The 72,089-nt window shown below is 34.2% G+C and overlaps 6 protein-coding genes across 11 annotated transcripts; 4 read left to right on the top strand and 2 right to left on the bottom strand.

Moving 5' to 3' along the window:
* Positions 1-13,073: 13,073 nt before the first annotated feature.
* Positions 13,074-20,739, bottom strand: LOC115445049 (extensin). The gene is made up of 4 exons (XM_030171132.2): positions 19,867-20,739; positions 17,906-18,103; positions 17,164-17,361; positions 13,074-17,084 (listed from the first exon to the last, which is right to left on the bottom strand). Exons 1-4 carry the CDS (start codon positions 20,500-20,502, stop codon positions 16,584-16,586), a joined length of 1,533 nt encoding a protein of 510 aa, XP_030026992.1. The 5' UTR covers positions 20,503-20,739; the 3' UTR covers positions 13,074-16,583.
* A 648-nt stretch (positions 20,740-21,387) lies between these two features.
* LOC115445052 (probable 26S proteasome non-ATPase regulatory subunit 3) lies at positions 21,388-23,102 on the top strand. The gene has a single exon (XM_030171136.2). The coding sequence runs from the start codon at positions 21,509-21,511 to the stop codon at positions 22,991-22,993; it is 1,485 nt and encodes a 494-aa protein (XP_030026996.1). The 5' UTR covers positions 21,388-21,508; the 3' UTR covers positions 22,994-23,102.
* Positions 23,103-24,146: 1,044 nt separating this feature from the next.
* On the top strand, positions 24,147-27,013 carry LOC115445059 (dynein assembly factor 6, axonemal). Its single transcript, XM_030171143.2, has 3 exons — positions 24,147-24,848; positions 25,298-25,503; positions 26,324-27,013. The coding sequence occupies exons 1-3, from the start codon at positions 24,752-24,754 to the stop codon at positions 26,579-26,581; spliced, it is 561 nt and encodes a 186-aa protein (XP_030027003.1). The 5' UTR covers positions 24,147-24,751; the 3' UTR covers positions 26,582-27,013.
* Positions 27,014-27,608: 595 nt separating this feature from the next.
* On the top strand, positions 27,609-33,682 carry LOC115445060 (cysteine-rich venom protein TEL1). 3 transcript variants are annotated; one of them, XM_030171145.2, is made up of 6 exons: positions 27,609-27,827; positions 28,291-28,382; positions 28,454-28,587; positions 29,115-29,260; positions 31,576-31,770; positions 33,081-33,682. In XM_030171145.2, exons 2-6 carry the CDS (start codon positions 28,292-28,294, stop codon positions 33,313-33,315), a joined length of 801 nt encoding a protein of 266 aa, XP_030027005.1. In that variant the 5' UTR covers positions 27,609-27,827; position 28,291; the 3' UTR covers positions 33,316-33,682. The 3 variants fall into 3 exon arrangements, with proteins under 3 accessions (XP_030027005.1, XP_030027006.1, XP_037298003.1); XM_030171146.2 differs by lacking the exon at positions 27,609-27,827 and adding an exon at positions 27,947-28,044; XM_037442106.1 differs by lacking the exon at positions 27,609-27,827 and adding an exon at positions 27,952-28,048.
* A 469-nt stretch (positions 33,683-34,151) lies between these two features.
* LOC115445054 (protein phosphatase PHLPP-like protein) lies at positions 34,152-51,074 on the top strand. The gene is made up of 7 exons (XM_030171139.2): positions 34,152-36,366; positions 36,438-36,625; positions 38,948-39,186; positions 45,690-45,801; positions 46,234-46,356; positions 47,663-47,816; positions 48,673-51,074. Exons 1-7 carry the CDS (start codon positions 35,739-35,741, stop codon positions 51,021-51,023), a joined length of 3,795 nt encoding a protein of 1,264 aa, XP_030026999.2. The 5' UTR covers positions 34,152-35,738; the 3' UTR covers positions 51,024-51,074.
* Positions 51,075-51,760: 686 nt separating this feature from the next.
* LOC115445064 (LIM/homeobox protein Lhx3) lies at positions 51,761-62,723 on the bottom strand. Of its 4 annotated transcripts, none has more exons than XM_037442022.1 (7): positions 62,599-62,723; positions 59,682-59,856; positions 58,531-58,733; positions 58,143-58,344; positions 53,201-53,355; positions 52,271-52,453; positions 51,761-51,978 (listed from the first exon to the last, which is right to left on the bottom strand). In XM_037442022.1, the coding sequence occupies exons 1-7, from the start codon at positions 62,696-62,698 to the stop codon at positions 51,800-51,802; spliced, it is 1,197 nt and encodes a 398-aa protein (XP_037297919.1). In that variant the 5' UTR covers positions 62,699-62,723; the 3' UTR covers positions 51,761-51,799. The 4 variants fall into 4 exon arrangements, with proteins under 4 accessions (XP_037297919.1, XP_037297921.1, XP_037297920.1 ...); XM_037442024.1 differs by having other exon boundaries at positions 58,143-58,329; XM_037442023.1 differs by having other exon boundaries at positions 51,771-51,966.
* Positions 62,724-72,089: the final 9,366 nt, after the last annotated feature.

The following is a 72,089-nucleotide window of genomic DNA, read 5'->3' as shown; positions in this document are numbered from 1 at the left end:
TGGTTGTTTGGATTCTCTCGTACATGCTTTAATGGACCCACTCAGTCGATATTCACATAGATGCCTCCAAAAAGATTAGTTAATCTCTCAAGAGTTATCTTCCTAGGTTAACAAAATGCTTTGGTCTTTTACAGCTATGTACGTAAATCCTAGTCGCAGTAAAACGCTTGCTAAAAGGGAATTAAAATCAAACCTAATAATATACATTTAGTAAAAATAAAAAGTCACTAAACGCTTTATTTATAAACAGCCAAAAAACTCTTAGACGGCCTCTAAAGAAACCTATTATACGAATACCCAGGTGTCACAAAAACTGCGGGTCACAGTGACCGCGCCGGCAGCAAAGACACAACATGAATCACGTCACGTACTTGGCTATAGGAAAAACAATCTTATTGCACAGAAACGTACCTTTATAATATACAGCTCTCCGTATCGTTGGTTTTTCTATTCTGTATATAAAACTAGGTTCTGTTTTTACAGCTGTTATCAACCAACCACTCCTTCATTGAGCCAATTTTCTACTCTCCATTTAAATCGATACTATTATATAAAGCTGAACAGTTTGTTTGTTTGTTTGAACGCGCTAATCTTAGGAATAACTGGTTTTAATCGAAAAATTATTTTAGTGTTGGATAGCCCCTTTATCTAGGAAAGCTATAAGCTATATAACATCACGCTATGAGCAATAGGAGCCGAGGATCAATGAGAAATGTTGCAATAACCGAGAAAATTTATTCTTTTTGAGAGCTTCCGTGCTGTACGTAAACGGTTAAAGTTACACAACAAACACGTATGACGGAATCGTTCCTCTTAAAAAGTTTATCCAGGGAAAAAATATAGCGCCACTTTTATCCTGGAAAACTCTTTCACGTGGGCAAAGCCGCAAGGAAAACCTAGTAGGTATCTAATAATTTAGTTACTAATGTGTTACAATTTTCTATAATTATGAAGATTTCTTATTTCCAGGACATATAGGAATCATATTAATGACGTTCTTTTAATCTGTTTATTATTTAATAAACTAGTAGGATTTGCATCAATATCATTCTTTCGTATGCTATCTATTATTTCAAACTTAAATTTCGTAGCCCGCCTTTCGTAACCACAATAATCATATAATATGTAGCATTGTTTTTCTAACGCGATTTACCCTTAGACTGGATTCCTCAGAGGGGTTTACGTCAGCAAGGCAACAGATCGTAAAAATAAGCCAAATCCTTTCCACAACAACATTGAAAACTGTTGAGCTGACCCATATACCTAAAAGAAGGTGGAAGATGATTTATAAATAAATACTATACAGAGTGCTGACGACATAGCGACATTAAATGGAAACACGAACCCCACTATTTGATCAAAACACTTTAAAATTATCAAAAAAGTTATTACACAAAACTACAAAAATCTAATTTTTCAAACAAACTAAATGCGAAAATAATCTAAATTAAACACAACGGCCTTTATAATATTGTTTACTAACCTCATCTGACCTGTAGGCACTGCACGTAAGAGGCGTACGTACTACGTACGTACTTATTTGGCGGTCCCTTTTGGGCGTAAAGTTTCATTCATAAACGTAATCTACAAAATGGTGGTCATGGTCACTAGGCTCACACTTCATGTAATCGGAATCATATCATATCGGAATATGAACTATTTGTTTTGAAATGCTATTGACCTTTGACATACGTTGACCGCGGTGCAGAGGAAATAACTCAAAATTGCGTGATATTGACGAATTTCTAATGAAATCGCAAAAAAGCATATAAAAATCATATAAACATTCACAAAACACATAAAATATAGGTACCATTGAAAATTATCTTTACAAAAAAGGAATTGAATAAAACCAAACTAATAAGATTTTCCAAGAAAATTATGTTGAAGTACGCTTCCTTTGAATTTTGAAGACTAGTTTGCATTGAAAGTATATCATTTTAAGACCTTTGCTGCACCTATAGAGTATATCACTCGAGTCAAGAAAGCCTTAGTTTTCCCCTTTATAATCTATATATATATATATATAAATGTATCCCTATTTCCATTGGTCACACCATCACGCGTGAACGGCTGGGCCGAATTCACTATTTTTTTTTTGTGTTTGTTATTGTCAGAAGGTTCTTAAGAAAGCAAAAATTCAAAAAAATACGCGGAAAATTAGAAAATTTAAGAAAAGTTAATTTCAGCGATTGACAGAATGCGCGCTGCAAATTTATAGTTCAGACGGGATAACGTCTGTTCGGTCAACTAGTAAAATACATATAAATTAATATTGTAGGAAACAAAACTAGTATTTCTTATTAAATTATGTCAATTAAAAAAATATACGTGTGACAACCCTATTGGGACATAACAACTCTCCACTCCGAACGTGGTTGCTTTGAAATACTCAAACACTCGCCGCCCACATTTTTCCGAACGCCACACAAGTCCACATCGGAGTCATTGAAGCAGTACACTAAATTAAATGCACCAGTGAATAACATATTTACGTGGACTGTCTGCTAAAAACACCCAAGTAGACGTACTTGGGCAAAAAGGTGTTTTTTTTACAAAAGTCGTCTTCCAGAAACTGAAGTTCTAATGAACGCTAAAGTTGTATACACAGTCATTAGACATTGTAACATGATAAAAACTTTGTATTTGTTTCTGAACACTAAACTCAGACCCCTGTTGAGCAAGGACCTTCTTTACTACTGAGAGTATTATAGCCATTAGTCCACTACGCAGGCCTACGACGGTTTGAGAAACTTCACATAGATATTACCTTGTTTATAAAACATTGCTAGATATTGTGCAGGTTTCCTTATAATACACTGTGATAAGCTAGTATATCGTTTTAAATATTTTCACTGAATAATAGCAAGTATTTTATAGAGAAAATGTTTTTAATAAGCATAATACTGCTTGTTTTCATAAATCTTTTTCCCATATTATAGTGTGAAGCGCACGATTTAAAATATCCACTAGCAGCAGGATGCATGGATTTAAGAAAATACACTCGTTGTAGGAAATTTTATAGACGTTTAATGTTTTATGTGTTAAAATTTTCAAATACTTATGCGTTTAAAATCTCTCCGAAGAACTTTTATATATATGAATCTTAGACTAGTAGCGGGTTTCTTAAACTAAAATCATACGATACGAGGATATGTAAGTTTTTAAAGTAATAGTTTGATTGCTTAAGGTTTACTTTCGTGGATATATGCCAATGGTTTTCAAAGATTCATTTTGCTTCGGTACCTACTTGAGAATTGGTGCAATCATATTTACATAGAAGTATGTATGTAGGGTTCTTTTATCATTTTCATTCTTCTGTTCTGGTTAGAATTTTCGAGGTCAGTGCAGGGTTTCCACTTCCAAACCTCCCATACAGCCGTCATCTCATCATCCACTCCCTTTTCGCATGCATGTATCAAAACCAAGTGAAGCGAAGTGTATTTCCTTTCACATAATTCAAGCATTTCCTTTAGAGTGCGCACCAAAGTGCGCTTTTACATGGCCACCATCAACGTTCTTCCTTAGGTTTGTAATGTGCATTACATTCCTCCTTACATGCCCATAGCATATAATAACTACAACTCATATCCTCATCCCTTTTTTAAGGTTAGGTGCTGCTCATCTCTTCTATTAATTCTTTTCATACATTTTTATAACCCTTGTGTCTTTCGTTTACTTTTTAACAGACTTATCTATACTTATATTTTGAAAAGGAAAAGTTTGTAACTTTGTTTGTCTGTAGAGGTTAATTTCTGGAACTTCTGACTAGATTTAAAAAAATATTTCACTAATAGGAAGCTGCATTACTCTTGAGTGCTATAGGCTACTTTTTAACTCGAGAAAAAATGTATCCTGGTAAAACTTTATCACGCGGGCGGAGCCGCAGGAAAAAGCTAGTACGTTAATAAATAAGGTACCACAGACATGGCTAATTACGAACTTGTTCCCTATAATTTTATTTCGAAACTGAATACGCTATCACAATAGGTAATTTACGTTAAAGATTAAATATAATAAAAAACGAAACAATATACAAGAAAATTTAATTTAGTGTAGAATCGAACTTTGTAAAAAATTCAATTCTTTAACCTCTCTCTAAATTAACTCAATCGAATATAAAAAATACAAAATGAACTCTATATTTTAACATCGAATGAATATAATTGAAGTGTTTTTGCTAGAGTTTGCTGACCTATCGCATTAGCAATATAAATGCTTTTTTTTTCACAATTAAAATATACATCGTTAACAGTCCCCACGAATAATTAATAAGAACAAACTAAGTAACAAACGTTTATCAAGCAGTTCTGACCACCCTCTAGTTTAATTAAATTTTTAATTTATTGTGAAGTCGGTCGCGTGTGGCCGCACACTGTGCTGGCAATTTGCTTCTTATCTTTTCATCTAATGTTTACTTAATTGATACCAATTGATTGTTAATAAAAATCCATACATATCACGCCTTTATCTCCGAAGGGATAGTTAGAGATGCATCCACACACCCACATCCAATTTTCGCCATGTTTTTGTTCGATCTCATGATAATAAGAAGCAAGCCTGTCGGCTATTGATTACTTGCAAGTTTTCATATATTACCTAGGCCTACAAATATCCTCTTGGCCGGCGATGGAAACACGAAATAACCGCCTAATGTAATAAAAGGCTTCTCCCTAGTGAAACACAAAGTTATATCTCAGCTGCTAATATAATCTAAAATCCTATTAGGCATACACAAAATGTAATTTTATTAACGTCACAGCTCATAGAAAGTTACATAATTTATATTGCATATAAATTAAATTGTAACAGGCCGATATCTGTACATCACATATATGGAAAAATAACAAATATGGAGGACCTTTATTAGAGCAACAGAAGCGGAAACTACAGTTTTTAAGATTATTGTTTGTCTATCTGTATGTTTATATACCAAACACGCAAAAACTACTGCATGAAATTTAATACAGTTTTCACAAGTGTATTGCTAGAGGTCTAACTTAAAATATAGGCACCGTTTTATCACAAACATAAAGCGAAAATTTTATCTCAGAGAAACTACTTAACGCGGGCGGAGCCGCGAGCAAAAGCTAGTTAATAATAAAATCAATTCTAGATTAATAATTATTATGGTTCTATATGAATTTCATAAAAGTTTCACCAATATCACTCGAATAGATCGAAAATTATATGTATTTCAAATAAGTACTTATTATAATGGAATAATTTGGAATATTACGTGATATCAAACAATGTTTGATTTCCCGCAAATTTATATTTTCATTATCAAGCGATCGGAACCACGGATAAGAGGTAATAGTGATCTAATAAATCAAAGTAAATGCTGCCCACAAAGGCAATTTGTAGTACAAGATAAGTTATTAATTAATCTTGACGTGAGGGACCGTCTAATCACTATGCAGGTGACGTACTCGAGATTAAACATTAAACGCCATGTAAACAATAGTTAAACGGTGTTACGTCATGTTTTCAAAGTGCAATTTCTTTTATTAGAATACTAGTTGACCCGACAGACGTTGTCCCGTCTTAACTATGAATTTGCAGCGCGCATTCTGTCAATCGCTGACAGTTATTTCAAACAATTGACAGTTATATAAAATTTATATTTTCGTTAAGTTTTCTAATTTTCCACGAAATTTTTTGAATTTTTTCTTTCATAATAACCTTCTCCTGACAATAACAAACACAACAAAAAAAATGTGAAATCGGTCCAGCCGATTAATTTTTATATAATAAGTATATAGATTATCTAATTTACACAGTTCCATTATTGGTCTAAATAATGAATCAGTTAGAACACTATTGCTAGCATTATTCGTTTTTTGAATAACTGTCAAATGGCTTATCTTCGTTATTGCCGTCTCGCCATTGCACATGTTCTACAATAACTTCTTTAAGCAATCGTTTCGTACGATTATTGTTATAGAGATAATTGCTTCGTCTAAATGAACCTTTATTGTTATATTGTGTTAGTTATTTTATATTGCCTAGACTATATAAATATATCACGAAAAAACCATATTATCACGACTGTGACTACATTTCGTTAACATGGAATGTTACACGGAGTAGTATAACAACTGTAAATGAACGAATATTACCAGTAAACCTTTAGTGCTGATCCTATCGATAAAAAATAAATCCTTTCCGTAAAACAGGACGGGTTTACGATATATATTTTGGATTCCATAATAATATTTTATAATTGGAAAGAAATCGATCCAGAATAACAATTAATTCATCCAAAACTCTTATTTTTATGTATCTATAATTAATTTTTAAACTACAAATATTCTCTCAATCCTTAGATTCAATTTATTCGGTTTATTTTCTAATGCAAATATTTTGATCCACAATAAAATTGCGTTACTACGCGGACCACGGCTGAGGTAAAATAAAATATTAACCAATTTATATTATTAATTAACAATAAATTTATAAATGTCGGTATTGAGATATCTACATTTGTATCATAACTATAAAAATACTGTACCTACCTATGGCAACACTTAACTGTCAAATTACTCCGCCGAATTAAAAACTCGCACTGCACTTGTTTTAAGTACGTTATATTGCAGAATGTATGTCAAATATCGTCAGATGTCGACGTTTATCCGCATACCGGCATACAACTTGCCTCTATCTAAATTTTTCATCGTATTTTAGGTATTCAGCCGTACACAATAAATCTGACAACGTTCCGTCCGCTTAGGTATATATGTATAATATACTATACATTTTTTTTTGCGACTTATAACACACATAACAGTATGTTAATAGCAGTTCGCAAATATCAATGAATTCCGATCTCGTGGCATCCATAAAAGTATCGTACGTGCCATTTCTTGAATATTAAACGCAACATTATGCTACTTTGTTATGCTTTCAAAGAGAGCCATGCTGACATTTTCGACTTGCGTGTGAGGTAATACCGCTCAACCGAGGTGGTTCGTGGAACATTGTCTCCTGAAAACCGACGTGAAATAACACCTTTGTTCCGTTTCGAGTCGGAGAGATTGCCGGAAGCTGTAGTTCCTCTCCCCATCCCTCTAACCTACAACGGCCTTACTTTGGTTTCGACGATTCCCACAGCAATCATGGGCCACATCATAATTAGGATTTCGGTTAAAACTTTGACTTTATCATGTATCTATCTACTTATATGAGACAGATGAAAGGTAATAGAATAATGCGACATCAAAACCTTGATTTTCCTAGTATATTCTCGCCTATTGCGAGAAGATTTTATTTTGTAAATCAGGCTTAAGCCTAAGCATACTGCCAGGCAAGCCAGAGCAAATTTTATAACCAATGGTATCATATAGAGCCGTGAACCCTACGATTTAAGATAGGTTTTATTAAAAAATATATTGTAACCTTTATCTTCGTCTCAGCATTCGCAACAAATTACTTTATCATATTACCGCTAATTGCTATAGCCATGATCTGCATATTCTTAGAATCGTCATCTCTAGCATACGGATTAGTAATCTAACAATACGCTAAATCATTCAAACGTAGATTTAATATCTCAGAGCTCGTTATTCGATAGTTTGGTAATCCTCTAGAAAGTTTCCTCATAGCGAAGTATAATAGACACGTAACTTGAAGAATTCACATGTAATTTCAAGAAGTGTATCGCTTGAAAACGACACTGCAAATTACACTTTGATATGATTTCTCACTAATCTCTGCAGAATACATATTCAATACTGAGCTAAACTTGCGACCTTCCAGTTTTAACTCTGTCTGTGTTAATACTATGCTAAGAAATATGTTTTTTTAAAAACACTTTACACTTTATTGTAATCTGTGTTGACACAGTCTCATACAACTTTCTAGTACACATTACACAAAATACATATTTATACAACCCGTAGGTATCCTTAAAAAGCTTAGAGTAGTACCTAATAAAAAATATAAACTCAGTTTTAATACTAGAAGACCTCGTGAACCGTACACAAAATAATTCATCTTAATTCAATGCTAATTTGTTTATTACTGCAGTAAAGAAGCTAGAACACAATTAGTCAAGAAACTTAAACGAATCTGACGCTATTAAAGAGCGGAGAGTTTAAAAGATTTGTTCCCTTTTTAAATGGTTTGTAACAAATCTCTGCTATAGGCGGAAATCCATCCACAGTACTATTTACAAATGTGTCGCTTATAATTGAAAAATAAACCCAATATAAAAAAAAATGGAGCACATTCTGAATCCTGACAGAGTCCGTCACTTAACTAAATAAAATCACGTTATCATCTTAGTTTTAATTAATTAAGTATTACATACTTAAATTATATTTTTATAAGATTCTTCTGTAACCTTTATATCTTTGCTTCCTTCTTCGCTCTACATAAAGTATAAAAATTAATACAATCTGTTGGCCAATATGGCTGACAAAACTCAATTATTCGTAGGTACACGCCGTATCAGCGTGTAATGACTAGATATTGTGCTGATAAACTAACCATCAGCCGCCCCCTACTAAGATATTAGGTCGGCTCTACCTTGGTTATCCAGCTTAGCCCGAAGGCCTATCTAATATATCTACATCACAAAGGTATTAAACTTTGCCTCCCGTGTTTGTTTAATGGGAACACGAATATAATATAATAGGTACCTATCGTAAGGCTCCGAGTATAGTGTTTTGTTACTGTAAAATGTTTCAGTAAATATAAGTACTAAAATATCTAATAATAATTGCATGTTCAACATTAATTTCTGAAAGCCGGTGCCTCGCGCTAATATTTCAACCTAATATTTGGAGGAGTAGGTATTAAGTACTTATATACTTATATAAATATCACAGTGTAATAAAAGTTTGTTTATTGAGAAAAACATTCACGAATTTATTAAATATTAAAAGAGATTAACAGTGGTTTGCAGGCTTTAGTATCCTAATGGGTGAATTATTGACTGAGACTTAGTTAAGAATAAATCATAAGTTACTCAGTTTTAAGAAATATCAAAGGAGTAAATAACTCGGGTTATACTTAATATAAAATAGTTATTCAGAAGCGGTGTGATTCATTCTTGGATTTGCAAAAAATCTCTCAGTACTAGATCTATTCATTTTATAGAAGATATTTACATCTCATTTAAAATAGTTTTAGTACCCACGACGGGTCGAATGAGGACACTCTTGCATTAAAATGACTACTGACTTGAAATTTAACTTTTTGGATTGGATTTATTATGGAAAAGTAATGCTGGTCTCTAGAGTTTTCTATTAGTATTTTTCCTTATGACGCATTCGCATGAAAAGACAGCATTGTCTTACACATCTTTGTAGTAAATAGATACACATGTTAAACTCTTCTACCTATTAAGTAATAAATAAAGAATAAAGTGTGTAAACGATAATATTTGTTTTGAAGAAAATAAAAAATATTCTTTACTCTCTAAAGGAAAAATTACTACGAAAGCTATAACCTTACACAGATATTACCAGACATGTTTGAAAGTACCTCAAAGGATTTGTGGACTCTAGATACAAAATGCTAACTTTTATTGAGTCATAAATAAGTCGCACGTACCGTACTTATAACAAAAACACCCGCAATAAATCAGTACTGAATTCATATCTCCCTCTCTAGCTATTTGTAGTTTGTGGATACCTACATTAGGACACATCACATGATGTAACGTCTTTCCCTACTGCTTTATGAATAATATTTATGTGCTGTAGTGAGATTTTGAGAATTAAATATTACGTCTAAAAATGTAGTTCGCAATACATTACCGCATACTGCTACTATTTTTAGCTAAGTAATTCAAAGCTTAATGATAATGCCAGTGAAGAGGGACTGTCCTGCCTTCGCTTATTAAATAATGTTATCAAATAAAAAGCTAATTGAATAGTAACGTTTAAATAGATAATAAACTGAAGTTCACAATGACAATACTAATGTAGGTAGCTTTATTAGACAAACGTGGGCGAGCATTTAAAATTAGGTATAGCCATTTACAGGCTCAAAAGAAATAAGAAATAAAGGCGTGAGTTCCCTAATGTAAAACATTAACATCTACCTACAAATCTAGTAATAAAGATGTAAATTGTTTGCGATCTGTAAAAGCTAGCTGGGATAACTTTCAGTGCAACTAACCTAATTTATGCTTTTACGAATTTTAGCGATTTACTTTTAGTTTTAGTGTTGTAAATGAAGTGTTTGCTGGCGTAGCACTTTCAGTATATTAATTTTACATCTGCTAAAGATACAAGAAAATTACAGGAACACCAATCGTAGCCACGATAGAGTTAATGTTTATCTATATGTAGGTTACGACAAATGTACCTATGTGGGTCCAGAGTTGTATTCCATGCGCGATGCGACTACGACTGAGGTCTCAGATACGAATTCCGAATTTTGCTTCCAGCCCGGAGTCTGGAATTTGTGCCCAATATGGCAATAGGCTAATAGTTCGTATTTACTTACGTATTTTTTAAATTCTAATTGGTTCATTGTTTCGTGGCCAGCGCTCTTAATTTGACCTTGGTATCATTGCGTCTGCAATGTAAAAATATAATATTCTACGCTAGTAATCAATCCTATGACCTAGTAGAGCCAGTCCCGTATATTGTCTGTCGCTAGATAACACAAATAATTCAGCTTAAACAGAACGCATTCATCTCTAGTTAAATTATGCAAACGGATGTGTAAGCGTGCAATCTAACATTGCCGCTGACACCTACATTTACGTACATCTAATATCTGCTAGAATAATATTGATTAGTATTAATGCACTACATGCGTTCACACGTATCTCATAAATTAATTTAATATGATTAATGAGGAAGATATCAGCTGCAGGCCACCTCTTGTCGATTGTGTAATTGTGGCTGCATGATGATGTTGTAATCTCATAGTCAATATCGCTTAAGTATGTATGTTACCTATAATATCTACCACGTATGTACCGAAATCAGTGCCGAACGATTTGGGCGGTTTGGTTTGCGAGAACAGTGCGTTATGGGCGGCGTCCATGCTAAAATGTGATGAACATAGCTAATTTAATTTATGTCTTTTGCTGTGATGACTTCCGAACGAAGACTATCTAATTGCGCTGATGTACTAACTTGATCAGTTTAGAGTTTTTTCTTAGCAGTTTTCTTAAATCAAAAAAGCGGCGATAGCCTAGTTGGTTGTGAAACGGTCTGCCGAGACGAATGTCCGCAGGTTCAAATCCCAAGGGCACAAATCTCTGATTTTTCTAAAAAAATATGTGTGTATTCTTTGTAAATTATCGCTTGCTTTAACGGTGAAGGAAAACATCGTGAGGAAACCTGCATACCTGAGAAGTTCTCTATAGGAATTTCGAAGGTGTGTGAAGTCTACCAATCCGCACTAGACCAGCGTGGTGGACTAAGGCCTAATCCCTCTCAGTAGTAGAGGAGGCCCGTGCTTAGCAGTGGGCAAGTATATAATACAGAGCTGATATTATTATTATTTCTTAAATTATAGAAAAGAAATGTGGTGATAGGTTCGACTTCAGGGTGGGATCTAGAATCGATGCGCTTAGTTATTTAGTCTGGTTTAAACTATTCGTCATGAATTTATGATAGCTGTTTGTCGTTAAAAAAGATCTGAAAAAATGGTCACCGATTATTTCTCATTAAATGTCGGTTTGCTTGACAAGTTGTCCAACACCAAATAAAGTAGAGGCAGTATTCAGATAGAGTATTTTTAACACGTTGATTCAACGCGATACAGCCTGCCATGCGAGTCTGCATAGACCCTTAAATTAATTAAAATTGTTACCAATATTATAAATGCGAAGTTTCTGAAAATATCTGAATGTTTAAGTAAGAAATAAAATCAGAAACAACTGAATGGATTTAGATGAAATTTAGCATACGAATAGCCCATGGACTGGATTACCACATAGACTACTTTTATCCTGGTAATTTGGTCCCATGACAAATAATTACATTTTAATCTGATTTTTTAAATGGTGTGTTGCGGTTTTAGGATCATGCTTTAGGAGCCTACCCCGTTTAAAATACGCATCTTAAGCATAGGTATTACCTATGGCATTGCTAAAATCGGGCGCCTTTTGTTATGCTTCTCGATATAATGTAGTGATACTCTGCTTCCCGATGGGTCTCGCAACAGCACAGGCAAAGGGGCACAAAGACAAAAGCCTCGCCAAGACCTGCCACCCGGAACCTCTTTTATAATTATACTCACATTCACGCCAATTATACCCATAGGGGCAGGCAGAAGTGCAAGTAGTACACCCACCTGTGTAATTATTTGTAATTTTACTAGGTGGAATACATAAGGATGTCTGACGAGAAAAATAGATGAAACCAAATGAGCATACTAGGCTTCAACGCACTGACGTGCATAAATTCTCGCCTTCCAAAAAAATCCTTAAAAACAAAGGCGGCCATAGCCTAGTTGGTTGTGGAACGGACTGTTGAGACGAATGTCCGCAGATTCAAATTCCTAAGGCACACACCTCTGACTTTTCTAAAAAAACAGATGATGTGTGTGTATGTTTGTGAATTATCGCTTGCTTTAACGGTGACGGAAAACATCGTGAGGAAAACTGCATACCTGAGAAGTTCTCTATAGAAATTTCGAGGGTGTGTAAAGTCTACCAATTCGCACTAGGCCAGCGTGGTAGAATAAGACCTACTCCCTCTCAGTAGTAGAGCAGGCCCGTGCACAACAGTCAGACAGTATAAAATACAGGGCTGACATTATTATTATAAACAAATCCTAATCTTAATATTTGTGAATAATTCTGAGTCCGTTTTTGCAATTCATCTATAAAAGAGATTGAGATCGTTTATTGAAACCGATGGTAAATTATGACAAACGGATTGCAGGAAAATGTTTGTGTAATCATCCCTCTGCCCTTTATTTCATAGCGAGATTCAAATTCTCTATAAAAGGTGGAGCTACTTACTGTATGCATCCTTATTATTATCCGATTTCCTTTAGGAATATTTATAGTGAATTATATTAAAAAAATAACGAATTATACTAATATTAAGGAACATGAGGTACACAAATGTAAATTACAAAAAATAAAACATCACATATAGATTTTGTTTGTTTATTTTTCAGGAAGCAAATGATTCACAGCATTGGTGGGATACAGAGGGCTGACAATCTGGGCCGAATACTCATTTTCCTGTTTTTTTTTAATAATTTTTCACTAGCAGAGGTACAACAGCTTAGAATACATAAATACCCAAATATAAAAATGTGAGAAAACAATGTTACACATAGCGGTAGGATAGTAAACTTTATTTAGTAAAGCGAGTTTTCATTTCATATTTTATTATTATCTACACACCTTACTAAATCACAATTTCTAATTAAATATGTCAAAATTTATTTATCACATTTATAACATTCTGTACAAAGTAAAAAAATATTTTCATAGTCCACTAGTACAAAGTAAAGCTGCGAACATTGCAACAATATTTTTTTACAATTTATTGTTATTTTGTCTGCTGCGTGAGTACATACAAAAAACACTTAAAATATATTTTATTCCGTTCCACTGAAAATGTACTTCGTCTAATGCAGTTGAGCACACAAAAGATAATGAAGTAAACTTACTCCAGTATCACTGTTCCAACTATGATATGCAGTTATATGTATGACGCTATGTCCGTATTGCATTCGCTGTATCACGGTTTCACGTCGGGTCTAAACGTTCAATATGCATACTTATATAAATACAATTAAGTTACATTTTCTATGTTTAATCTATCATACGACAACGTGTTTCATATATCATAATAAAATTGTTATGAATATAAATAACACAATAGTTACGTTAATTGGACATACAACCTTCATAAGGAGTGGCATAATATGTATCATACTAACAACAGTCCCTTTATTTCTGTATTTATAACTGTTTATTATAAAGTATAAATAATCCACACTTTCTATTGCATTGGCTCTTTGGACCAGCGCCCTTCGAAATATTCAAAACACAAGCGCAGCACTCGTCCGAAAGCGACCATAACTGGGTAAACGAGTTTGTGTGGTAGGCAGGCACATAACATACACGAATGTCATCACAGCGCGGACTGACTGATAAAATTGTACAATAATATAAATTGGCAAGCTGCTAATATCAATCGGCCACGACCCAGCACCCACCCATGCGTGTGACGCATCTGATTCGTTAAAAAAACCTTTTTTTATATTATTTATGCAAAAACAATTATATTTTACAACCATACTAATTTGAACTTTTCTCCAAATATTGGGGAACTTTTAAAATGCAAAATTGTGATTTGTGACAATGATCTTACAGAAACAATTGAACAATCTATAGGGACAATCAAAATATTACAAATTAATTTACAAATATACTCAATCTCTAAATATTAACTAATTTTCATAAACTGAATTATTTACAAAATATGGACACATCGCGCTTGAAGTGTAACCTCTCTTAAATACTTGTAACTATTTACAAGGACTATCATATAACATTAATTACGAGCATTGCATTTTCGTGAGCTTGATCAAAATAATCCCTTGTTCTATACATATCATCTGTCGTAGGTACACAACTCTGTAGTCAATTATAAAAACAACTCTCAATAATTTCGCATCACTTTGCATCACATTACCATCATCTTATTACCCAATTGTGACGAACCGTCTCGAATGCTGATTGTAATGCTGCTTCGACTTATTTTATCAAAATTCCAAAATTTCAATTTGTGCAGCCAATTCAATAGTTAGTTCAATGAATCAGTCTTAGATCAAAGGAAACAAATTCAGTACGTTTTTGTTTTACGAAATTCGTCATGTAAAGTTTCAACCGCGTTGCAACTTCGGCATTGTACCGGAAACGAAATATAAATATGCAATGTGTAGGTAACTACAATACATAGTGAAGTAAAAAGAATTTCAGGGAATTCCAGAGTACTGCTATTGTTGAACAATCTAAAATTAGGACTTTAGATTCTAAAATATTAACAAAATAGTCATATCAAAATAACTATCCCTAATATATTTAAGAATTTCATTCCGAGGTTACTTAGTATTAGAAAAATTGTCATGATTTTTTTTCGATTTTGTTTTTATTTGTTTAAATTGACACTGTTTACAAAAAAATCTAAATTATGGTAGTTCACACAAGCGCACAATACTGATTATATATAAATTTCGAAATTTGTGCTTACAGTCAACAATTATTATTTAACACTAGGCAAATTTTAATATTAAATAGAGCATGTATTAGTTAACATTGTTGTACTATTTCGATTTACTAAAAATAGTGTACATGTATCAAATGATAGTCCATAACACTGGAGGAGTTACGATAGGCTTAACAACTGAGTTCAATATTGCTTAAACAATGTGCAACCATTGGAGCACTTTATAATTGAGACATTTATTTATGGAGAAGCAACAGACAACATTTTAAGTCAAATAATGGAGATCATAGCAACAGTCCCGATTCCGATTAAGTTCTAATAAAACTGTAATGTGAAACAGAAAATACCAAATCTATTGAACATGTGACATATTTCCCATGCTTATAATAAATGAAACATTGATATGCATTGTAAAATCAACAGCAAAATTACAGTAATTAATGAAAATATATAACAAATTCTCTAATAAACAGCTAACAAACTATCTACGTCATAACTTAGGCAATCAATTGTTCACTTAACAAATAAATAAGGATTATAGACTTACCACTGTATAATTTCACCACCTACCTAATCTTATCAAAATTTTCTTACATACCGCTCACGCTATAATCAACAAGCTAAACCAATTTATGGCACGTTCGGATTTATAAGACCATGCTTAGTTGTGTGCGAGTTAGCTGGTCCTAAAATGTTACATATCAATCCACATAGGTAGGGCCAACAGCATTCTGCTAAATTTCCCAACTGTATCTATTACTCTGTATTTGTGTTATTTTACACAATGGAATTCCCTCAAAATTCTACACAATAGATATATATAGCAGAATTCAATGATCATGAGTAATTGCACTTAAAGTCCATATCAAATATAGGTATCATTTTTCCACTATTCCAAGTCATTTAGAATTGTTGCCAATAAAATATGGTGAAAATTTATCTGCCGTTGTCATATGTGTCTTTCATTTATGTCTTTCATATATTCAGCTAGCAAGTTCTGTGAACATGTCAATATTACTAAAATTCCCATTCTTCTTCAAATCCATAGGAAGAAGACATCAATCTATTTCTAGACACAAAAGTCTAGAAATAGATTATATGCCGTCCAGAAAATGTGTTCCAACAATTGAAGTCTGGATGTGCAATTACTCTTTTGAATCATAACAAAAGAAAATTCGCCTCTCGGTTCAATAAGCGCACATTGGGTTAATGTTGTTGATCAATTGAATGTCTACTGCCACCAATAATTGCAAGGATCTCGATTTCAAGGACATAGCGGCGCCAAGAGGCGACGGCTTGCAGACGCGACATTCAAAGTCGGTATTTACAATATCGAGCGCCGCCGCCTCGGCGCCGTGAGCTGAGCTGAGCGGCGGCCGGGAGGCACTACAGCGAGCCAGACCTCGCGGCGTACGCGCCCTATTTGTCCGTTGACTCGGGCGGAGCGCCGCCGAAGTCCAGCTGGTAGCCACCGGCGCGAGTCATTTCTTCCATACTGGGCTCTTTACACTCATGGCCAGCATGCCCGGTGGCGCCACAATTCCAACACGATAACTTCGGCGGTGCATAGAGCACAGGTACGAATCCCGCATAAGGTGCCGGTGTCGGGTACGGGGGCGGCTCTCCGTTTGCGAACGGCGGTGGCGGCGGACGGTAAGCTGGTGGCGGCGTCGGGTAAGCGAACGGACGTGGATACTGGAGGAACGACACGGGCGGAGGCGCTGACGGCGTGGCGCGGCGCGGCGCCAGCGCCGGCGTGTCGGGCGGCGACGACGCTGCGCTCGACCCGCTGTCGGACGGAGACCGTGTGGGCGGACAATACACGCCAGCTCGTCTTCGAACTCCGTTTAATTTCTCTAATGATCTGTACTGATGAAGTCCAATATCGCGTAACCTCTCGTCACCAATAGCGTGCCGCATCTGCAAACCAGAACAATTCTAATTTTGCCTTCTGAGCTAGACGCCTAAACAGTGATAGAAATTGAACTTTCAAGTTTACCTCTGTAAGTGATAGATTATCGAAATTAGCAAGTTGTAATGGCAGTTGATCGGGCGGGCCAATAGAAACGGGCGGCAGCGGCGGTGAGCGGTCGCGCGACAGGCGGCGGCGCGCACGCGGCGAGGCGGCGCGACTGTCGCCCGGCGAAGATACCAGCGGCGACGTGGGCGCGCCCGCACTCGCCTGGTACGATATTACCTGGAACATTATGTAGTGTTTTCTTTATTTCTTTTACATCCCATAAATAAGTAAGTTAATAGGAGGCAGTAGGAAAACTATCGAATTCATGATAAAATATTTGTTGTGTCTTTGGTAAATTTTACTCACATATACTTATAATTTGTTATGCCAACTAGTCGCTAAATATTTTATGAGGTGGAAAATAAGTTGTTTCTAACAATTGTTACTGGGTGAGACTAAACTTTAATCAGGTGTTAATGGTAATAAAATATGTACATACTAATTTAAGTATGAAATGACATTCTTGTGAATTGGACGTATTTTATTAAATTGCATCAATTTAAAGAACCATTAAATCTTATGCAGCTCATGTAAAGACAGTGCTTTAAATTTTTTACCTTACATGCATTTTTATGTGTGTACTATGGCCAAAATCAATTTTACAAAAAAAAAATACAACTTGACTGTAATACAATATTTAATTTAATAATTTAATTTATTAAACAGATCAGCAACACAAACTTTTAGCCTAATTTATACTATTCAAGTATGTAATAATTACCTCTACCGGCTGATTAATAGCTGAGACAATAATGTTTGCCGGCCATGCATGTTGACCCATGTAATCTCCTATATTGTACTGTGGTATAGGCAGTCCAGGCGGAGGATGAGGCACCTCGCTTAAGATTGAAACTACACTCCCCGCTCCACTCAGAACTGGAGGTGAACTAAGTTCAGGCACTGTGTCTGTGTTTGGAGGCTGTAATCATTAATATATTCATAAATTGGATAATAAAAATAAAAATATTACAGAGACAAGCACTATTATTATTTAAAACTGGCTTTAAATATGCTAATTATATTTTGCTTGCACTACAATATTGTGTAACACTTGTGCACCATGAATAATTTTATACAATGTTCCAAACTTATATGAAGTATTTTAATATTATTAAGGTTTTATCATAAATAAACATAGGTTTCTATCTGTTCTGAAAATTTAAAAAAAGCTAAGAATTTTGAAAATAAATTATGTTACAGAATGATTGTTAAGATACCAAAATATGACTACTATCAAGACAGTGAAAATTGCGTTTATGAAGACAAAATTATATAATAGGAATATGATATAACAAAACACAAAAATAAAAGATAAGTATAATGGTACACAATAATGTGTGCTTAATTTTCATTGGGTGTAATTGGATAACCTAATGAAATTTCACTTTTCATACTAACACAAATATAAAGGTAACCTTGAAACTATGTTTGGTTTTGTATAAATGTGCAATTAATTGTATTTTTATATTCTTTTTGAAAAATATCTCTGTGAAAAAACTCATAATTACATGGAGTGTTCAGCAAAAGACCATGAATTTATATATTGGGCCCTACTTATTAATAAGCACTAAATGGATGATATAGAGGCCAGTGAAAAGTTGGTCATGATTTGTTTACATTTGGGTTTTTCTTTACTATTTTATATGTATCAAAACTTTTAAATTAGATGAAATAAAAAATTTACAATCATAATAGCTACATACAAATTGCTTTAATAGTTTAAATCTCATCTTAAATCTTGATGTATCCTTTAACCGAAAGCATAGTTGTTCCCACAACATAACCATAAAAATAATTAATTAAGATTTTTTATTAATGACTATGTATGTCATTGTGTCATGAATACACATTTAGTGAATGAATGAAAATAACTATTGTTGATAACATAATATTACAACATACTTTTTTGTTTAATAGATAAGGATACTCACAAATTATTATATTTTTTTATAAGATTCTTTAAGTCATTGTTATCTATTATTAAATAATTTTAATGAGAAATAATTTAATAATGTTCAAACTAATAACAGCAGGAAATTGTGCTATAAGATACACTTACTCAATGTTTGTTCAGAACATTGTTTTGATTGTTTACATGGTGTATAAACAATGACTAATAAAGTATTTACAAAGATTCATATTAGATAATTTCAAATATGAAATAATCTTATTGAATGTAATATTTAACTCATTTTAAAAAAAAATGATATAATTATAATATAAATAAAGGAATGTAAGTACAACAATATTATAACATTAATGATCATAATATTTATATAATAAAATAAGTTTAGAAATCTATATAATATATATAATAAGTATAGGCAATGTGGTGTAATTATTTTTTTCATTTTCAATACATATATCCAATAAGAAATGAGAGAAATGAATACATGCATCTGAATTAATAATGAATGACTGATAATCAGTCCTACAATCATTCACATGCAGTAATTGAAAACATAGCAGTTTAGGAATCCTTTTTTGAGAAAAATATTTTTTCTTTACAAGTATGCTTATGTAAATGTAAATACAACAAATCAGGCCAACTTAAATTGTACTAGTATACTTTTTCACTAAAAACATTACTCAACAATATGAATGTGCCTAAAGTAACACTCTCTATCCCCTTTATGGTTACCAACAAGCAATGTTCAATGAATATTACTGAATGACACTGACCTGCACCCCGGGTGTTTTAACAAACATGATACCAGGCGGTGGTCCTAAATTAGACAAATTAGGCGGTGGTACTGACATATTGGCTGTTATATTAGACTGTGTAAGGCCACCACTCACGGGTACTACATTTATATGTTCCTGCTGCTCTGTATAGTGTATTCTCTGGTCTTCTAATTTCAATTTCTCTAAAATTTCACCAAAATGTGACTTCTGGTCGAATGTGAAGGCAGGATGATGTAGAGCCATCGTGTACAATAGCAAGATTTCTTCGAGCAAGTCGCCATACAGGCCTTTCAGCAGTCCACTCTGCTCTAAGCTGACCATGGCGTTGTACAATGTGGTGGCACACGCGAAGTTGCATGACCGCAACAGTGACACATACAAAGCCATTTTCCGTCGCGTTCTAGGATCTGTGTTAGCGCCGCCAATGTCCGCAGCCAGATCTGTGGGGTTGTTTGCTCTTAGTTCGGCACCACGCAACTCCTGAAAGTCGCGCTTGCCGAGCTCCTCCAAGTACGTTCCGATAAAGCGCAGTTCAAACGGCAAACACATGTTTAATAATGTACACATTGCGTCTATGCGTTTATAGCTTTCCAATTCTTTAAACCATGATACCACGTCCTCTTTGCAAACCATTTCCAGAACACATTGAAATTTTATGTAAAGAATCAACCGGTCCCCTGCTGTCGAAGCGCGTCCGTTACTTATAATTTTTGGCACACTCGGTTTCTGTAATAAGGTGATGGTTGTAATCCAAAAATATTCAACTGTAACATTAGTAATTCTAAGCTTTTATCAGTATTTTCCAAGTAGAGTATATTGGTTAAGCAACTACAGGCAATGCTAGTAGTTTTGTCGTGTCTATAGTCTATGCCTCTATGGAACGGAATAGAGAAGGCAAAGACAATGGTAGAATGTCGTAAAAATTTAATCTGTGTTGATCTCTGAACGTGTAGGTTGCATTTATTATCCGGAAATTCCGTTTCTACTTTCTGAATCTGAAACCAGACCTATTCAATAGGGTAGATATTTGACTAATTTTCGATCTTTACTTTTATCGAATATGTGTGTCATATAAATTTTAATACAGAAAGATAAATTATAATAAAAATCAATATAATATTATAAGCCTTTAAATTTCGATATAAGAGGTAAGTAAATATCAAAAACGAATTTAGAGTGCCATTTGGAAAGCCTTGCCATAAATTATGTTATGACTCGTGCCCGTGCTCGCGTCGTTGCATACCTATTGAACAGTATTGTACCATCGCAAAGATAACATTAGTGACTATGTGATGACTCTTTTATGCTGAGCTTTTATGGATAATCATTGGTGTTTTTAGAATGTCAACTTTATTTAGAAACTCCGTTCCATATTAAAATATTCATTTGGAGATTATTAGAATTTATAAGTCGAGAAAAAATATGACGTACTCATTTTAACGTATCATTCTACTTAGTTAGACAAGGACAGAATCATACTATCACGCTACTATTATTGTTTTTATTGTATGCAACACAATCGTAGTTACTCGGCATTTTTTGACAAATCAAATTCATTTGTCTTTTCAATTTGATTACTATTTTGTCGAAGAAATACGATTTTACTTGTATTAGACTGAAAATATAACAGAAAGTCATAATGGCACCAATCGAAGACGTTGAGATGAAGAATGTGGAAAGTCCCACTTCGGCTGGTGAAGGGGAAACAAACGAAGTGAAGAAAGACGCTGATGTCCTCACGGTTCAGGATTTGAGAGAGCACATCAGGCAGATCGACAAGGCTGTGAGTTCCAAAGAGCCAAGATTTGCAATGCGCGTATTGAGATCACTGCCCAACACCAGAAGGAAACTGAATGGTAATGTTTTGCGTGCAATCATCAACCAGATTTACCCATCGAGTGGAGACAAGGAAGGTCTGCTCGTGTTCGTAGAGAACCCTGTTCCTGGTGCAGTGGAAATTGAAACACCACGTTCTAGAAGCGCCCCAAAACAGCCGGTACCAGAGGCGGATGTTTATTTGCATCTTTTAGTACTGCTACGTTTGTTAGACACAAACAGACTGGAGGAAGCTACGGAGTGCTCGCAGCAGTTAATGAACAAAGTGACTGCCCAAAATAGAAGAACGCTTGATTTGATTGCTGCTAAATGTTATTTCTACCATTCTCGTGTATTCGAACTCACAAATAAGCTGGACCTTATTAGAGGGCTCTTACATGCGCGCCTGCGGACTTCTACCCTCCGCAATGATTATGAAGGCCAAGCTGTTCTCATCAATTGCCTTTTGCGCAACTATCTACATTACTCTTTGTATGATCAAGCAGACAAATTAGTGAGCAAGTCTGTCTTCCCTGAAAATGCAAGCAATAATGAGTGGGCAAGATTTATGTACTATCTGGGTAGAATAAAGGCTGCCCGTCTTGAATACAGTGATGCACACAAGCACTTGGTGCAGGCTCTAAGGAAAGCTCCACAAACAGCTGCAGTTGGATTCCGTCAAACTGTGCAAAAATTGGCTATTGTTGTGGAACTTCTTTTAGGTGATATCCCAGAGCGTGCCATATTCCGTCAAGCTCCTCTCAGGAAAGCATTAGCACCCTATTTCCAACTAACGCAAGCAGTGAGGCTTGGCAACTTACAAAGATTTGGAGAGGTGTTAGAGAACTTTGGGCCCCAGTTCCGAAGTGATCACACTTTCACATTGATATTACGTCTTAGACAAAATGTTATTAAGACTGCAATCCGTTCAATTGGCATGTCTTACTCACGTATATCTCCTAAAGACATTGCCCGGAAACTGGGCTTAGACTCTGCTGAAGATGCTGAATTTATAGTAGCTAAGGCCATTAGAGATGGAGTTATTGAAGCTACTTTGGATCCTGAAAAGGGTTACATGAGCAACAAGGAAAGTTCTGACATATATTGCACTCGGGAGCCACAGCTTGCCTTCCACCAGCGCATATCATTTTGCTTGGAATTACACAATCAGAGTGTTAAGGCTATGAGATATCCACCCAAGTCATATGGCAAGGAGTTGGAAAGTGCTGAGGAGAGACGTGAAAGAGAACAACAGGATTTGGAGCTTGCTAAGGAAATGGCTGAAGAGGATGATGATGGTTTCCCTTAAATTAAAATGTTAAAAAAAATTACCTTTAATAACCTCCATTTGTGGATCATAATTTGAAATAGATGTAACATTGAATACCAAGTGCTAATAAATTGCTGAAAAATTATGATCATTTGTTTTATTTCTGTTGTAGTGCATTGTTAATATAACTGACAAAGAAAAAACTATTAAAAGATTCTTAATTTCCATATCTTCCTCCTTGCTCTTTAACGCACATCTCCTTACAAAGTGAACTGATTATGAATCTAGTTTTGATTCTTTTGTATAGCAAAATATTACTTTTCCACTTTGTTTGAATTTCATTACACTGGGTGAACAGTTTATTTTCTTATATGTATAGGTTATGCTAATTTTGTAATATGTATCTTTTACTTATTTCCAAAATTAAATCTATGGTTTTAACCGACTTCAAAATAGGAGGAGGTTATCAATTCGACGTGATTATTTTTGTTACTTATGTCAGATCTCGCTCATTTATGAACCGGTTTGGAAAAATCTTTTTTTATTCGAAATAATATATCTCCAGATTGGACATAGAATTTTTATCAAAATCGTTTAAGTTTGGTTTTAAAACTAAAAAATTAGAATCAATACTTATGTCGTCCAAGAAACCGAAACCGCGAATTTTGCTTGCTTGTGACGTTTTTAGTTATGTTTTTGCATTGGGTGTGGTTGAGTGTACTTCTTACATACTTATACATACAGCATAACACCTTTTTCCCTTTTCAGTGGTAGGCAGAGGGGTAAAATTTCAGCGCGATAGTCGTACTGCGTGCCAAGCAGCGAAATACATTAGTTGTGTTTTTGTTTACTCTATATATATATATATATCATACCTTTTCCCCTTTTCAGAGGTAGGCAGAGGTGTAACTCCTCAGCACGATAGTCGTATTGTGAGCGAAACACAACTACGCCATTGAGACAGTCAATTTTTTTAAATAATTACAATAATTTCACATAACGGGTACTTATATACTGGATATCAATTTTGGAGTCGGTGCCTAACTAAAATTGCTAGTTAAGCTAGATAAATAGGTACATTTACAAATATATGCGGCAGCAGCATAGGGGCGGCAGAATGCATCCATCGAGAAAAAAAGAAATAGGACGATTTGGATTCGTGTTCAATGAGCTGAAAAGAAAAACCTGAAACAACTAAGTACTCGATTATTAGTAGAAACGTTATTTCGTCTCACCAGTGGGACATTTCTAATTATTGTTGCAAAGTATCACGCACAATTGCTGCGTAAATTTATCGGTACTAGCATGCTCATAAGCAAACCTGTTTAGTCGCGCTTAGTACCCGCCGTAGCTCAGGTAGTAGGTATACGGGAAAATCGAAAACGGCTGATTTTTGAGCATACTAAAAATTATCATGATTATTTTTAGTAAAGTACAGATATGCAGCTAAATGTCAATTATTTTGCAGACTTTCCACTTAATATATTATAATTCTTTTGCAGCATACTTTCGAGCTAATAATGAGCATGGTTATCTGTAAGTCAGTATTATTCTAAGTCCTTACTTATTATAAATTCTCTTTGTTTGTACTTATATGCAATTTACCTACCCAAGTACATGGTTTGTATCATAGCAACAACGTCACTTTAGTCGTGTTATAATAATAAATTATTGGATTCCCTAGTTACCGTATTGATCGTCTGAGATTTTACCAATAGCTAAACTAGATATTAATATAGAAACCAATAAATTCTTATCATCTTAAACGTCTTAATTGTGCAGCCTACAAGTATTAAAATGGTTGAGTTTACTCCAGGGACGATGGAAAAGTTAGCCGAATTATTAAGACTACCAGAGCCAGAAGTCCTACAAGGAGATGACTTGCGATCGTCTGGTAAAACCTTTGAATCATTCTGTACATGCTGTACTTATCCACTCTTCTGTGATTTTTATTCGACTTAATTTATTTTTCATCTGACTCTTACCTCATTTTCTAATTATGTTTTAAAACTGTCTAATGCCAGCGCTACCTATTTAAAAATACAAAGAATATATAAAAAATCCATTAAGTATTCCTATTAGAACCAATTACCGGGGTTAAAGTAGCCTATAAGATAATCTAGGACATGTCCTAGATTATATCTTTAATACTTAGGTCTCTGCTACAAAGATACCTAAGTAGATCATGCAGTATATTGTAACTATGTTTACCTACCTACATTTTAGGTACGTGGTTATTCAATGTTAATTAAATAATCAGTTTTATCGGTAAAGAATTTCAATAGATAAGTAAATGGTAGATTCTCATAATTAAATAATTTAAAAATGTTACTTATCAATTAGAGTTTGAAATATCTTCGACGAGGGACAAAATTCCACTCACAACGAATATATCGAAACAACCGAAAAATATTGAAGAATTTGAGGAGCAGGAAGCAAGGGAAGCTGAGGAACTGGGGCGGGTAGGAGCTGGTATTGATGGACGGAAAACTCCTGAATATTCTATGAACTACCAGCAGTCTGTGACGGCTGAGGATGTTTTTCTGCAGGTACTTAATATCTACGAAAGAATGATTAGTATCTATTTTCAGCGCTGGTTTTATGTCGTCTGAATACTTAAATGCTATTTGTAACATGAGTAGAGACTTATAAGTCTAATTAAAATACAGACTGAACACAAAAGTTACACCCTCGATTATTTTACTATGATTTCTAAGTATAAGAGAGCTATCTGCAAAGTCCAAACTTTTATTCAAGAATATTGTGAAATAGGGTCTTATTTGCTTTTTAAACGGATTCCTTGTCGCAACGCACGTTAAGCCTGATGTAAGAGTATACCTATTTTCTAGGTTCAATTCTGACGCTAAAACAAAGTTTTAAACTTATTAGTCTGTCGAGCCTCCTCAAATTTTCTAGACCATCGTAAAATGTTCATCTCCCTCATATTTTGCTGAATCTCTTTTGGTTTTCCGTTCCACATTCTGGCTCATACTCCTCGGTCGGAATCGTAGTTTGATTATGTAGGTTACCTTACTTATTTTGAAATATAATTAAAAGTATGCGACTGTTGAATAATTTAAAGAAATCAAAGCAGCTCTCGGTACAATAATGGTATCTATTAATAAATTTGACCTCAAAGACAGATGTACTACCTAAGTGCCACTAGGGTGGGATCTTAAAACTAAAAACTGGTTACTTGCCTTAAGGAGTACATACACACACATTTATCGCCGCGTCGTGAAAATTCCGTCCTATGATATGATGGGGGTGAACCTATCACAATATCTGGCACAAATTATAAATTCCGGGCAGATATTAAGTAAAAAATCCTACTATCTAAGATATTTAATGTAAATTATGAATTTTCAGATTGGGGCAAAGACTCCATCTTCATCTAGTTGCGAGAATCTAATTTTAAAGATCAAGATGCCGGGAGATAAGATGGAAAATTTGGATTTAGCGGTCGACGCCACGACCGTAACTATTAATTCTTCACAATATCATTTGAAATTACCACTTCCCCACGGCATAAATCCAGATTTATCGAAAGCTAGTTGGGATGCCAATGAACAGACATTAATTTTAAAATTGAAATTGGATAGAGAGTTTGATTTCATAAATTTTTGAACATGAATAATGCAGATTATTAATATTTTTTTAGTACCGAAAACGGTTAGCAATAGGCTATGTAGCTAATTAAAGTTCGTTAAAATACGATCAAGCCCTGGTCGTCCTGATTTGATGATTGTCTCAATAATTGTAAATAATTGCCGAGTAGATGCCAACGCACCAACATGTTACAAAACAAAAAAATGTAATTGAAGGACTGGTATCGTGAGAATGCTTGAAGGAACCCGTGAAAAATTCATAAATGTTCGCTGAGACAGCCATAGATATGATTGCACCCGCCTTTTTTTGTATAAAATGAGATATCAATCATTTAGTCTTTTATATGCGATCTTTTATTATTTCTTGCCACGCTGTTCTGTCAGTTGTACCTACTCTACCTATATTTAACGCTGCTGTTGGTTTTGAATATAAAAATTTAATTAAGAAATATTTGTAGTTTTTGTTGTTATTCACATATTACGACTGTGAGACGCATTTAACAATTGTATATTTATTCAATTACTACGTCTATTATACAGACGATATTGTGTATAGTGTACGGCCGGTTACCTTTAGTAAACATTACAATACACACTATAACTCAAAAGGTCACAGTTAGATCGGTCAAAAACTATAATTATAACGATATTTAGAGTTCCGCACGTTATACAAGTCACGTTTATTCTTTTTTAAATAAAAAAATAGCTTATAATTATCTATCAAGAAACTTGGTGGCATGGCACTGTAATTAAAATTTAGTTGACTACGATTCAACTTGAAATTTGTAACTGTAGATATCGGTATCTATAGATTGGCCATCATGCGGTAAAACAATGAAGTATAAAGCGCAGGTGTATATAAATATCCCACAACAGTAATTTGAACAAATAATGTAGCCGTCATTTTATGTTTAAATAACTATTAGCACAGAACATGACTGCACAGGCAAACGTGATTGACCTCAAATACTTACAAAAGTACAGAACCCTATGAAGTAAATAAGCCACTCGCGTATGCCCCGCTAGTTTTTTCACGTTAATCAAGGATGATTTTCTAGCTATGGCAGTACACGGTCAGGCGAGAACGATGCTTATTTATTTCAATTCAAACATTCGCGAGACACGGAATGATTGAGACATACATTTAGTAATTGGCACAAATCAGAGTAAAAATGTGGCGTTAGTGGTATGTGAGAAAGAAGATTATCTTTTTGTGTGAAGATTGTGTTATTCATTTTAAAAATAACAAATATTATCACTAATACGTAAGTAGATCTGAAATTTGAGTACTGTCTTTCGTTTGCAATATTTAAAAAGCGCTGTATAAGATGTAAAATGATATGTCGTGCCCGTTGCCTGTATTCAATGTGTAGGTACCTAATGGGTATTGCACTAGTATTTGATTTAATCATTGTTGGTGCCTACAGGACTTGTTTTTATTCATAATATAGTCCAATTGTATGCGTCGAGTTAGTGCTAGAAGTGGGTTAGATTATATTGCCTAGATATTGAATATACGTAACTATGTACCATACTGAACCTATTTAAATATGTATATATACTTATTTAAGAATTTATAAGCTATAGCTAGAGTCTACAAATTATGCTGCAATAATTAGAACCAATAGTAATTTATTAAGTTTCCTATAATTTAATTGACACTAGCACGATGATTAATAATAATCTTTATATCTAGATACATATATTAACAGTTGCATTCCTTTGTAGTATGCATATCCGCGCGTCGTTGTGGTTTAAAATTATAATAATTTTAAACGTTTCTACACTTTTGGACAGTACTGCGACATGGGGCGATAGACGTGAGTATTATCTTAAAAATAATAATACAATTTATAAAGCCATCACCGTAACTTTCAATTGTAATCTTCAGAGTTATTCCCGCCGGACCAAATTCCTGAAAATGCTCTAAGTCCAAAAAGAGCTGTGGTTCGTCGCAAAATTGTTACTTATCACAACTTCTTTAGAACCAAAGTTCGACCTACAGCTTCAAATATGTTAATGATGGTAAGTTAAAATTATTTGAGTAAATGGTTATTAATAATAAGTAGACATTTGATGTCTTAAAACCTAGATTTAGGTGATGCGAAGACGCTATTGAATTAGTCTAGATTCAGTGCGGAGAGCGCATTGAATATCATGTAGAGGTTTGCGTTGTTGCGACGTTGTGGATAATATTATTAATTTTAATAGTCAGTGGCCTGAAACATCGGGCGACCTACAGGTTAATTGTCCAACCACAATGTTTAAAAAAAATTCCGATCATAATATGAAAATATGATTTTTGCGCCGGATATCCAATACAGGTTGGAAAGAACCGAAATGAATTTAAAACATGAGTGTTTTTTTGCCTTCTCGCTACTCAGGATCTCACGGATTTTTTTCAAAATTCTACGCAAGAAGTGAGTTTAATAATATCCCGGCCAGACACTCATTCCCTTGAGTACTTCACTCACAGAGCAAATTTTTAAAACTTAGATGTTTTATTCTTTCGTCAGCGGTAAATGCAGGACTTGCGTTATAAACGTTTTCAGACTTGGCACGCGGGGGCTGCGCGCCAGGCTCAGAGGTATGCAGAGAAATGCATTTTTTTACAACACAACAATCCTCAAGAAAACATTGTGCCAGATTTAGGCACGTGTGGGCAAAATCTGTTTGTAGCGGCACAGAAGACACCATGGTATGTTTTATTTGAGCAGTATACATCTCAGTATAGGCTCTAAGTTATTTTTTATCAGAAGATCGTAAATCTTATGCTTATTTCTTTGTCAAATGAATTAAAATTTACAGAAGCACACTCACACACGCTCATGTCTCGTATCTTATACCTAAAGGAATATATAAAGACTAGAACTCGAATTGTGCTCTCATAATACTAACACTAATAAGCATTAGTCCTTGTTAACTTAATGATGTTAAGTATATTAAATTATTATCATAATATGTATGTTTAACAAATTATAGATATATTTAAGCAACAACCGAATGAGTGACGGTTTTGAATCTTACAAGAACTTTTTAATTGAAATATAATCATGTTGCGATCTCATTAATTATATGAACTGCTACATCCGGACTTAAAAAATAGGACATATTAACAAAGTTCAATTTTATTGATTTTGAGTATTAAAACTCCTAGTCATAATAATTGCTTGGATTTGTATATAGTATATAGTATTGCGTAAGACTCTACGACCACTGCTCTGAGCACCCGGGTAGAGCACGATGATATCTGATCTAGTCTGGATTTTGTGTTAGTCTGATGTGGCTTCTATAATGTCATGAGACGGAATACACAAGGTGAAAATTGGGTACGCTAGTTGGGGGGACAAAGGCTTGATGTGTGTTTGAATTTCACAACTCATGTAGATGATAAGATGATATTATAATGATATACTTCACAGATGGATAAGTCAACGTTTTTTCTATGTATTAAAATATGTAAAAACGCACAAATAGTTAGAGTAACAAAGAATGAAGCTTTCCTATTCTAGTTAAAGTTCCTTTCACATATATAACAATAAAATGTGTTATCACACTTGTGCTTAATGTTGTAGTAGATGAAATTTTATTAAATTGATTGGATAAAGAGTAAGGCGTTTTATATTTACTTGTTATTGTTATGCTACATAAGTATCGCATTTTCGAATTATTATTATTACTAGCTGTATAAGAGGGCAACACTACTGATCAATTTAGCCTCCCGTAGGCGCCGAGGCCGTCATTAGTCGTTCTTATGAATCATGATTTAAAGACGATAAATTACCATCTTGTTTCTTTAATTTTTTGCTGTTATTTATTTAGTTTCCTCATCCCGTCATCAAGCCTACATATCACGATTTATACTTTTTACATTTATTGTCGTGAACAACATATACATTCTATAAAGTATTTAACATGTCCTTTTTGCGTGATTAAGCGATCAAGGATAGTTTCCCAGTATGGATTTTTTCATTATTTACTTATGATTTATCAACTGCCGAAAAATAAATTCAAAATTAAAACCAGACTTCAATTTTACACTGTAGTACAGAACATTTTCAGTCTGGGTCGTTACCTATATCAATCATAATATTATAGTATATAGGTACATATATATCATTGGGTATAGGAATAAATAAGGAGATAATGGTTTCTCAAATATGTGAAAAGTAATAATTTATTTATTGTATGGAAAATTTACTGACTCACATCATATGTTCAAAATGGTACACAAAATGTAAATGTACATAAATATCATCAGGGCATAACATAATATTTTGTATTTGTACAGTTCACGTAGTTTTTTTTTTATTATAACTGTTTTGGGACTGTGCTTCAGTTTTAATTTTACTTTGTGTATCCAGCCTGCAGTGTTAAAACCCATTGCTCTTAGCCTCTTGTCAATAATTCTTGAATTCATGTCATTATTTGAATTAATTTAATTTTTGTCACGTATCTACTTACTTATGTAGTAAGGCTCGGTATAGAGGCAGGAATATAATAAAATCATAATCTATTATTGTTTCTTCGTAAAAATATGTCACCACTCATCCAGTAATTATTTATATAATATGACATTTATATTATTGTGTATATAAAATCATAACAATAGGGCTGAAATTTCAAGAGTAACATATTTACATTACGTATTAACTAATGAAAATGATCGGGTGGACTAATTGGCACAGAGGTGACGAATCGGAAATATTTTGTTTCTAATTACAATAATGATCCTTTATTGCGAAGTATCATTTGTACGAAGTCCTTTACAAACAGACAAATTGAAATAACATTCATTCTTTGAATAATCAATAAAACCAGATTTTACACAGGTATAGTAGGTACATATTCAATTTATTTTCTATTGAAAATACACGAGTAGATAACATAACCATCACAAATTCGTAACATTTTGTCAATTTATTTCTCTATAATATAGTTAGTAATACAAATAGCGATAAAAATAGTTTTCCACAAATTAACGTATTAACTATAAATTTTTAATTATTTCAGGTTCTTTGCTTTAAGGACGTGGTTCGTAGAATACCGTAATTTTACATACGGGCATCCAGTGGTCAATTTAAAAGTAGTTGGACACTACACTCAAATGGTTTGGGCCACTAGTCACAAGGTCGGTTGCGGATTTGCCCATTGCCCGGGTGGGCCATGGGGCCACTTCTACAACTACGTGTGCCATTATTGTCCAGGGTAGGTATATTGCAAGGAATCTTAGTCATCTTTTAGTTTATCAACGTGAATCTTAACTGGTGTCATAAAACTGCATCTTGTTTATCTGTTGGCTTTATTTTATTTGCGACCAAGGTTTATGACTAAAATACAACATTAATTAAAGAACGTAACGAACGTATTCATATTATTCTGCCATTCAGATGATTTGGCGAAGGTTTTTAGAATTATACCAAATTATTATCATTAACAACAGCTGATAGGGAACTAGTTGTAATACCTACCACCATGTTTCCCTATAATTACTAATACATTTTCATAAGTTCATATAATGTAAATGGAAAAATCTGTAAAAGGAAAATGTAAAATCTCCTGATAGCGTCGTTTTAGCGATTGTTGACCTGCGTGAAAAAGATTAACGTCTAGTATAAAAAAGCTAAGAGTGAAAATCTATGAAAGCTAAGTATATCTTAAAAAAAATGTTGCAAGTTGTTAATTCCTGGTGGTAAGATATATTTTATATCCGCCCGGATAGCGACCACCGTACAAAAGGTGTTTAAAACCCACCGTAGTGGTCCAAGTAAGTGTGTCGCGTTCTGGGATCAGCTTGCGTATATCCAGTTCCAACTGACCGTGCGTAATTGTAGCGACTGCCAAGAGCTAATCATCTCTCGTCATTCGACATCCTATTGGAACCCACTCGACCTGGTGTAGTAGTGCCACTTTGTCATGCCCCTACATAAAAAAAAGAAAAAACACACGCGCATATTCACTAATCACGGATGCTTGCATGCTAAATGTAATAATATGCCGTGAAATTGTCAATCATGAGTGTAAGTCAATGTTTTATTTTGATTCGTTTCAAACACGTCAATATTACTGCATTATATTCAGACCATTGTATTATAATTAAAAGCTAAATTGTTTCCTGGGTTACCTAATCTAATTTAAAATGCAAATATTCTTCTGCAATCGCAATCAGCCGGCTTGGCGTCATCATAAACAATGATCAACGTGCCGTTACGTAGCAAGCTGAGTTATATTACACACGAAGATGCTAAACGATACAGGAATTACTATTAAACGTAGTTTTTTTTTTAATTGTTCATATATTCGTTATATTTTAGGAGACATATAACAGAAGTAGTGTATCAGATGAATTCAGACGCGGGAAAAAAGTGGTTTCCGTGAAATAATTACTTTGTGTTATTGCTTAACTCGACGTAAAGTGAATTTGAAGATATTTCTGATTTAAGTAACGAACCATAGAGAACAGTTGTAGGAAGTTTTTCAGTGTGAGACAATTTCTAACTAATTTGTTCTTTTTACAGTGGAAACTACGACACCATCACTCACTATCCATACAAAACTGGTAAAAAATGCGCCGACTGCAAAGATCAATGCGTTGCCCATGCACTTTGCACTAACGCATGTCCAAAGAAAGATGTGTACACGAACTGCAATGAAATCGTCAATATATCGCCAAACTTCTGTCGCGACGGCTACTGCAACGCAACATGCGCGTGCGGCGATAATCGAATACATAAGAATTACCCTTGGAAATGATTATCCACACTTGGCTTTCTCTTGGCAATACAAATTATGATAGCGTTTATTTTATTACATAAAATTGAGTTTACATAATATTAGAGTTACGATTATCCATATTATACCTACTGTGGCGCAAACGTTGGTACAAATGTATGTGTTTTGGATATAAAGGTCCTATTTAGAACTAATAATGATGAGTCATAGTATCCTATTATCAAGATAACTACACGGATCAAAGCTACAATTGATACTACATAATGTAAGATAACGTAATCATCAACGAGTCAGTTCCGTCAATGTAGTAGACACAGATCTGTAATTATAGATTACATTATCTGATAGGAAATGTAAATTTGATTAAAGGTTTAGACATTTTTCTGTGTTTTGCGTAATTTATTAAAAATAACTATCATTCCAATCTTCCACATGAAACTGAAGATTAAAGTCTCGTGTAATATGAATTCCTGATATCTATCAAGACTTGTATCTTAGTTGGGATTGCGTGTGAATGGCTTTAACCGCGTGTTTAAAACGTGAACGTGTTTACATAAAACGCCCTCTACACGTAAACGTATGCACTAAAGTCAAAAGATTTACATTAGCCTTGTATTGAATTGTAGTCCCATTGTTGGACACGGGCTTTTTTTATTTATTTATTTTAATAAAATTAAGACGCAAAACAGATTACAATCAAAATTAAAGCTAATTATAAAATATAGAAGCATAAAAACTAGATTGTATTCCTAAACATTGCGCTCTTATACTAGTTAATTACTTAAAAAATAAATTAAGACTATTGAGTACTGTGCATAACATACATTAAAAAATTGAAACAAGAAAGTAGTATAAGTGTAACTTAAAAACATATGACTAACTATTGCGGGTAAATATTAATTGTTTTAGACTTCTTGAGAATGATCCAAATCTGCCATTCATAATGTCAAGGTTTTTGTGTTTTTATTGCCTTTAATGGTGTTATTGGGAGTAGGTGAGGCATTCGTCCATCATGGTATCCCGTAGGATTAATTCTACTAAAATCTCCTTATGCTAATTCTATCAGGATTCCACATATTTTCACACTCTTCTAAACATTGCGATATAAAAGTTTGCTGACGGTGTTGCCTTTTATCTTTCAACCAAGCAATTAATTAACAATGATGACGTTGCTTTTAAAAATGAAAAATGCATGCCCTAGGATCGAACCCAAGAGTCGAGTAGCTCTAGGAATCTTGTTCCACTGTCACTACGTTATCGCTGCTTGTTAGAAATTTTATTATTCTTCAACTCTATCGACAGGTTATGGTTCCATCGTTATTCATGGTATGATTTACTTATTACCCTAATAATATATTACAGCACAAAGCTATCAAACAGAATTTTAATTGCAATCGCGATAGATAATAGGTACCCTTATAGAAATTTTCTAAAATCTTTGAAGAACCTGGTCCGGCAAGTACACTGTGACACTACGTGTATGGCTGAAACTCTATGCTATTATCTACTAGAAATACTCTATCCGCCCCTAGCTTCATCTAAATTAATGATTTTACTCATGTTCAAACGGGTGCTTATTGTAATTTCTAATTACCGTTGCCATGAAATGAAATAAATTCATTAATCATGTACATAACAAAACACTAGATACATAAGAAAAGCATACATTTGTTTATCTGATAGTATTTACTTTGTCAAAAGCGCAATATCGGCCATACCGTTGAATTCGGCGGCAAAATCTGGTCCATAATATGAATGAATCTATTCATTTTCATATAAATTATACTATTGCATATTTCAACCACTTTGTAACAGCAACACAACCACTACTCGACCACGTTTTGTCGCTGCTAGGTGGTATGGCTGTGGTACGTGTGTGTGGACCCTTTATTTTAAAAGAAATAGTCATATTTGCATGGTCGAAAGCTCGCGGCTGGGTGGAGCAGGTGAGTCAGCAGGTGGGGTGGTTGTCGGACCGAAACCGAACATTGTTTACTGGACCCTTTCTTACTAAAAGTCCGTTAATAGATAGGATAACCTAACAAAGGTTTGTTATATAGCATATTTCGTTCGATAGAAAGTATTGTAACAATATAATACTTACCTACTACAACGTTTAACTTATTAATTGCCTGGTCAGCTGTAAAATGATAGCCGCAAAGACTCCTTTGGAAGTTGAAAATTTAGATCAATTAAAAGTATTGGACAATTGTTATTACTAGGCAACTAAATTGGACTAATAAGTCAACTGGTACCTATTGTGTATGTACTTATAGCATTAAAACACGATAAATATTAACATGCTAAAACTTTCTATCGGTCATGTCTACAAGTGTCCAGTTTTCGCGGTATAAGTTTTATTGAAAGCAATTAGTATTCAGCGATGTTCCCGACGAGCCGATCAACATGTTTCCCACCCCCACCACATCTCCGACCCAATTGTAATGCAACGGCTGGCGCCGAGTCCGGCGCGGAGCAGGCGCGCGGGCATTGCGCCGCCGGCGTCCGCACTTCGCGACCACCTGCCGCCGTCCCGCCGCGCTGCCCGCGCCATGGTCTGCGACGATGGGCTGCACGCATCATCGCCCCACGTTCGCCACAAGTCTCTGCGCCGGCTTGCCTCAACACGCGGCTTCAAGCCTCATAATGATTACGGTTGGATCCGGGTTTTTGAAGGCCTCGAGCCATTCGCCGTCGACGCTCCCAGCAAACTTGTCAAGGTCGCGCTGAACACCACCGTTGAAGATGTAAATAAGAAGCTGGGGCTAGGAGACGAATTGTCACTCTGGGTGCAAATTGGCGGTGAAAAATCACGGAGATTGGAGAACGATGAATTCCCGTTACGAATTCAAGAGCAGTTTCTGGCCACATGTGGATGGAAGTCCGAAGCTCGCAGACTCCGCATGGCTGTCGATCCTGAGTTACGTCATACGTTACGGTGGTGCACCGGCCCGTCTGCACGGCATAGCAGAGTGATGAGGTCGGGAACTTTGCATGTTCTTAAAGGACATGTTTTTCCACAATGGAAGCCCAAGCCAGCTCAGATTATGGGGTCCAGATTATACACTTATGGTATGTATAAAATATAGTATAACATAGGAGTTTGCACCTTGAGAAATATTGAAAAAAAATATATTTTTCAGGTACTAATTGGGAAATGCTGGAATTAAGTGGCGGCAGCATCGAATTTTGTCCACCAAAAGCTCAAAAACTGGTGTTGTGTGTGAAACCTCTATCTCAAGGACTATCTGGAGATGCGATAACAGCTCATATTTTCCTGGGATTCAACACTGTTTGGGAGAGAAACATGTGGTTTTGCTGGCTTAAAGAGGTAAATATGTTTATTATCTTAATGTTACACAAATATCATATTTATGTTAGAGTTAAAAACTTACTTATGGTTACATCAGAAAGCATTTCTAACGCGGTTACGTAAATGTAAGCAGAGCATATCTCGTCTGCTTAGCATTTAGTGTCATCTGTTTGCTTCACGGAATGTGCAAACACTTAGCAGATGATTGAGGATTTGATTCCGGTACACTTCTCAAACTAACGAACCGACAACATAACAGTAGCAAATTGGTAGAAACTGAAGTTTATCAAGCTTTTGACGTTTCAATACGCCGGTTTAGTTTTATCTCGATAGGGCTGTCTCAACGGTAGTATGTAATTATTTACGGTATAATAATAATAATTGGTGAATACATATAAACACCATAACAATATCGTTGTAGATATAGAACAATGCAATTTGGAAAATACATTAAAAGTAATGATACACGGTATTAGATAATAAAATTAGCGTATTAAAATCTATTTCTTATGACCCACTTAGTTGAATTATTTAAGAAATATAGTAACCAATTTAAATATTATGGCAGTTGATACGTAAATCGCAACCTTTATATTTCATATATGTAAAAAAATATATCTTTGCAGTAGATATGTATTAATTGTAAATAAGAGATACTTTTCGGAGGTAATAGGTATGCAAAAAATATACTTACTCAATTAAGTAATAATGAAATGTTTATTAGCTCTTTGTCACTTTTACAACAAAAAAATATTATTTACAAAAATCATTGAGCCTATACAACTTCTCGTTTGGCTGTGTAGATAATATTTTCACTGACGTTATTAATATTATTTTTGGAATTAAAATTTTGAATATTAATACTATTCTATATAACAACAACAAAAAAATCTAAATGCAACATCACCCTGAAAGAAATGTCACGGTTGAAATGTACAAAGCAGAGAGCGCGCTTGGCAGTGATATCGCGCCAACCGAACAACGCACTACGAAAAAGCTACTCGTAGCGACCACGGTGCACATTAGCTTTCTATTTCTTTTAAAATACTTGAGTGACACTTTTCATCTATCATTCTTAGTTGGTGAAGGCATAAATGCATCATTAAATTTCACATACGATTGACCGTCAACTGTGCAAAAACAAGAGCCTTCCAGTGAACACTGCGAGATGCTTATCAGAAATCGTCATTATGATGATTTCCAGAAAACAATACAACACCAAGGGCATAAAAGTCGTTTATGCAAGTAGCATTTTCGTGATCGGAATAATGAAGTAATGTAGATATTTCCATAGTCTTTGGGAATAACAATGAACGAAGTTCGACGGCCTCGTGACTAGGCACCGCGACAGACGAATGCTGTCACCCTGCAGAATCAAAATTCGATGTAATGAGACAGTATTTCTTAAAGGACTTTGGTTTTATAAAATTGTTCACTACTACAATTGAGTTACTGTATCATTATGTGATTATCTTAAGTGACTTCATAATGTGTGGGGCAGTGTAAGTGAAGTGAAAAGTTGTTATGGTTGAAAGCAACACAATGAAGTCTGACGAGGAGGTAGATAGTCTCGACGTGTTCTCACAGCAAACTGTTGAAGATGTCTTCTTAGATAGCTTGGAACCTAGCGTACTCGAAAAGAAAAATGAAATTATGGTGCGTTGTAAATTTATTGTGTTTCGTGCCCACCTATGATTTAATCTTCGCAATATTATTACATTTACATAAATAATTAATTATTCCTTATAAGCCTAGATTTAGATTATCATAAATCATTTTCAAAAATCACACAATTAGTTATGAATTTCAGTAGCTACGCCTAATATTAAATTTACAATTCGTTTTAAAGAGCTAAAATACTTTATTGTTTTAAGTTCATGTATACACTCTGATTTTATAGTAGTTTTGGAAACGAAATTTTTAAATTTTGTGTCAATATTAGAGTTTAAAAAAATACCAATGTAATAAAATATTTTTTTTTATAAACATTAAATTTAATGTTACGAATAATAAATGAGAACTCGTGGTAATGCAACTAAATCTCACGTACTACTACGATCAGTGCTATTCATAACTATGAATTAATTGTCGCGACGTTACTATCATTATCAAACTCGAACGAGTGAAAAATAAATCAAAAACTCTTTCTTTTAAATTATCAATAGTACAATTAATTCACTATTTTTTTTTGGTCCTACAAATTGTTCTAAGGAACCACATTTTGGTTCCAAAACGACTATAAAATCACGATGTATAGTTTGTGATTACTTAACACTTCGTCACGGAGCCACTACGGATTAGTCACAACGTCAAATAAATATTTATATTTCTTTCGTATAGGCGACACAGAGCACCCAGCCACCAAACGTGTTAGACCTTAGCGGTGGAAGTCGAGGGTTCCTCGGAGACTCGATTGCCGAGCATGCTGTCAGTGCCTTTACTGTAAGAGTTCTTCGTCTTCAAGGAAATGCCCTCGCCACACTCCCGCCTCAAGTGTGGAGTCTGCAGTCGCTTACTCATCTGGACATCAGTGACAATAGAATTACGGAGCTGCCTTCAGAAATATGTCAGCTTACACAGTAAGTTTTCGTTTATATTATGTTTTTGGTAGAGCGTTTACATTAAAAGCAATTTGTGTTTACAAAATTATTCGTATTTATAGCTATGTACTGTATTCCGATGAAAGTATAACCTAAAAATACTAATGTATCCCATTTGTTTTAATTATAATATTAGCATTGGTAGAGACTGAAAACGGTATTCCGTTATATAATTTATTTTTGAAGTGATACATATGTAAAAATTATTTTTAACACCTTGTGTAGCGTGGTAGCTATCCGGGCGGATATAAATTATATCCTACTACCCGCAAATTTATTGATGAATTAATCTGCTGAATCATTAAAGGAAATGTTTAAGACGTGTTAAAAATAATTATATAACTAGATAAAATTATATTCTACAAACTAAACCAGATTACCCAAGTCAATTTCAAACTATGGCTCAATTCAGTGTACTTGCTCAAGTTATTTAACCACTCAGATCTTCGAAGCTCAGTTAGCAGATATCTAAGTTTGAGGATGAGTCAAACGCGTACATATGGTCGTATGAGGCCATAGCTAGTTCCATTCGGTAACGCTCGGCCGGTGGTGCGTGACAGACCGGCATCTCTCAGAAATATCTTAGCCTTACTTGTTTTAATTCTAAAAACCGCTCGTTTTTAAATAACTTAGAGATTTGAATTTACTAAATAATCTTGCCAATGCGAATGTATATGTAAATCTTTAGATTTTTTATTAGAAGTAAATGCAGAAACTTCTAAAAGTATTTTATACACGGGCATAAAAATTAGGTACACAAAGACACTAGTTATCTTAGCCAGTTATAGACGCACCAGCAGATTTATTTCGGGAAAGGTCTTTCAAATTTATTAGTACCCAATACATTCGTATGATAAGAATAATCTGATTTTTAAATGTACAAGGCACTCTCGTCTTGTAGTATTTTAGGGACTTTTGTAACAGGAAAGTCATTTCACGCGGCGAAGCCACGAGCCATACCTAATAATACGACGTATATATGTTTATACAATATGAAATAAACTACAAGTATATTTTATTATGATAGTTAACCTAGTATCTTAGAAAGCAGGAAGTGAATGCAAAACAAAAAATCTTATATACCATATTTGGATTAGCGAATCACAGCCCTGTACAAATAGAAACTTTAAGCGATAATCGAAGCACCGAAGTTGTGACAGTGATGAATGATTACCAGAATGATCTATCACGATCGGATCGTCATCATAGTTTTTCAAGTACGCTCGTTAAAGTAAATTATGTTTCCGTTGTGTGCTAATTTTTTTAAGTGAGCGCTTGCGTACGCGCCGGGTAGTAGGTGCAGTGTATCTACATCTGTTCGCCGAAGCGTGCCGAGTTACGTTCACTTCGCTTCGTACAACCCCTATTAGCTCACCTTACCTATTTTAATGAGCTTTGTAGTCAACTTGTGATTATTTTGTTGTTTAGGTCTACAATTATTTCTTTATTAGGAAAAATTATACCACTTGCTTCCGATGAGATGCAATTGATTTGCAACAAAATTTAATATAGCAATGTCTACTTATATACTATTTTATTTTAAAGCAAACTTAATAAGGAAACATCTGCATTGGAATGATAAAAAAATTTAATCATACATAATTTTTTAATAATTTAAATCAAAATATTTAAAAAAATAATATGTTGAGTAGTAGTCACGTTAAAGTTTTCTATAGAGTATGCAATACTACATATGGATGTTTTAAATTAAATAAATTTGTGTAGACAGAGAGATTTTCTGACATCCAAGAAACGTGTTTGCTTCTTCACCGTGTTTTGTATCAACAGACAGATAAACGACACGATGATAATTTATAATTATTAAATATGAACTAAAACGAAATCTCAATTTTCTTTCTTCAATAGATAACTCATATAGTGACACGAGCGCGGTTTGCAGCAATTATTCATACACTTAAAAACAAAGCCAAATAAAACAGCAGAATACAAAAGGAAAGCATGTTTACTAACGAAGTTGAATCTATGGTGTATTCGATTCCTTGATAGATAAAGTACAACAATGCGTATGCAACTTTGATGGTGGATGGCGCTTGCTAAACGCGTGGTCAGTGGGGCGGCGCGACTTGCGGTCAGTCTTACCAAACGCCTCATCACAACAAGTATTCACATACATTTTTATTTTAATCAAAATAATAATATTGACCGTGAAACTTTCGCCTGAATTGATGTGTCACAATATTGTATGGATGTGTAGTAAATTCAATGGTGAGTCAAATTAAACAGTTTTAAAATTCGTTAGTTTTGGCAGTGGAATTTTAGGTTCGTTTAAAATAGAAAGCAATTTTAGGCAATATTTCTACAATCCATGACCCTTTTTATTACTATCTTTATATAATTTATTTCTGAGCTGTACATGTAGGTACGTATATTTATTTAATTTTTAATCTATAAATTAAAATCGCAATCTGCGAATCGTGTCTGTTTCTTCACTAGCTCCTTATTAACCACGCAACGCAGTTTGTTCGATATGTTTTTTAGTACTTACCTAACATTCAGATATTTTTAGGGATCTTTTAAATAAATCTCATACATTAATAAGTTTTTTTATAATCAAAAAAATGTTTAATACGTGAACTCTCACAGAATATTGTTTAATACGTGAACTCTCACACAATATTGTTTAATGCGTGAACTCTCATAGAAAATTGTTTAATGGGTTTCATATACTATCGTGTAATACAGGACGTAATATCATGTAATACATACATACAGGGGCGGGTCGCTCGACTTTATTAATTATAATCGGTATTAAAATTAACGGCAGTCAAATTATATTTATTTATTAACCTACCAAAGCATTTAGCAAGTGTTTACTGCCATTTTGCACCGGTTGTCATTGTTAATCTGCTGAAAAGATCGTAACAGTTGCACATTTGTGTTACATATTCCGTCATGAACAATTTAAACAATTGTTTACGGTGATATTATTTTTAATAGAAAACAACAGTGAACATTTATACAGTTTAGACGCCGCATATGTGCTTTCAACTAGTTGCAAAGAAATAAAACACGACTATAAAGCTGACAATTCCGTAGAGTTTAAAAAGATATGATTAAATTAGATTTGACGAGACTATATTTCGAAAAAAATATTGAGTATATTTTATCGTATTAATTTAAAAAGTTTAAAAATCTGAGGATTTAATTAATACACTTTTGCTGAGCGTATCATAGTTAAAACAATGGCAGCCATTTCGTATTTGGTAGATGTGAAATTTAAAATATTAAAAATTTAATTACGCCAGTCTCGCTTAACGAATTTCTGGGTCATATGCCATTATCAAATATACAAGACGACCGCGAACCGCATCCTTAGTTGGAGGTTCCGTACATAAGATCGGTTGATAAGCACAAACATGGCTGTTGAATTCTTTTGTTTGACGGCACAGAGTTGTAAGTTATAATAAAACGAACTTCCTAAAATAAACAGCGATACTTCATTACAAAAGATCTTTATGATATGTGACACGTCTTTCTAAGTAACTGCAAGGTTTCATAGTAGGTACGTATTAGGAACTAAATAATATAGTTCATTATCAGATTGTTATCTCGATGTGCAATGAAGTTCTCATGATACAAAAAAAAAAAATATGAGCATAAAATCGATAAAAATATGTATGGTTGGAAAGATCAAATTCTTACCGCAATAGCGCAACCATTAATCATTATTGAAGATTGATGTAACGCTGAAGGTTGAAGTTTTTATGAAAATTGTAAATAGCAAATTACGATTTTTTTTAATATTCTCCTGCAGTACATTTATTTAAGTAATAAAAACATCGGCCTTTTGAACTAAATATATCCAGGACAAAAATAATTACTAATTAAAATAACATGACCTTAAAAAAAACGTAAATATTCCTCACGGCGCGTAATCTATTTTATTATTTTATTGCGAATAATCGATAATAACGTGTATCCTGCGGCAGCAATGTTTATAAACTGCACTAATTTAATCGTATTTAAAGATGAAACGGCGCTCTAATATCCGTGCAAGAACTTGGTAGAGGAAATATGATTACAGGGAAAGTACTTTATTTCATAAACATACATTGTTGTACTATTACATACCTATTAATCATTCGCGATTGACTTATATTCCTAATTTAGAAAGGAAGATACTTCAAATATAAATAATATAAACTATGACAGTAATATTTAGCACTACTTTAGGAATTATAGGTCTACTTGCTTTTGCTCGCGGCTTCGCTAGCACGAAAAAGTTTTTCCGGGATAAAAGTTCCACTATATACTTTTAGTTTTTAAATACCGAAACAATAAAAAATAACGTTATGCTAGGCTACTGAACATAAATTTGTCAAAAGTAAACAAAAATATAATCTTACTGTGGTTCATCATTCTGGTTTTCTACCCTCTATTCATATAACTTTACAATATTTACTGTCTTATTGTCTTTTATTAAATAATCGTCTCTTATGCACATTCAGTATTCATTGATGAACGTCAGAATGACGTGTGATACCCATAGTATACGCTCTTACTACGTGTTGTATCCATAATTGTATGCAGAATTTATATAAACAAAAATTCTATCTGCACATTTATAATGTATTATCTCTTCTATATAACCAATTTATAATATTTATATATTTTATTGATAATAACAACTATTTGTATTAATTATCCTAGGATAAATAGTACCCCGTTTTAAACACATTGCACGCTCGGATAAGTGTGAGATTTGACATAATTAAAGTTCGTATAGAGAAATAGTGCAGAAAAATAACAAGTATGTATACTTCATTTGTGTTTTTACTTACTACTTAATAACTTCGACGGACGAATTTCGACGATTAGCAAACCCCAAGAGATAATGGTTTCTGGGCGTTACGCAAATGCAGTAGAGACTAGAGATAAAGATGCAATACCGTTCGATTAACACTGAGGATAACCGTAATTATCTTTATTAATAAAATAACATCTTCTTTGTATAATTGGTATTATAATAAATAATAATATATAAGTATCTTGTATGCGGGTAAGTTCGTGTCCGTGGCCAATGCTGGCGCTACCAATGTTGACGTTCACTGCCATCGTTACGACGCCTGCGTCACCAGTTTGAAAGATAGATTAACAATTACATTATTACTCATGGAAGCAAATACGTGCGATAAAAGTAATCTTCTACATTAATTCAGGATCTGGTATATTCTCCTAACAAACATTAATTTACACACATGTATAATATCGTAATTATTAGTAAGATAAGGTTTAAAATAAAAATTAAGATAAGATTAGTAAGATAGTCATTTCTTCGTGCAGAGTTTTTGCTAAACCTGAGGAGATTTCAATGATAACATCGCTACATTATGCTTTTATCAATACGTGCCTGAACCAAAATATATTTTTATAGCATATATAATCAACTGTGAATATCATTTAATAAACAATTGATCTGCCTCGGCGTCGGGTGGGATAATAATTATTTTTATTTTATTCAAATAAGGGCAACAAATGTTATTCAATCACAGATCAATAAGTAATAGGTATTATAAGCATTCAACAAATAATATTACTATTACATCCATAATATACATAAAAAATACTGTACTTCTGATGCCTCTAACCTTTTAAAGTCGAAGTCCTCGTCTGTGTTTAAACAATTACTCCATGGTCAAAAAGTATAACTGCGGAGGCAAATGAGTAAATGGGCCACCCATAAACATCCACAGTACCATAGATATCATCGACGATCGGTATCTGTTAACATATGAATAATTTCCTTGAACACGATTTTATGTAATATAATGTTGAAGTATACTATCAATTTTCCACCGCTCATAGTACTTTACGAGGCAATTGCGATACCCACACATCCGTAATGGTTTCGATAGAATCTCCTTTTGTAACATTACTGTATAATAAATCAAACGCAAGCGATAACAAGACTTATTTACATAAAACAAGTTCATTCTTAACTACGCCCGTTGTGTAATCTTATTGTTATATGAACGAGGAAGAACAATAAGCTTTTAATGTTAGCTTACATGTTTACAAATTGATTTATATTCAGATTGAACAAATATACTTTAGTTAGAAAGGAAAGAGTTTTCTTTGTGTTAAAAGAAATCCGAGTAGGTCTTTCTCCAGTCAGTCCATTTAGTCAGATACCAAGCTGTAGTAGTCAAGCCCTATTTCGGTGCAAAGGTCTAAACTTCTCCCTATACCTAAGTATATATTATATATTAATATGTGAAGAAAACACTCTGTATCCTTTTTGAGCAAAATGTGCGCATGTAGAAGGGTTATATTTGGCATAATTATAGTTCATAAAAATAACGGTTCAGAAAAATATTTGTTATAAAATATATACATATTCATATTAAATTCGACGGTCGAATTACGACTACTGGACGTCCTCTAGTATCATTAAATAAATATGTTATTAAATACAAATAAGTAAATTTTAAGACTAATTTCATTTTCGGTAATATTTTCAGACTAGACGAGCTTCGAGTAAGCGACAACGAGCTTCAATCCATCGACTGTGTGCTCCGGTTACCACGATTAAGAATTCTTATAGCGGCTAGGAACCTCATCAGTAGGTTTGGGGTCAGTTGTAATTTGTTTACATTTTACTAAAAACACAATATAGTTTCTATCAATTTACTAACCACATTTAAACCATTATTGAAAAATACCTACTACTTATTATTAAGGAGCATCAGCCAAAAAAAAATTCAAGATTAACGGTAAATTTTACTAGTCCTAAATACATAGACGAGTGTTACTGAACGTACATGTTTACATGATGTGAAAAATATTATGTAATCATAATCGCTTAAATATTTTAAACAGTATCATTGATAGCAAATTCTTATGATATGACGTATATTTTAGACAGACAACAAGTCCTTGGTCCCACCTGCGCGATTTTAAAGCTAATCTTAACCAAGAACACCTAATGAGTGCTTTTACTCCGCAACTCACAAACGAAAATAAAAATTCTATATCCTAACAATAATAATCATTTGAATATTACAGCCAGTCAATAACAAAAAGATGGCTCCGGACGATGACACCAAGTCGGATTACCGTGGACCCCTCACTAACGTGGATTTGCGACACAATAGACTGAAAGGAAGCATTATTCTTGGTAATTATGAAGTGAGTATTACCGTTTTACTGTGATCTGTAGCACTACTGAAATATTGTGTTAGTTTACCGACAAATGAAGGTGTTCAAGTAATGTACAACTTGTGAAATTACTTAGCTGAAGTAATCAAAAAAAAATCTACAAAACATGAATTGGGTATAACGTTATCTGAGTATGAGGAAAGTTGAAGAAATTATAGGGATTTAGTCTTCTTCTAAATATTCGAACATAACTAGTTGAAATGTCAAAATCTTTTTTTCGACATGTTTAAGTAATATTAAAGAGCTGCACTGTAAGCGTCGCGACGCACATTCACATGTCGCATTACACTATTTGACAACAAGTTAACAATGCCTGCTCTATACTGAAGTGCAAAATACAAGTATGAAATATAAATGTATATATTAAATTATATAATATTTTTTTATTTGTATTTCTGGTGGTAGGGTGTTTGTATCCACCATCCACCAGAAGGCGTAAAACTCGCCATAGTGACACCCATAAGTGCGTCGCGTCCGGCATCAGCCTGTGTATATCTAAGAGGCCGATATAATGGTGTCGGCTACCGAGGGACAATAATCTCTCGTCAGTCGACACATTGAACCCACTCCAGTTACCATCAGGTGCAGTGGCGTCACTTTGTCGTGCATGAAAAAAAAATGCAATATTTGCAGAACCATGAAGAGTATGACCATGTATATTTAAAATATTATGTCAACGTATATATAATTGCCCTTCTGCGTGTACAATGGCATCGGGGTCGCTTATCAATTGACCCAGTTGTTTTTCCCTTTATACTTTTAAAATGTTTGTTATAAAGTTTATAATGTAAACAATAGTCTGTCTTGTATGTTTGTTGGATTAAAAGTCCATACGCGGTAAAATGTGTATATAACACAACAAGATAATGCTTCTCTTGGTAAAAGGACTTATAGAAATAGATAAATATTCTACACACACACATCACGCATTTATCTTCGAAGGGGTATGCAAAGGCGCAACCAGGGCACCCACTTTTCGACAAGTGTGTTCCGTCCCATGATGGCGATCACGCACGATGACGGTCCGATGTGGGGATAGGCTCGCTCCCATCAGGTAGCGAGCCTATCCCCATATCGGACACAAATTCCAGACTCCGGGCTGACAATGAGCAGAAAAACCCAAATATCACTTTGCCTGACCCGGGATTCGAACCCAGTGCCTCACAGTACAGCCGTACTACGCCACCGAGTCAGTCTCATCAAACATTCCAAACTCAACTTTACCTCTTTACACTCATATAGATAACCAATTAATAGATTTAACGATATATTCCAGCATCTAGTGTCTCTAGATCTATCCCACAACTCAGTGGAGGTGTTGGTTGTGTCGGCGCTACGTGGGTTGCGCGAGCTGGACGCGTCCCACAACGCGCTGCAGCACATCGCACTGCACGGCGCTTCGTTACGCACTCTACGCGCCCCGCACAACCGTGAGTGTCATTTCAGTATTTACGTTTCATTTCAATAATAATGAATTCAATATTAAAAGTAGATCAATTTCCGCAAACCGAGGTAAATGAAAATCGGGTGGGTATTTGTTCCTTGAATACAACTAATTAATGAAATAATTTCAAACTTGAAAACAGTTTGATGACAATAAGGGCAATATCGTTGCCTGTATACCTATCTATTAATTTAAGTACATTATTTTAAATAACATTTGATTGGCACGCAGCATTCATATAGCGAAAAATAATAAAATAATTATAATCTATTTCGACTCGATGCGCAAATGATTTGGATATCAGAATAATATAGGCGCGTGCGCTTATGTCTCGACGATAAGATAATAATACAGAGTTTTGAAAAATAAATTATTCACCATAATCGATTAAAATATATAATTATTATTATGAGATTTTATGTTATTTCATTGACATGTAATATGGTCTAATTTTATTTTATAGTTTTATATATTATGTGATATACACAGTCAAACCTTTTATCTTTTAAGGGGTAGGGAAAGGCACAACTAGTTCATCCACTTTTTGCCGCGTATATTGGGCATAAATTGGGCGTATATTAGGCGTGCCATATTGGGCACATTTCAGACTCCAGCAAAATACTGAGCACAAAAACCTAATATCACTTTGCCCCAGTCCCAGAACTAAAACCCGAGAGCTAACAGGACAAGCTTAAAAAATATTTTAGTTAATGCAAAATATACAAAGTTGCAAAATATTTGTCATGTTTTTACAAAACTTGCCTTTAAGGTGTATAATAAAAAAATATTTACTTTATACATAAAACACAAAAAGTAACGTAATCTTTATTTTTTAATTTCAGAATTAGAAACACTGACAACCACGGTACCACCAATAAACCTGGTAGAGATCGACGTATCGTACAACAAACTAACATTGTTACCACAATGGCTTAGCGGCTGCTCAGATCTCACCACATTACACGCATGCAATAACCAACTGACATCCTTGCCCGAGCATTTGTTCTGCAGCGAACTCTCTAGCCTCAGCAACCTTCACTTAGCTCATAACAAAATTTCGAGTATGCCGTCGATGCCCAGGCTGCGAGCGCCGTTAAAGGAATTGTTACTGCATGACAACTGCATACAGGCCCTGCCAGAAAATTTCTTCTCTGTATGCGACAGACTATGTATTTTAAACCTTTCAAATAATAGATTGAGCCGGTTACCTCATGCCAGAGGAATGTCTCAGAGCCTAGAATGCCTGTACTTGACAGCTAATTGCTTATCTGATGACGTAGCCGAAGTTATCATAGCCTTTCGAGGATTAAAGATTTTACACCTGGCATATAATTGTTTAACAAATCTACCAGATAATTGTATAAGTTTTTGGCCTGATATTGAGGAGTTAGTCCTGTCAGGTAATTCCTTATCGAAGTTGCCAGAAAGCTTGCCACAATTAAATAATATAAAGATAGTCAGAGCTCACTCAAATAAATTGCGTTCCGTTCCTATGTTTGCATGCAGTCCATCTATAAAAATCTTAGATTTTGCTCATAACGAACTTGATAGTTTAGACCTACGACTACTTGCGCCAAAACAACTGAAATTTCTTGATATTTCTTGCAATAAAAAACTTCAAGTAGATCCATCGCAGTTCAACGCATATAGATGTCAGAGACCATTAAGTTTGGTTGATGTTACCGGTAGGCATTCCCTACCTTGGACACAAAAAACCGGGTACCACGAAGAACTAAATGGAGTTACGCCATGGATTACTGGATTCTCTGAATGTCCAAACAAATATTTACAACTATGTTGCTCTCAAATTCGCCTGCCCTCTTTTTGTAACAAAGAAGGGCTCTTTGCAGTAATTGACGGGGAAACAGATACAGAAGTGCCAAAAATATTACAGTCATGTATACCAGGGCTCTTATTAGAAGAAAGGTCCATCAAAGAAACCATTAATGAATATATGAAGTACGTAGTTTTATCAGCGCATAGAGAATTAAAAGAAAAAGGTCAAAGGAAAGGGGCTTCTTTAGTGATGTGTCACTTATCTCCTGCACCGCCAGCAGAAAACGTTTTTGGACAAAGTAATAAAAAGTATAATCTAAGGTTGGCAAATGTGGGAAATACCAAAGCTGTGCTGAGTAGACGCAATGGACTTTTAAATTTGGGAATTGAAAACAACAAGCGCCTTGGATGCTCATCTACTTACCCAAACACTGTACCTGATCCAGATGTAATACAAACTGTAGTAAAAGAAGATGATGAATTTTTAATATTAGGGAATGGTAATTTTTGGAACGCTATCAGTGTCGATACGGCCATCACTGAAGCAAGAACTGAACGTAACCCAGTGCTTGCGGCGAAGCGACTTCAAGACCTCGCGCAGAGCTACGGAGTTGAAGAATGTATATCAGTTTTAATAATAAGATTCGACTCTGGAAGATCTGACGTAGATTTATTGATGCGAGAATTACGTCAAACAATAAACAGTAATAAATCTGTGTGTAGATCAGATTGCTGCTGTTCCCGATTAGAACCTTGCTGCCATTCTATTTCCCCACCGAAGCCAAGTAGTGACAGATCTTCGCCCAGCGGGCAAAGCGACCGCCCTCCAAGCGAAGCAATTAGTCATCAGCATTATGCAAGCGTACGATCGCATAACAAAGCATCAGAGCGTAGAAGTTATCGCAGTGGTGTCGCGAGAGCCATCCGCGTGCGTGTCGAAGAGGACAAAGAAGATGATCGCAGAAACGAGGAACTTTCTAACCCAGAAGAGCAATTTAAATGCTGGGAGTATATGCTAGAACAAAATACTCAAATGCTATTCGATAAGGAATTAGATAATTTGTCCAAAGGAATGCGTTCCAATACCAGCAGTTTGAGAAATTTAAAAGGTTTATCGGGTAGCAGTCCACAGCTTCATTTGACTGGAAAGCCGACAAAAGTACCATTTTTATCAAAGCACTTTGGTAGTGCCAGATCCTTTGGCAACACATTAAAGCCGGACTTCCGCTTTGGGTCTGGCAGAATGCCGAACGGTGGGCCAAATGCAGCATATTTTGGATCTTTACAGCGGCTCATGCCATATCATTTGGAATATGATTTTGCTGTAATACAAGAAAAATCTTCACAATCACAAGACTCTCTTGATCTCGAAGGCCGCATGCAGCAGTATTGGGGAGTTGCTACAACCGAACTATAAAATATTTGTACTACGCAAAATGTAAATAAAATGTCACTGTATTTGGATGTACATTCATGTATTTATATAGACACCATTTATCTTCCGACTAGATTTTTTTGCACAAGTATTAAGTATTATCAACATGGACTTGCCTATGTAAGCTTAAATATAATTTTATTATAATAACTGTATAGTTAGTTATATATACAATATTGTGATATCTTTTTGTCAAATAAGATCTACACATATTATAATATTAATAACTACGTAATTCATATTTTCACATTATCACTTCCATACATTGTTATGTATGTATCTACTTTTACAAACCATATATATTATCTATTAATATTTTCATAAAACATTTACAATTATTTGACATAATTATACTTAAGGCGTTAAAAACGTTATTTTGTGCTCGAATCACTCAAAATAATTTATGTACACAGATATACCATTAAACTAAAACTTAACTATAGACAGTAAGACTTTAAAGAAAATAAAAATATTATTTGAAACATCAATTATGTGACTGGAATACACTCATATTATTGCACTTGCAATGTTGAAAAAGCTTATTGTACTTTCAGATTTCAATGATATTTTATTTTAAAATTGATAAACTTTATCATAGTCATTTAGGATGGGAAAAATCACAGCTCGCGTTTCACCACGAGCTCGAGGGGCTGGGGTGCGAGGGCGTGCGGCAGGTAGTGCACGGGCGGCGCGGCGGGCGCGGCGGGCGCGGCGGGCGGCGGGGGCGCGGGCTGCGCGTGCGCCGGCGGCGGCCGCCGCTAGGGGAAGCCGCGCGGCGAGTAGTGGTGCGGCTCGCCCAGCCACGAGTCCGGCGACGGCGGGAAGTCAGGGTACCCGCCCGCCGCCGGCGACGACGAGCTGCTAAGATCCGACGCGCCGCCGGTGCCTGCGCCCGTGCCTATCCCTGCTCCGCTCATCGCTTGACCTATAGACGTAGCTGAATTAAAAACTCTGATTAAACTTGTGACCCTTGAATTTGTTAAGAGATAAATTGATCATTTACTAATTCTAAGCACGAAATTAAGAATTGGCTCTAGCCAATTCTTAACCTAGTTACAAATTTAATCTAATATACCCATAAGACGTCAGCTCTTTTGTTCTCGGCCGAAAATATCAAGTGAATAAACTAAAAAACATATTTTGCAAATCATCAAAACTGGCAAAGTAATTGAACTCTAGCACATCACAGTTTAAACAAAGAATAAGAGTGTAATATTACAATAACTCACCAATATTGGTGTAGACGAGGTGGTCGGGAGGATAGTGGTAATGGGGGTGCGGCGGCGAGTGCGCGCGCAAGTAAGGCGGAGTGGAGGAGTACCGAGCGCCGGTAGCGCCCGCACTTCCGCCGCCTGCAGGAGAACCCTCCTCACCGCCCAAAGCCACCGTGCTATAGCTATCGTTGCTTAGCTCTAAACCAAAGTGATAGCGTTATTTTCTTATTCATAAACGTTTCATTAAACCTAATTATGGGTCTCTAACCATATATGCTTACTAGCTTTTGCTCGAAGATAAAAAGCGGCCTATGTCCTTCCCAAAAAAGGGTCTCAAACTATTTCCATACCAAATTTTTCGAAATACGTTGGGTATTTTTTGAGTTGATCGTCTTCACACATGCAGACAGATCCAGCAGAGGATTTGTTTTATAATTATATTTTTTACAACTTTTGAAGAGGAATAATTTCATACGGAGGAAGAGTCATACATGTTTTTTCATAACTTTATCTGTTTACGCAGCGCACCACCGAGTAGAAATAAACACTGTCAAAACTATAGAAATTTGCTTGCGTTACTAATCTAAAGAAAGGAATGGAAAATTTACAAAACACAACAGCAAATCTGCAGCATTTCACACATATACACCAAAAGAGTTTAGGTAACAATTGTAGGTATTAGCTAGTAGCTACTATCTTCAAACCAGCTCATTCATAATGTAGGTAAAATCCTCCATAGCGCCGCTATCCTAGTCAATGATATCGGGCGTTGCCAGAAATATTCGGCTGCGCAGTCAGACTGGCCGAAGAGAAATTTTGTCACGCGGCGACTATTCTATTATTCTCTCTGGTTGGAGGTTATCAAAAAATGTCTAAAATTGTATTCTGTAATTATTTTGCTAATATAATGTTTACTGTAAAAAGAGCGTTTAACAACATGCTTACCGTGATGACTGAAGGAATCCAAATCGATCTTGAGCTCGTCCTTATCAAGCAGTCGGTCGTGCCGAGGCGATCCGCCGCCGCTTTTCATTGATCTGAAGTATTGTGACCACCGCGTCCTTCCTGCGTCTTTCTTCAGTCGCTTTTCTTTTGCCCGTCTATAACAAAATGGTCATAAGACGAATCTGGCAAGTGCATAAAGCGATATTTTAATGTTATTAATTACTATACAATGTCCATAAATAAAAAGGAAATAGGTAGATACTTTACTTTGTACTTCTGTGACTCTACATTAAATTTTGCGGTATGATTTTAATTATTATATTAAATTAGTATCGATTTAATAAATTTAAGCCATATAGGAACAATTTACTTTGCTTGCGATTATAAGTTTCCGATGTCGTTTTTGGATCGCGCACACTCTACAAAAACCTTTGGCGAAATTACACAGTAGGAAAAATCCATAACGCTTCAATCGGTTTTAATTCAAACAAATAATGGTGAGTATGTATGTTGAACAAACAGAACACCCCAGCACATGGTTTGCGTGTGTTTTTATTAGCGAGCGGCGGGGGGCCGATGCAGGCTTTCAACAAAGACCTTGATTAATTAAAGTGCCTCGGCCCGGCCCAGCGGCCCGCTGGGACCCCGAACGATATGAAACGACTACCAACGCATACTTTAATGCGCTTACGAGCTATTATTTAAGTTTTCTTTTAATGAAAAACCGGCCAAGTGCAAGTAAAAGTCGTGTGTTATAGTTAGATTGTATGTGTTATAAATTGAAATTTTACCAAAAAAAATCAAAAATATATTTATCAAGAATCTTTACTAAATTGTATCTAAAGTACTTCTTCCTCAGGTATACCAAAAATGTGAAAAGAAAAATATAAATTCATAGCAGCAGGTTTATTGAAAATACTCTGCATCCTGTGGGAGATTTAGGAACTCATTAAATAAAATTCAGAGGGTTACTCGAATAGTTAAACGTTATTTCTTTTATTCCATGGTTACAATAATATATATAAACATATATTTATATATAATAATATATATAAATATACCTGTATAAACAGACAATAAAATGGATGTTTGTCACATCTTTATCTCGATAATATGCTTTGAAATTCTTTTTATATGTGGTGATTTTATAAAAAAATGCCGACAACTCATGAGTGCAGATAAAACATGAGTTCTATTCATCCGATTTAAGTAACAAGACAAACACTTAAGTATTTACGCTTTTAGTTTATTAGTTTTAAAACATCTGACAAAAAGGCCTGACTTAGGGCACATTATTATAATAATATATAATGTTTTTGCGTAACATAACAATGCATCGGAAATTCCTGTACAGTCGTCTTTTACCGTAATGTGTTTTTTATCTTAACATAATTTAATCACATCTAAAAACGCATACTACGAATGATAATAGACGATTTATTATAGTATTTCAAGTAAAATTAAATAGATGATGTTCATCAAGAGCTCGCGGAAATCCCCTACACTCTTAGTAAGAACACGACACTATTTGCTATGCAGCCGGTTTTTTCAAACACACGAATAAAATGAGACGACCATGCCATTCGCCTGATGGAAAAATATTTTATAAACCTACTTTATAATAATTTAAGTCATGTTGTTTCTGATTGTCAATTTCACCATTATGAAAACGTTCTCATACTTACTCGAAATGAAAACATGATCGGTTAGCAATTGTTAATTTTGAAACGAATGGCGTATGGTTTCGGTTCTAGAACATAAAGTAAAGAAGTCGAGCGTTGTGATATGGCTAGGTTTACGAGCCGAGGCCGTGCAGGGCGTAACCGGCGCCGTAACGATTCCCATTCACGCGACACAAAACATAGTTCCGATGACTATACCCTTATACACAAAATACTTCATACAAAGCACAAAGCTGAATGCTGGTATTCTTTTGTGTGCTCTGACCGTGAATCGTCCATGACATTGCAACGCTCTCGTTCGATGATGGCATCTCCATTATCTTATCCTGTGATTCTTTGATATTTCCCATGTAAACGTAGGCTATAACTTATAAACTGGCGATTTTAGAAAATATAGAGACAGATGCACATGTTCATCATGATGACGATGCGACAAAGGTACAACTAGAACATTAAGGATTTGCTTAGGTTGTTTACATCGTAGCACAATGGGAAACACTTTTTAAGTGCACAAATAAAATATTAAAGAAATAATGTGTGTTTTTCAAATAACATTAAATTCAAAATTATAGTAGAATAGACATCGGTTACAAATTGAACCGGTTATAATGACTAAATGGCTAGTCTCGTCCGATGCACCTATATAAATAAACCGCATACTACCAAACTGGATGAAGCGAGATATCTTTATAATATAAGAAGCCATCATTACATAAAAGAATTTTGTATGTTATAAGCTTCGAAAATGTTAAACAAATTTTTTGTTTCACCTTTTTGTGATATTAAGACCTTGCATGTCTTAACGTCCTCTAACGATTTAGAATTTGTCACAATAGTTTTTTGCTTTCGATTTATTCCCAATTTGTTTACAAACCAGTCCACACGTATAATTAAATATTTATTTCAATATATAAAAAATATATTATATATATTGTTAATAACGGCTATCGGATACAACAACCAGATTAGGTGTTCTCTTCTATATCATTATTACCGGATTTCACCGTATTGGTGAAAATCTACATTAATATACTTTGCCTTCAAAATAATTGGAGATAGATACGCAAAAAAGATTCAACCCGCACTATGGTCGAAAATGAGCTGAGTATGCCAAATTAGTTCTAGTCTATAAGCTCTATATTTTCCATTAGTAAAAACATTTTAGTCAAAATATATTCATTTGAACTTGTTATTAACAAAATATAAAATAAAATATCAATGAGCAAAAATACGTTTTAAACTTGAATCTTTACTATTTCAAAAGTGTAATTTTGTGGGTCAAATCCTTTTTGCGTAGGTACGTCCAATTTATTCATACATACGTGTGAAGCTGGATGTCCAGCGCAACCAATATTTTTTCTGGTTTGGTTAGCAAACTCATTACGTCTAAGCACGAAAGATCAAGTAAATAATTAAAGATCCTTATATCATAGGTATATAATTTTACTATGATTTTAATCAGGATTATCTATCTACCAGACTTTTTACAGGACTGATAATAACCGGAAACAAAATATCCCTATCTTTATATTATGTCATTAAAATACATATTAAGTAGATAAAATTCACAAGTTGTTTCGTATTTACAAAACATAATAGAGTAATATTTCGCATTACATATAAAAATCCTGAATTATTTGCGATATCATAATCCGCTCTTATCATTCACATTACCCTATCTATTACCACGCGATTCATTTTTTATGCCAACTCACTTATGACTTATGATTTTACTGTGTGGCATATTTATCGTATGAAATTCCAGTGGGTTCCTTCTTCAACTGACCATACTCGTGTTCCTCGTCCCTTAGGTTATAATCTAATTGATGCGTAATCGGCAGGGACGAACCTAGGGTTGGAGGAGGGGAAGGGATTGGGCTAATTCTAGTTAGGGGCCAGTCAAATTAATAAAATAATTTGCTATCTTGTCAAAAAACGATTCTCAATAACGATATTGGTATTGCACGGTATAAGAAAAAAAAGAGGATAGTAAAAATTTGTGTGTCTTCATCATATCAACAAACAAGCACAACCATAAGAATTTATTGAAAAAGAAATCAACAGTTTTGGTTTAGTGTTAACTACTTATACTACACTCTTATAAACTGTTTTTTTTATTTGATATATAGTTTCTACTTTCTACTGTCTTTAATGAGGGTAGAGGTCTCAAGAAATCCACAGAGGGCTAAATAATGCCCATAACGCTCTTGTGTACATCCGCGGCTGGTAATCGACAATGACGCAGTTAGATACTATATCAAATGTACTAGAAACGCTAGTTTAAAGCTTGGTGGTCGTAAAACTTCTAATCTCTGTTTACGTCTTGTTAAGTCACTAACCATTTCAAAATCTGTTTAACGTGGTTTCGTTTCCACACGGTTTACGCCATGCATGATCGATTATATGATATCCGAATGTCTCGCTTTATTTTGTATGGTTTACGATATCAAATGCATGCATAATTCATGACCGTTCAGACTAAAAGAAAATTATTATCCAGTAATTGTTACATTAGAACATTTTTTTCTAAACACGCCTACATTTTAACATATGTAAAGTGTAAGTTATTTATTAATTCGATAATTAGGAGATAATGATTATGAAAAACCTAAAAAGCGCTATAAGCCGAACTGGGTGAATATTTTCTCAATAAACTTCTCGCAATTGATTTCACATAGTCGGCAGCAGTACAGTTTAAATGTAGCAAGGCGACAACCACGAGCTACAATTGGGTGATACAATATTAATAACCAGAAAGCAGATAGCTGAATAGTAGGCACATTGGCTAAAATAATTATATTTCCCTATTAATAATACCTTGTGATAGTAATTTTATTCATTAACTATCTTTTACTTGCGCTTTAGTTACGTAAAAGAGTTGATTGAACGAAATATTTATAAATCTAAATTAATGTAAGAAATCGGGTAAGACTAAGAAAGTAAGACGTCTTTGGAAGTAATTTTTTTTTAATAATTAGGTAAAATTTGTGATCACGCGAGATTGAAATCACTTCACACTTCACTCATTTAACTAACCTATATATTATTTATACGTGAAACAAATATTTAAATACGCCTTTTTAAGGACATTATGCGCACACAGGACTTAGAGATTTGGCATAATTATTAAAGTTCATATAGGGAAGGAGTGCATAAAAAATATAATAACCTTGAAACCTAAAAAAATAATGAATTGCAGTCGAATTTAGATCGCGGGGTGACCGCTCGTATACTTCATTCAATAATATTTAAAGACTCACCTGTTCTGAAACCAGACTTGCACCACTCGCATGTCCAAGCCGGTGTCATGCGCTAGTTGTTCTCTGACATGTCTCGCCGGTTTCGGACTGCTGCTGTACGCACTCTTCAGTGTCTCAAGTTGTTTTGCAGTGATGGTAGTACGCGGTCTCTTGCTCGCTGCGTCGCCATCCAACGAGCCTTCACCACCTGCGCACGGTACATCTACACTGATTTGAGTACTTTCAAAATATAAAAACAGAACGGATTTGATTGTTTTTTTAAACAATTTTTTTTTCTGAGGCAAAGGTTTACATACAAATCCTTTCTGAAATCGAGTATATTTTTTTATCATAGCATTTACATAAACGCAAGTATTTGCATTCAAATAAATAGGACTAATGTATTAACCTTTTGCACGAGCTGCTTCGTAATCAGGTTTGCAGACGAGCTTCCCATCCTCCATGAGGTAGAATTCGTCTCCAGTATTAAGTGTCCTGGCGCAGGCCGCACACGCGAAGCACCGCAGATGGTAGACGTGGGCCTGAGCGCGGCGCACCACTTGCGTCGGCGGAATGCCCTGCCCGCACCCAGCACACTTGGTGCCGAACCGCCTAGGACAACAGCCGCAATCGCAAAAACATTATCAACGTGATAGATAGAATTTAATTTGACATTCATTTATCAAAGTTAGCCATCATTTATTAAATTACATAACGACTTAGGCAGAAACTTCAAATAAATTGAACTAAATTATACTTAATCTGCCACACAAACGTATATTCCATAGGACTATGTCTATTTTTGATACCTTTTAATTCATTTTAACTTCAATTGCTATAGTCATTTGAAAAACACCAAACTTATTTGGCTCATAGAAATATTAAACTACTTTGTTTTTACCATCAATGCCTCCTACTAAAATATTTTACAGCAAATTACCACTTGTCATGTTTATTATCTAAAAGTAGTGGATGTTTTGTGAAATGCACCCATGCTTAGTTGATATTTCCAATGTATTGTGCGATAGAGCCGAGGTTATTGCCAAGTCGAACGGAAATCTAATCGCAAACTATTCCTACTTTCAAATTGAAAAACTGGCAGAAAATATTGCTGGCCTTTGACCTGGAAACAAGGTCTTACAGTTCAGTAAATATAGGCTACATTCCTCAGCTATAAAATACATTTTCAATAATTCGTACCACCGCCTGATAGTCATTTTCGAGATAAATAATATGCAAAGAAATTTGCTATGTATTTACAAAAGGCCTGACCTTTAATCAAAGGACATGATAAGATAGAATAGTAATGCATATATATTTTTGCCTTGGAGTTTTACGATTCGTAGATTTGAGGCAAAAGTTCTACCAGCAAACAAATTTGACATTGTGTTTTCTGTAAATAATATATAAAATATAGTAAGGTAGTATTATGTATTCAAATGATCAATGTAGCTTCTCAGTAAACATAAAACCTTAACGTCACACTGTTTATTGGTTAAATACATACATTTATTTTTAATTTGAAATGCAACATTGCATAAATGTAAAATGGAGGCTTACTTGAAGAAATCATCTGTGCAGTAGAGTTGGTTATTTCTTGCGAAACATTTGCCGGACAGCATCGCCCTGCATTCCACGCAGCGTAAGCAGCCGGCATGCCATGTCCTGTCGGACACCTTCAGCACGTATCGGTCCACGATCATCTCGTGACAACCGCCGCACTTCGGGATACTAGCTGCGCAACAAACAAACAGATGAAGCATTTCTGACTAAGCAAAGGCATTGGCATCAATAAGCTTCTACACCAGTCTCTGTCTTTACTTTTTAAATTGTGACTTACGTATTTAAAACTGCTGGTAAATACTGGATGACATATTAATTCATAAATTTCTAATATTTTTTATAAATAGTATTACATCTATTAATTCTTAAATTTACTACTCTTTCACTTAAAAGGAGTATCCTTTTAATCTAAAGTAAAATAGTAGAAATAGGAGTAAAATAATAGTGGGATTTAAAAGCGAAACGTATAATACTTAATGATATCAAAGCTAAGTACTATAATATTATGAGTTAATGATTATAAATAAACAATTCGCTATGAGTTGTAGTTTATGTATATATAATATAAAACCGTTTTATTATTTAATTGATAATATTATTGTACAGATAGTAATAGGATACAAAATAATCTTGATGATGATAGAGTAGGGAAAATTAGTCTAATCGTAAATGAATCAACGGGCTAGTTGTATACTAGTTTGACTTAATGTACTTAAACCTAAAACAGTGACAACAAAGTGAAAACTATCCTAAGGGATAATTTTCAAACATGCATCACATAATGTCTTAACATTTCAAGGCCATCCCAACGCACATAAATTATATGTCTATTTTAGGTTTGGTTATAAAAATATAGTAGGTATATTTTTTTATTTTGTAAAACACTTCACTTCCTTGTTTTCGTAACAATATGTTTATCCGTACATCGACATTTTCTGTGTTATTTTTCCAGAGTAAGGAACGCATTCTTTTAGTGCAGTTGAATACAAAATTAATTTAGATTTTTTACATTATTTGCACGGACATAGAATCTTCTTTTAAGGTAGTTATTTAGTGTGTTAATTTTACGTGATTTGCTGCGAACATTTATTTTTATCTTACTGAAGAACAAATAATATGAACTTATTAATTTCTGTCACTTGCAGATTTATATATCTTTTCATAATATTTTGGTTTTGTTTTTGTTTTTCTTTATGCTAAGGTATATTATTTTAGTGACAATAGAAACTGCAATATTTTTGTTTTCCGCCGACACTATTAAACAAATCCTTGTATTTTGGGATAGTTAACTTACAATTCACGATGTATAAGTTACTATATGTCAATATTTCCATTCCAATGTCTTAAAATATCATTACATGATAACCGTATCGGACCATACGAGATCAATATAATTTCGGTCCAATATTCAAGATGACTTCACTAACTCAAGATTTACGATATGATAGTGTTTTGTTATCTATTTTACATAATTTTAATACTGAATGACGAAATGAGCGAGCCGGTCGCCTGATGATAACACGACTGGTTACATCCAATAGCAACAACACATAGAACATTGACATACAAAAGAATTCACTGCGTTGGTCTTCCAGAAATATTATATAATCCATGCTAAGTTACAAAAAACTTTTTTTTCTTATCTTATAAGAACTGAAGCCGACTTGCCTCGGGCCCTTGTGCACAGACTTCACGTTCACGCTATTTTACAGATACCTTTTGCAAACAATAATAGTCTTATTATGGCCTAGAAAAAGATCACTGGATTCGGCACTGGCGAGGGACTCCATTCCAGGAGCTCCACGGGTGTAATTAGGCCACTATTTACACAATCTTGCTTGACGGGAGAATATGTTATGTTAATATAGTTAATTATTAAGTTAAAGCTTATAAAATTTAAATTTATTTGTATGGGATTAGTATTTAATTGTTAATGTATTGTAGTATTTAGCTGTATTTTTTAGAAAGTAAAAGTAATAGGCTAGTTTAGAACACGATAGCTTTGTAATTTTTTAATTCAGCCCATGTTAACTTTAAGAATCCGGTTGATAAGATATATTACATGCATTGAATTAGAAATTTTGAATATAGCATAATCACTTTTATTAATAAGAACAATAAATATTTTCTAATATTGCTTCAGTCTAAGCGGCTCTAAAAATTCAAAGCGACTCTCCATAATGATATAGTATAAAGAATATGTCAAAAGACAGTTATACACCGTTAACGAAATTAGAATTTAAAATTAGTTTTTTAAGATTTAAATAACTGAGCCACGAATTACAAAAAATGTTTTCATATTCTGTGTGCTAGTAATTGTTGACCTCGACATACATACATTTAAAATAATAGATAAATAAGTTGGAAAATCGAATTAGACATACAATTAAAATTAAATTTACTTACCATATTGAACACTACACATTAACACATACAATGAAATCTAATTTACGATCCGGTCTTAGATTGTTTTATGGTATGATGCATCGATGTATCTCATTTTAGGGAACTCCATTATTATTGATATCAGTATTCTACAGAACGACTCACGTAGTAGATAAATATCACACGTCATTTGAATAAGTCAAAAGGGCATCTATTTCATCATAATATATATTATACATTACTCCACAAATATATTGCTCGATAGCACACCATAAATGAAAACTATAAAATACTATGCAAAACAGATGCGTAATTATTTAAAACAAAATTCCATCATTTTGACACTCCATTAAGCCAAAACATCTCAACACTTATGCCTTGTGGTCAACTTAGGTCACATGGCTGATCAAACTTTTTCGCGAATAATATTAAATGCGAATGTATACACCCCAACTTCTTAGTAAACATTAATAAAAATGAAAGCACTATAAAGGGTTACACACACACACACACACACACCACTACGTACATAGGAACACCTCGGGAAGATGGTCGAGCTGTATCGGCGGCACGCGCATGTCCTCCAACTCGGCATCCTCGGCTCCGGGATACATCATGGTGCCCAGCATGGCTGTCAGGCGGCCGCCCTGGCTGGCTCCGTTCGGCGCACTGACGCTACCCCGCCTTGCACCCCCAACCCTCTTATCACCGCTTTTACGCCATTGGCCGACGCCACCTCGATGATAACAACCACCACGCCCATCGACCAATCCACACGATTACGGTGTCCACCCATCGATCGATTGTTAGGGAATTTTCGCAGCATTTCCTCACCATATTGAACACTACATCGGCCAAGTGTTTGCAGATGAGAGCTGTTATATTATCATACTTTTTATAACCAAGTGGATAATGTTTTAATTAACGTAAACATATACTTATCTACTTCCGTATAAAAAAAAATGATTTTGCGGAAGATTCACAAAATTTCTGTATGAATGAAATTTACTCAATACTCATATCTTATAATCATGTATCTTATTTATGCGGATAACACCATTTATTAAAATATAAATGGTGGGTTTGATTTGAAGAAATTGAATAGGTAGCCAGTTATTACTGTAACGTCATTTCGATTTTCCGTAAAACAGTATCCATTACATGATAGTAGGCTTAGTAGTGTATTTTGTTTATGTTCACTAAAATTAGAACAAAAATTCTAGATTTTTTTATTTCTCAATTCGTTTTTTTTTGGTTCAATTAGGAAACACGACATTCATTTTGAACAACGTAATGTTTTATATGTTTTGAAATTGTGACAAAATTATTTATTTTTTTCACGATTCCTGCCGACACTAGAGGCTCTTTAGGTGATGATCTAATATCTGGACTCTGGGTAAATTTGTAGCTAAACAAAAAATATCACTTTCATATGAAAAAACAATGGAATTGTACGTTGGTAGAGCATTTAAAATCGCAATCTCAAATTATGTAACATTGAATACTTTTATTCTATTAAAGACTGACGTGCATTCCTTGCACTTTTAATATAACATGATGAGGCTCTTATTTACTTTTCTAATAACATGACTAATTTTCACTTATCCAATTTTATTGTCTCTATTGAGAAATTGGTCATTTATATTGCGTTCGATTTGCGTGTGGAGGAAATGCATAAATAGTAAGAAGCTAACGTCAATGGAAACTAATCATGTTATTTGAAAATGATTAGCATACGGCTTTATTTTGGAATGTTACGTCTAAAGACTAATTTAAAAAGGTCTAAAATCATACGAGGAGGAATATATTATTAGCGGTATATATACGTGAACTGACTCCAAATTCTGTGCATAATCACAATGCAATCAAGGAGATCCTAATAACATAAACTAGCTTTTGCCCACGGCTTCGCTCGCATGAAAGAGTTTACCGGTATAAAAGTCCCGCTATATATTTTCCTGAATTAGATGGTAACTTATATTTTCTCTAGGGTCTCAAACAATCTCCATACTAAACTTAATTGAAATCTGCTATCTATTTTTAAGTTTATCGCATTCAGACAGGCAGACATATGCGGCGGGGAACTTTTTTTTTATTAATATTTAGAATTAACTTTTTAAGAGGAATAATCCTGACATACGCGTTTGACGCGCTCGTTTACGCAGCGCAATGGAAACTCTCAAAAGAAATCAATTTTCTCCGTTTTGGCAACATTTTTCATTTATTCTCCACTTCTATTGGTCATAGCATGATATTATATAGCCTATAGCCTCCGTTGATAAATGGGCTATCCGACACTAAAATGTTTTTTTATTCGAACCCGTGGTTCCTGAGATTAGCGCATTAAAAGAAACTATCAAACTCTTCAGCTTTATATAATAATATAGATAGATCATATAGATAGATAAGTAGCGTGAAACGCATTACCCGAGAATCGAAAAGCTAGCCAATATCATGCGAAATACACACGGATTTTAAACTAGTTCATCTTGTACCGAAGCGACGCGACCTGATGATTAAGTGCCTGGTGCATATTATAATGCCACAGCTATATTTATTTGCGATGACTGATGTCAACGCTTCTTCTAGAAAAGTCCTTAAAACTACATTTGTATAACAATCGTGCCCGATGCTCGTAATATGCTACCTGTGTTCATGACCTATGCTGAATTACTTACAGAATTATTTTTACATGCTTTTTGTAAGTTTTAAAACATAGGCGCCGAATCAGTAGCTTATTTATTGCTATTTATTATAAAGAATGCTCTGATTTCAATAAAATGTTGCCTTAGTTTACTATTAAATTAACTATAAAACCTTTACTATAAAATCATAGATATAGGGAGGTTTGGGTAACAAGAGTTGATGGAAACGCAGAAACGGTTGAATGGTTTTGGTTGAAATTTGGTACACATATATACCGTATCCTTGAATAAGGTATATAAGATACCTACTATTTATACTCGAAAACATAGTATATAAATAACAAATTTGCCCTTTTATTTCGGGACAAGTAATTTACAGCGGCGAAGCCGCGAGCAACACACATTGTAAAATAAAGCATAGGTGCCAAAATGCTTAGCTCATTTTTTACCATTTAAAAAAGTATTTTTAACAATAAGTAAGTATATTTAAATTTTATCGCATTTAAAATAATTTTAATAAATTTATTGAAAGTTTCCTTCATAAAGAATTGCTATTGATTTTTTAGTTCTACTAATATTCGGATTCAAATTCAAACCCACATGAAATATCAATAGTACGTAAACAATTTTGATATTCTAGTCCGGTCATGTGACCGCTCTGATCTTGCGCTCACCATAAATTATACAAGTGAACGCGAGGGCACAGGCGTGTGCAAGTTTACGACGATATAAATCACGGCTTAGCGTCACTCTTTCTACCCTAAACGACTCTACTGGGCCCAGGTTACAAGGTTATGTATTATGAAACGTGGTCTTGCCGAAGCTTAATTCAATTTTCACTCGAAACGCTCGCCAGTGGGTCAGCGGAATAAACTGGCTGAACCAACACTCCATATCCTTATATTTATGCATGATAAAGATAAACGTTTATATCTCAAAGAACTATCAAATGATAAGTTATTGAGAAAGTATTTATGGGAGCATTTTAATAAAAAAATATTATGTACTAGAATTAAACTTGTTAACGTTTTACGTATGGGTTTTTCAATAAGACAACATTTCTATAGAAGCTCTAAAGGCAGGCATAAAAAAGAATAGAAACTATTGTCATTCTAATTTGTCTAGGTCTATATATTTTAATATGCTCTATGTTCATTGTTCATCGCTGATAATGTATAATAGCATTTTTTTATACAAATTAAAATACTATCAAAAGTTTTGGGATCGATTTTCTGACCACATCCTAGAGCTAGAATAATTTAACCAAGTAATTTTTGTAATTCGATTTTGCAGTTCACAGTAGTAAACCATAAATATAAATTTATATACTTACAAACTATATAGATTGTGTGATAAATATCTCTTCACCCGATCTGACGATAGGCTCGTCCCCTATCATATCCGCAATAGATATAAATTCCGGCTCGGCAGCTGTGTGGGTTCACACACTAGCACCTCTGCTTAACTTTTCAGGGATAAAGGCGTGATCTTATATTTTATGTTACTTTTTCGGAATACTTAAAAAAGTATATTTTCATAGAACAATCGCATATTGTTCGGTATGTTATTAACATAGACATCCAGCTGTATGGGATTGCTTAGTATTGTTAATTTTTACTAAGGACAAAAAAATGGAATGGAAAAGATATTCGCGAGCCCTAATAGGCAACAATGTGAATTGGCAACTATGATATATAGTAGAGGTTCGTGACCAGTTGGATAGCTTATACCACGGCTGGGCTGGTATTATTATTAAAGTGTTAATATATCGTTTGGATAATAGTAGATATAGAAAGCGAAAAGAAAACCAAAAAAGTATGTACATGTATCTTAATACACAAACCGCTTACGAGACATGACGTAAAGACGCAAAGTTCTATATTATTATCTTTTTTTTTACGTACACTACACCTGATGATTAGTGGAGTGGGGTCCAATAAAATGTCGTCTGACGTGAGATGATTACCCTTTGGCAATCAACACAATTATGCCGGCCTATTGGAACTACACAGGATATACACAGGCTGGTCCTGTAACGCGACACACTCACGTGGGTCAGTACGACAGGATTTAGCATATTATGCATGGTGGTCGCTATCCGGGTGAATATAAAATATGTCCTACCACCAGCAAATCTTTGTTACGATATCTCTTTATTATTTAGTTCTTTCAATACATTATTCTTGTATACATAATTCGGTAAACCGGGTGAGATGAATTCGATTCCAAAAACGAGAAATACACTTTCGTTTCAGCAACTGTCATGCAGTTTGGTACCTAATACATAAGCTGGAACATAAACTGTGAGACTACGTGTCTTGTTCCTGATATCTACAACATAGGACTTGTATCTTAGTGTGGTTTCGGATTTATATGCAAAGTGCATGATTGTTGGGTGTACATTATTGAAGTAGGTATCTACTTATTAAGCCGAATTTTACGGTATTGCGATTTATACTTGTTATAGCGGCCTACCGCTATGACAATATCCTAATATCCTAATATGACCTATGTTTGCATCTCATTATATTATATTTGGAGAATATGAGTATAGTGACTTGGAGAGTATGTTATATGAATTTTATAAATTACAGTTCGACTATTTTGATTTGCGATCTTGGCTATATAAATCTAATACAATATCGCTGAGGTTGCCAATTATATACCAAGCTAGTCCATAAATTGATAAAAGTGTCTCGTACTGCTCGTTATCACATGATGTCAAAGGGAATAATGGATACATTACAGACAATCAATGCATGAATAATGTATTATTTCCACTAGACCAGTGTTCATTTTCCGTAATAAAATATTTCAACTGATTCCTACAATTTTTATAATGTAAAAAAATGTACACTAACCCCTTACAGAAATATTTTTATAAATTTTAAACGTGGCGATCCCACAAGAACCCACGGTTCGTTCGGTAAATTGGCGAGGGTGGTCGCGTGCGAAGTCCCAGGGGCGGCGGCGCGTGCGCTCGTCCCGGGGTAATTGACGGTTGCCTATCCCGGAGTTCCCGGACCTATAGAATTATGTCGGCATTGCTGGTGCTTCTTTCCCTCCGTTGCAAATCTGCTCATCGGATGCGACAGGCGCGTACTCGCTCGTAAACACTTGGGGAGTACTACTTCCTTTACCTCTAGTGTGTATGGTGAAAAATAGTATTTATGAATAAATAAAATTGGGGTCGAATTTTAATGTTTATTTAATTTAATAAAATTCGTTCTAAAAGAAGAAATAGAGAAGTTATTAGCAATTCTATAATATTGTACTGTTTTGTATGTAGCATTGCTCAACATTATACACTGTACGCTTTTTTCGCAAATAAAACTTGTACGTTAAAAAATAATCCACAAGAAGACGGAACGGGACGGTCCCTTGATAATATCGCGCTGATCTCCAGGTACTATATGTCATGTATAATAGTAGTTAATATTAGAATCCTCAGTTTTTTCCACGGTACAATCATTTTTTATTGCCTAGGTACTTAATGAAAAATCCCCAAATTATGATAAATTTCCGACTTAGATATGTAGATAATACATTTTTTCAGTTCTTAGGAAATGTTTTGTTGAAGATATAATTCTGGGTACTTAATAATCTTTAAATTATCCATTCCAAAAAAAATTTAAATTCTTATCGAAGGAAATAGCACCAGGTGGGGAATTTCATTGACGTGCAATTCTTTGAATGGACTATTTATAGTACATTTGGAAATATGATATCAATATTATTAGTACTTACAGTAATTTTTGATCTGTTTATAGCAGAAGACACAAAACAGAATATATCTACTGAAGGCACGTGATCATGCATCAGCAGTGCCCCTCACGGGTCACGACGTCAGAAGAAACGTTGGCGTATCATCGACCTTTAGCAGAAGGAAGAGAATTTTAGGGATATTTGGAGGTATTGATAATTTCATTGAGAATTTAATAGACTACAGCAAGGCAAGTCCATAGCAAGACTAGGTATTGTCCACTGCTTCGCTCGTGCTAGAATACTGTACGATGTCAGTGACACCTATTTAAAAAATCAGATTAATAATATCCAGTATGCCCCATGACAACAAATTAGCGTGATAAAAAGGCTATGTGTTAATCTAAGACATAGTCTACTCGTGTGCCAAATTTGACCCAAATCGATTTAGTTGTTTCTGCGTTTTCTTCTTACAAACATTTTCACAAATATAATAATAATTAATGAAATTATAATAATAATACGAGAAAGATAATAGTCTCAGCCATATCGACTCTAGCATATCTAAACTTATTGCTATCAATATATTTATGGATGTAACGAAATATAGATTTGTCAATGAAATTGCCCAAATAATGGAAATAAGATTAGAAGCTTATTTCAAGATACTTAATCATCGAGGTCGTACAAAATATAATTGATAGTATTATGAATGGCGTTTGTGTTGTACCAGCGTCACATTTTTCATTAAAACTTTTATTTCTTATCTAAATAACACGTGCTTGGTCAGTATCACATAACAATTATTATGGTAACCGAGTATGTGCATAATCATGTAACAAAAGATTATGACTATCGTTTGCTTTAAATGATAATGCAAATTCATAATAAATTAATCTTTTCCTAAAGATTGTTAGATAATATCACCTTATAGGATATCATACATGAGATATGGAATATTATTATATAAGTACTGAGTGTTTTTGAAAATTGCGAAATCTTGGTAGCTTATGAGGTTTGAGTAGATAAACAAAATATGTCAAACCGAGGGACCCGTAGACAAATTTGTTATTCTGAACAAGAATTAATAAACCTCAGACAGGAAATTGTATAGTTAGATAATGAATGAATTATAATTGCTAGATTATAGTCGCGTCGAAACGGTATCTCAATAAAAACATTTCCAATGAATTACGTTTTGATTAATAGATACGTTCCGGGATCTTGCATATTATCATAATTTAAGGATTTCGTTCATACGTTTTTGCGTTGTGAGATTTTTATCGGGCTGTAAAAATCCATTAATATATCCGTAATATGATTCGATACATGAGCAAGTATTACTAATCAATTCACAAACCGCCTTCTATAGTGATCGAGTCGGTTATCAACACATAGGTACTGTTATTCCTTCTGTTATATCAGCATATTATATTGCCCTCACTTCAGAAACGACTAAAAATAAAAGGCAACGTATATACCATAAGCCGAAAATCAACCATCAATAGAATTTTCAATAGATTATTTTCGTCGTGGCTTTCATTATATTGAACTGTGCTCCAAAGTATTTGCAAGTCCGCATTGAGGGCACTCCTCCAAAACTATGATAATTATAATTAATGTCACCTACATTCTACAACCGTTGGTACTCACACTTACTTTTTTCACTAGCTTTTGTTCACGGTTCCGTCCGAACATCTAAATTTCATGACGAAGGTTTAGATTAAAATGTATAGTATCAGTGTGGTCAATGGATTTTATTAAGCGACTTCAAAAAAAAGAGGAGGTTATCAATTGTGCGTGAATTTTTGTTCATGTTTTTTATCTCAGAATTCGCTCATTTATGGACCGATTTGGAAATTTCATTTTTTATTCGAAAGAATATACCTCCATATTGGTCCCATATATATTTTTTTCAAAATCGCTTCAGTAGTTTGCTTTTAAAACTAAATAAACTAAAATAATCATGTCGTCAAAGCAAACGAAATCGCGAATTTTGCTTTCTTGTGACATTTTTAGTTATCATGTATATTTGTTTATGTATTTACCTAGCTAACTAGCAATATTAATTAGGCACCGACTCCAAAATTGGTATCCAGTATATACCTGTTATGTGAAATTATTTTTTGATTTCTATTCTTAAAGACGGTTTAATTTTTTGTAAAAAAAAATATTTATTAATTTATTAAATATTGTATATTATAAATCAACCCCCAGAATTGTTAACTTCGGCCATTTCACTCCAAAAAGATGCTGGACGGTCGGTGTGGACCTATCAACCAAGAAACCTTAAATAAAGATAATAATCTAATTTCGATCACTGAGCGAGAGCTAAGTAATAATTATTATAAAGACAAGCACCGGTTTTTTACACCTACGCTAATTTGAATGTAATTTCATGCCACGTTCACGAGTATTATAAAACATTTTCATAATGCGTTTGATATAAGTAACCCGCGATAAGCAGCGATTTCATGTAGTACATTCAAGAATCGTAAAAGGCCTTAGGCGCAGACATCTCACTGCGTTGAGGATTAAATTATTAAATGTGCTTAAAAGGTATAAAAATAATAAATTACTTTTGTTGAGATTTCCAGACGCTAGCAGTCGAGCTCTCAAATTTTGATAACGCATTTTTCACAATAAAATTTCCAAGAAAATATATTAGCTCTCCTAAAAAAATATTAGGAATAATACGAAAAATATGAATATTATGAAGTCCCTTTCGTTACAAAAAAGATTTTGAGTAACTACTTCTTTATAAACCGTTTAATTTGTAACTAGATACAAAAAGTATTGTTATTGAAATATTTTTTTTCTTATTAACTATTAAAAACTAATGTTTTCCACCGTCATTTTATGCAAATACCTAAACATTATATAGCATTACTTAATAGCTCCCTTAATATATATTATATTACGAGATAGCTTTGTTTAATACATCTTATCGTTTATCATGGATCACTCAAAATATAATTTGTACTGAGATATTGTATCTTTGGTAGTTGGTACTGTCGCGTGTCGGGACCGCAGTATCGGATTACTATGGGAAACTATTATGACATGGGTGGACCCACGCGTGCTCCCATTCTCATTTCAAAATATTTATTATAACATTACATTGATATTTAGCATGTGTAGAACAGTTGAATCTTTGGTCTATTCTTATTCATTCTTTGCACATAAACAGCTCATTATAAGTCTGCAATTCTCGTTACATATTAATGATATAGAAATAAAAAGCTAGTGTCAAACAGTGGAGTACTATCTTATATAATAAGAGCGTATACATAATTATTTTCTGTGGCATCAATTACTTAACATTTGTCAAAATAAATTTTGAAGAGAATTCTGACTTAGATATCACAAAGATTTCATGCAAATAAAGTCGAAAACAAAGCGTTCTATATAAAAATGGTAACTCAAAATAGTATTTTGTTACAAATTCTTATCGTAAAAACACATATTAAAAAAAAACGATAAATTAAATACAAAGACCTTATTTATAAATGTTATGTCCCCCTAAATTACTTATATGTGGGACTAGTTATTGGAAACACAATTAGGAATATTATGAAATTAAATTCGTCTGAATGAATCACAACACAAAGCGGATTTATAGGTAGATAGATTTATAGGCGAATTTACAGGTACTCGTTAACTAATATTAAGA

The sequence above is a fragment of the Manduca sexta genome, chromosome 23, assembly GCF_014839805.1.
Source record: "Manduca sexta isolate Smith_Timp_Sample1 chromosome 23, JHU_Msex_v1.0, whole genome shotgun sequence".
NCBI classification, from domain to species: domain Eukaryota; kingdom Metazoa; phylum Arthropoda; class Insecta; order Lepidoptera; family Sphingidae; genus Manduca; species Manduca sexta.
This window is presented reverse-complemented; position numbering and strand designations above follow the sequence as displayed.

Coding starts and splice junctions, on each gene's coding strand:
- LOC115445054 (XM_030171139.2), top strand. CDS start 35,739: ATGCAACGGCTGGCGCCGAGTCCGGCGCGGAGCAGGCGCGCGGGCATT. Junction 36,626..38,947: donor GGTTTTGCTGGCTTAAAGAG/GTAAATATGTTT, acceptor TCTTTCGTATAG/GCGACACAGAGCACCCAGCC. Junction 39,187..45,689: donor GAAATATGTCAGCTTACACA/GTAAGTTTTCGT, acceptor TAATATTTTCAG/ACTAGACGAGCTTCGAGTAA.
- LOC115445060 (XM_037442106.1), top strand. CDS start 28,023: ATGCGTCGAGTTAGTGCTAGAAGTGG. Junction 28,049..28,290: donor CGAGTTAGTGCTAGAAGTGG/GTTAGATTATAT, acceptor ATTCCTTTGTAG/TATGCATATCCGCGCGTCGT. Junction 31,771..33,080: donor GTGTGCCATTATTGTCCAGG/GTAGGTATATTG, acceptor TTCTTTTTACAG/TGGAAACTACGACACCATCA.
- LOC115445064 (XM_037442022.1), bottom strand. CDS start 62,698: ATGCTGGGCACCATGATGTATCCCGGAGCCGAGGATGCCGAGTTGGAG. Junction 58,345..58,530: donor CGAAGCAGCTCGTGCAAAAG/GTTAATACATTA, acceptor AAATCAGTGTAG/ATGTACCGTGCGCAGGTGGT. Junction 52,454..53,200: donor GGATTCCTTCAGTCATCACG/GTAAGCATGTTG, acceptor ACTTTGGTTTAG/AGCTAAGCAACGATAGCTAT.
- LOC115445052 (XM_030171136.2), top strand. CDS start 21,509: ATGGCACCAATCGAAGACGTTGAGATGAAGAATGTGGAAAGTCCCACT.
- LOC115445049 (XM_030171132.2), bottom strand. CDS start 20,502: ATGGTTTGCAAAGAGGACGTGGTATCATGGTTTAAAGAATTGGAAAGC. Junction 18,104..19,866: donor TTAAAACACCCGGGGTGCAG/GTCAGTGTCATT, acceptor TAATGATTACAG/CCTCCAAACACAGACACAGT. Junction 17,085..17,163: donor ATAATCTATCACTTACAGAG/GTAAACTTGAAA, acceptor TCTGGTTTGCAG/ATGCGGCACGCTATTGGTGA.
- LOC115445059 (XM_030171143.2), top strand. CDS start 24,752: ATGGTTGAGTTTACTCCAGGGACGATGGAAAAGTTAGCCGAATTATTA. Junction 24,849..25,297: donor AGATGACTTGCGATCGTCTG/GTAAAACCTTTG, acceptor CTTATCAATTAG/AGTTTGAAATATCTTCGACG. Junction 25,504..26,323: donor CTGAGGATGTTTTTCTGCAG/GTACTTAATATC, acceptor ATGAATTTTCAG/ATTGGGGCAAAGACTCCATC.